At 41.9% G+C, this 72,089-nt stretch overlaps 1 protein-coding gene across 1 annotated transcript; it reads right to left on the minus strand.

Annotated features, from left to right (window-relative positions):
- Positions 1 to 3,834: 3,834 nt before the first annotated feature.
- On the minus strand, positions 3,835 to 36,886 carry pdhx (pyruvate dehydrogenase complex component X). The gene is made up of 11 exons (XM_088997333.1): positions 36,727 to 36,886; positions 34,006 to 34,089; positions 31,012 to 31,112; positions 20,295 to 20,488; positions 16,906 to 17,004; positions 15,692 to 15,854; positions 14,424 to 14,571; positions 13,603 to 13,661; positions 12,561 to 12,719; positions 9,923 to 9,987; positions 3,835 to 4,552 (listed from the first exon to the last, which is right to left on the minus strand). The coding sequence occupies exons 1-11, from the start codon at positions 36,857 to 36,859 to the stop codon at positions 4,297 to 4,299; spliced, it is 1,461 nt and encodes a 486-aa protein (XP_088853459.1). The 5' UTR covers positions 36,860 to 36,886; the 3' UTR covers positions 3,835 to 4,296.
- Between the last annotated feature and the right edge of the window lie 35,203 nt (positions 36,887 to 72,089).

A 72,089-nucleotide genomic window follows, 5' to 3' on the forward strand; every position in this document is an offset into this window, starting at 1 on the left:
GCCCTGCGTCACAAGCGCCCTTACCCTCCAATTTCGGTCTCCGAATCAGCACAGGCAATATAAACCTTGATTATTTGATTCATAGAAAACATGGATTTAAAAGCAATACAGAACATGACAAGGAGGAATATGCACATGGTGAAAACGATGCATTGCCGTTCCAAAGAAAACAACAATAACATTGATGTAGTGTTTGTGATGGGTAAATGGACTGAGCGGAGGAAATCCTGTCAACAATGGTTGTACAAATATTGTGTGTGGGATCACACGGATGATGGAAAGACTCCCACAGATCCTGGGGCAGTGTGAAAGCCTCTTCATAGAAAGAATACACTGATTGTACACTTCAACCAAGGTCATTATGCATGTCAATTTCAACTATGTACATTTACACCTATTAACTATAGGCTGAAAATGAGTCACATCTTATAAAAATATACACATTTTCAAACAGTTTTAAAATCAGATCTTCTCGACCGTCAAGTGATGGGAAGTAAAGACTGTCATTTGGATCTTCCCGCATTTGGCAAATTATCATTTGAGTTGAAAGGCACCCAATATTGGCACAACGGACTTGCATTGCTGCCACAGCCATCCATACTGCCCCATGCTGTGTGACAATGAGCATGACCTATGCTGCTTGCTGAGCCCTACATGATACAGTGCTTAAATCTTGTTTGTGTGATGAATATGCCATGGAAACAGAAATCAGGAATGGGGCAAATACTTTTTCACAGCACTGTATTTGCAACATTGTGCATAGTTGCAGAAAAAATATCCACTTGAACAACTTCTTTGATTTACATACACAACTGTCTCCAATCAAAAATGTCTGAATTGTCTGGAGTGGATATGTTCATTCGGCGGCTCGGTAGTCGAGTGGTTAGCACACGGGCTTCACAGTGCAGAGGTCGCCGGTTCGCATCCCACCTTGGCCGTGTGGGTTTTCTCCGGGTCCTCCGGTTTCCTCCCACATTCCAAAAACATGCATGGCAGGCAGATTGAACACTCTAGAGTCGGTCCTCGAGGGCCGCTGTCCTGCCTGTTTTCCAGCTCTCAGGTGTGTTTCTCCAGCAACAGACCTGATTCAAATGATCAGCTCATCAGCCAGCTCTGAAGCAGCATCAAAATGGTCCTGATGATTTGAATCAGGTGCGTTGCTCCTGGGAGAGCTGGAAAACAGGCAGGACGGCGTCCCTCGGGGACCGACTTTGGACACCCCTGCTCTGAATTGTCACTCGGTGTGAGTGTGAGAGTGACTGTTGTACGTCTTTGTGTGCCCTGCGATTGGCTGGCAACCAATTCAGGGTGTCCCCCACCCCGTGTCCGAAGACAGCTGGGATAGGCTCCAGCACCCACCGCGACCCCACTGAGGAATAAGCGGTACGGAAAATGGATGGATATGTTCATTCGTTTTACAATAGGAAAATGTGTCAACTTTTCACACAGTCTTTGTTTCGATACAAATGCCTTGTTGTTCAAAGTGGAGAGCATGAGACTTTTATTAGCTGTTAGTAGCTCCATGTTGTGATGTGTTGTTCGGTTCTTTTATTTTTTTGCTCGTGCGTCATGTGTTCTCAATTTAGAATTGTGTTGCTTCTATCTTGGACTTAAGTTAGCCAAATATATTTGCAACATCCCTCCAATGCAAAGCAGGGAGATTCAACTACAATAGTACTGTGATGTATAGACTATGGAGTGAACCCGATTTTGAGCTCCTCATACATTTCAAAAGGGAAAAAAAACTAAATATTTTGTGCACATATAAGCCACACTTGTCGATAAGCCGCATTGTAACTTCAGATATTAACAAAGACAGACACAAGCTAGAAAAATCTTTCTATTGGCCGCTACATTTAAAGGACAACCGACGTCTCAGGACAAGTTGTGTCCATGATTTGTAAAATGGCTTCAAATGACTTTTACGGAGCGTATTTTAATAAGATTCCACCGCATATAGCTATATTTTACGTTTTAAGAACGAAAGGACCGCCCCCTGACCGAAAAAAAAAAACCCACATTGTAGCAGTCCTTCCATCACGTCAATGTATTTTGCTGTACATGTTTGGTCTGAGAATCGTGTTGCACCCAAAAGCCACCAGAAGAGGGCATCCAAGCTCCATATAAGGAATTTATCAACCTGTGGAAGCGGAGGTGGCCACTGGAGGTCGCCATTTTGTGCCTCTTTTTTTGGGTGAGATTTTCCCCCAATGTTGCCTCAAAATGGCACATATAATTCTTTAATCGGTTGCAAACATGTATCCTTTCCTCTTCAGAACTATTTGAATCATATTCATAAGTGGATGTGTAACAAGAAAGCATATTCTCCGAATCTGAAGCCATTGTTTTGATTCACAAGCAATGCAAGACGTCTTGGCGTGACGTCACAAACTGGGGGTGGGACTTTCTGAAAATGCCCAATTCCCAGCTCAATTTTTTGCAGATTTTGGACACTTTAAGTCATTTTTATTGGTGTTTTGCATTTGACTAAAAATATCATACTGCGTGTTTTGGGTATTTTAGATGCTATAAAACGTTTTTCTGATGTCAGTTAACAAACAAAAAAGTGACGTTGGTTGTCCTTTAATAAGATGCAGTGTTGGAAGCGTGTGACTAGTTGCGGCTTGTAGTCCATGAATTAAGGTAACACGTCTGATATTGTAGCCGTGGGAGAACAAGTTTGAAATTGGTACTTTACCTTTCACATAAATGTATTTTGCACTTGTCCACATTTGTGTTGGGTTTCTGCATTTGCCCTGGATCATAGATGAGGTGTCATGATTTCTCGTTCGCAGCTCGGCACACGTGAACCATTGCTGCTGGATTTTGAGTTCAATCAAGGCTGCTTACTAATTGCTGATGTATTTGAAATTCAATAAAGGCTGCTCACGAAGGTAAGCAGTACGGAAAAATGGATGGATGGATGGGCTAAGGGATATTTCACTTTAAACAAGACAATGAAACTGAGACGACAAAATATAATTTATGTTAGAACGAAAATATATCGATGTTGGCTTGAGGCAAGAAACCACTTTTCCCCCCTGTTGAACAGACAACGGGTTAACTATATTTGAACATAATTTAGATCAGTCAGATTTAATAATAAAAAAATCTGCTCTCTTGCGCGTTTGTGACTCAAATCTTTTTCAACACATGATTTTCCATTTGTGCATTCTGATCAGAACACACACACACACACACACACAAAAATGGCAAATGTGCATGCAGCGCGTGAAGTACAGTAAAGTCTCGTTATATCGATATCGGATATATCGATAGTCCCGGTTATATCAATACTATTTCTATGCACGCACGGAGAAAATTACATGCAAACAGGGTCGGATATATCGATAGTCCCGGTTATATCGATATTTTTTCGGACTCCCTTGAATATCGATATAACGAGACTTTACTGTATTAGGCGTACAGGGTAGAATGGAAGAAATTTAACTGGTTTTCTCAAAACCAGTCATAATAATAATTGTTATTATTATCCAGTCACTCGATTGTTTTATGCAACCAAAACACGGTCCGGCCGGATATCACAGTCATGCCCAACTTGGGATTTAATCAAATAAGCACCACACCGCCTACTGATGTAGATCTGAACAGAACAGCTGTTCGGTGCACTTGGGGCAAATGTAAACATCTGCTGGTATAGGCTGACCAGTATGTTTGCCACAGGAAATAATCCCAATTGGCCTCAATGAAATTATTCTCCTTGACATATACTCTGTATTCTAATTAAAACACACATACACATTTGCGGTTAATGAAATGACACGGTGGACTGACATGTTGTAAAGACACAATGAAATGAGCCCCCGACATATATTAACAGTTAATCAACAGTCTTTTTATTTGCAGGGAACAGCATCTCATTTCAAACTGATTGTGATATGTTCATATGGGGATTTGGGATGAATGTAACAAGTGGGTGTAATAAATATTTCAAATTTAAATTATTGACATTTAAATTATGATACAATTTAAATTTAATTTAGGGATTTCAACAGTACAGATACATTGGAACTCACAGCCTTAAGTATTCTGTACGAACAGGTATACACAAACCTGTGTGGTGTGATGAAGCACTACTTAAATTAGCGGTTAGAAATATTCCACAATAACTAACAGAAGCTCAATTTGGGGCAAAGCCTGTTAACTGCAAATGACCATAAAAGAGACCCAGCAACTTCTCGACTAACACTTTCTAGAAGAGTAATGAGGCAGAGGGCAGGCTTTGTCACATAAGTGTACCTTTGCTTTGTTCACATAATTAGCGGTCTGCATATTTCAGGCTAAAGCCATGCGCTGAGGTTCCGCTAGGTTGGCGCGAAATCTTTCAAGAAATCGCGAGGCAAGTTCATCATCAACAAGCCGCCCGTCACTTGACAAGGTGATGGTCATCAGCTGTTGGGTACGCAGGGTCTGGTTAATCTCACACAGACTTAATTCGGACCGGGAAGTCCCAACGGCGAGGATGCAAGCCTGCGGAGGGTTGATCACAGCGCTGAAGCCACTGATGCCAAACATCCCCAGGTTGGAAATACTGAGCGAAGCATAGAAGATGGAGAAATGCATATTGATTGTGAATGTAAAACAAATAAATAAAATGAAAAAAAAAAACACAAGAACGAATAATTCCATGTCAGAGAATGCATTGGTCACAAAATAACAGGAAAACATCCGTTTCTTATTGAGTTGAAAAACAAAGAATGACAACAGGCTTTGATGTGAAATTAAGATGAAAATATATTATACAGTGATACCTTGGTTTATGAACTTAATTTGTTCCCAAACAGAGTGTGTAAGGCGAAAAGTGTGTATCCCAAAAATTAATTTCCCATAGGAAATAATTAAAATGAGAGTAATCCGTTCCCAGGTCCCCATAAAACATCATTTCATAAGTTTCTAAGGCTTAAAACTACACAACATATACCTTATTTATGTATAATAAATGTGCTATGGTATTATAATTAAAGAAATAAACTGTACTGTATAATAAAGTGGTTTTATTTACCTTTGTGATGATCGTTGATGGCTTGATGGAATGGAGTGGCCGGTTTCCTCAGCATTAAACACTTGATGAGGATCGTAACCTTCTTCTTTCACCATCTTGATGAATGATCCCTTGTCGGTGCTTTCTCTGTGATAATTTTACCTTATTCTTCATCAATTGTGTTCTGTTTAGCTGGGTTAATAGCTTTTTGCATCAAGTGTACAGATGGCTTGTGCGGGTTATTTGTGGAGCCTGATTGATGGGAATTATAACCTTGTAGTCTCCACTCTGCCTTTGAACAATGAAAGTTGAATCAAGTCAAAATTTCACTGTTTTCTATCCATTTTGTCACGATCTCTCTGTCATCTGCCAGTCTCTTTAATGTTTAAACCACTTCCCCTCACTGCTGCGATCTTGACCAATGACGCGGCTTTAACCGAAAACTGGGGGCGGGGAATAGAGGAGAAAAAAATGTCAGCGGTCTCTTTTTTGGAGAATGGCTTCATTCTATCTCTGTCTGTAACACCCCCCCTCCCCTCCCCACTGCCGTGTTCTTGACCAATCATGTGCCTTTAACCAACGACTGGGGGCGGGGAATAGAGGACCAAAACAAGCCGGCTGCCATTTTCTTGTTGGGAGAACGGGCTCGTTCACCAACGACACAAATTAGAAGGAAAACTCATTGTGGCAGCTCCGTGTGTATCCCAAAAAATAGTTCGTATGCCAAGGTAAAATTTACATAAATTTAATGTTCGTATACCGAAAGGTTCGTAAGCCAAGGGGTTCGTAAACCGAGATATCACTTTATCAATTGTCTACACAAATACAAGAAGGAAAAGAAACGTCCTGTAGACAACAATGATGTATAATGGAGGTTGTTCTTTTTATTTATTTTTTTTAAGAGACAAATTCAATTCAATGATGTCGGGACATTGCGTGAAACATAAAAACACAAAACAATGATTGGCAAATCACATTCAACCAATAGTTTATTGAATGCATGAGATTTAATATTAAAACAAATAAACTTTGTTTTTGGGCACATGGTCTTTGACTTTCAATGGACTCCAGATGGAACAGGATCATGTTTACCACTGTGCTACACCACATTGCCTTTTAACAATGTTCAGAAGACATTTTGAGACTGAGGATAATAACTGCTGAACTCTGTAGGTGGAATTCTTGAGACTATTTTAGCTGAGCTCAGCCCTGAGCAGCCAGCGTGTTTTCAGGTGTTTGTGATAAACGGATTCCTTGCAATTGTACATTGCACGTTGTCCTGAAACTGTTGGCCTATTTTCCCAAATACTTGTTAACAGAGGTGAACCACATCCCATTTTTGCTTGTGAAAGACTGAGTAACTCAGGGAAACTCCCTTTTCCTACCCTATCATAGCACCCACCTCTTTCCGGTTAGCCTGTTCACCAGTGGGATGTTCCAAATGGCTGTATATTGAGCATTCCTTAACCTTCGCAGTCTTTTTAACCACCTGTCTTGGCTTTTTTGATCGTTTGCTGAAACCAATACAGTTTGTTTGGTAATTAAAGGACAACAGACACCTCCCGACATAGTTGTGTCCATAATTTGTAAAATCACTTCAAATGACTTCGACTGACCGCATTTTACAAAGATTCCACTGCATATAACTATATTTTTATTTTTTGAAATTTGCGCTGAATATTAATAATAAGGGGTCTTGTTTTTGAGTTGATAAAGTGGCCGGAAGTGACGTATCTTTAGGAACCCCCTGAGGCACTCAGGTTTGCTGTGTTTGTGGATTGAGCGAGAAAGCGTTACACAGGAGATTTCGAGTGCATTTTGGGTACTTTGTTTAGTCTGAAAACACTGTGTTGAGCGTGAAATTAGAAGGAAAACTACAAAAATAACGTGAATCTTTGTGTGGCAGCCAATTTGCGCACAAATTCCCAGCAGACAAACCAGCCATTTGGGCGGAATGGGAAGACCAGTGCAACGAACCAGAGCAGCGTGGAAGGCCATAAAGCATTCATTTGTTTGTAGTGCTCATTTTGAAGAAGATTGTTTTGAAATACAGGAATCCAATATGAGGAATCCATGCTAACGTTAGCATCAATATACTTCTGCGAGAGACAGCAGAAAGCAAGTGTGGAAGCTTATGAGCCGTGTGCAGTCTAGCTAGCATTAACTTTTCGTATGGACCCGGCAAGTTGACCTTCATTCCAATCGTTTTGGCTGGACTTTTACCAATCATGAAGAACGGACAATCATTCATGTTAAAGGTGAGTACTATCACAAAGTAATTATAAACAATACATTCTGAAATTTTGTTGAAAAGTGGCCGCACGTGCCTGCGTGTTTCTCACTGAAAAACGTTTCCAAATATTTTACTTTTATGGCTCTCCTAGTCAAAAGGTTTCCCGACCCCTGATCTAGACATTGTTAGATGCATGTCCTATTCAATAAAATCGCGATTCGAGGCCCATGATTAAATTCTCGATTTTATGTGAATTGCGATTCACTCCAATTTTGTTATTATGAACTCCATCGAATAGAAGGCCATTCATATGTAAGTTTGCAACTTTTCATCTTGAAAGCACAACCGTTAAAATATATACATTGATGTTGACATCTTGTAGCTTATTATTTGTTATTCTTGTCCTAATATGCCACATATCACCGAAGTTGATGTTATATTCCTAATTCACTGAGCTTCATTTATGCTTGTCATTTCGCTTTGTCGCTTGCATACGGCTCGAATTGATACGGAAGGACTTCTTTAATCGATCGCAAACCATGTATGCTTTTCTCTTCAGTACTATTTAAATCATATTCATAAGTGGATGAGGAACAAGAAACCATCTTCTACGAATCTGAACTCTCTGAAGCCATTGTTTTGATTCTGGAGCAAGGCAGTTTGTGGGCCAGGATCGCCGGATTTGCCCAGAAGGTTCCCAATGTGACGTCACGAATATGGCAGCAGGACTTTCTGAATCTCTCCAGTTTTTAGCTCATTAGTGGCAGTTTTGGGCAATTTTAAGTAATTTTTATTGGAGTTTTGTGTTTGACCGACGTGTTTTGAGTATTTTAGATGCTGTAAACCGTTTTCTGATGTCAGTTAGGCACCAAAAAAGTGGTGTCTTTTGTCCTTTAAACATCTTGTCTCTTTAGTCAGTGTATTCGATTAAATATCGGTTGAACATGACTTGCAAACCACTGCATTCCGCTTGTATTTCTGTTTACCAGTGCCCCAAATTCATTGGTATTGACTTTGGGCAAAGTTCATGCACATAGTGAATGGTGTTTTCCCCATATATGTGCTGTTTTTGTCTGCAGCTGGACGGATGCATGGATTGAGGAGCCCGCAATGAGAAGAAAGGACCGATGTGGATGTGGAACTGGTGGCTTGGAATTGAAGCAGATTTACGTGGGACAGGTCTCTTTTCGTCAATGTATGCTACAGGTTCGTGTTTTCTTTCAACATTTAGCTTGTAGGACGTCATTGTACATTTGCACAATGACGTCCCTAATCCACAGGGGAAAATGACATTTTGATCCTCTCCTCTGTCATCTAGAACTGCTTCATGCAAGAAAGAGGGTGCACAAAGTGCTTAAGATTGAATTACTGTGTGTTCCTTTTGTGTTGTGTCACTTTTTTTTTCACTGTTTTTTTGTACTTTTGACTTCAAGATGGCGCCGCAAGAGTGGCTGCTTTTCCAGCAGCTCCTGTATTTTGTTTTTCTACTTATTTCTTTCCTTTCCTCTTACTTTCATAACTTTGATGCTGTGAAATGTAAAGTTCTCCACTGCGAGAAAGTCCAACCCAATCGAATAACTTTGATACATGTTAACATAAATTGGACAAGCTATTTATTAATGTGGGTGTTTTGGCAAGGCCACAAGTTGACAGAGATGAATGCAGCTGTACAGATTCTGCAACAATTGATGCAGAAAAAAATCTGAGGTAGACCACCTCCTCGAGGGTACTGCAATGGAGATTTCTGTACTGAAAAACCAGCACCGCGTTTCAATAACGTACTTTGTTGAAGGCGCCTTTCTGCAACGCTTTATCTTTTTAAACGGACCCTTAAATTATTTGAACATTGCATAGCATCACATTGTGTGAAATAATTCCCAATCGGTATCCATTGCCCCATCTGCTTTTGGATGTTGATCATGTGATGTTTGCAGGTTGAGCCTTGACTAATTGTTATTTGAGCACTGAGCCACTCTTTTGTAATTTTTAGTAGAAAGAAACTGTCAGAATTGCCGCCCCCTATGTTTGACAAAAACTGATCGATTTTTGCAGCTTTATTCATTTTCCACAAACACAATATTAATTTGAACAACTTATCTTGACGAGTGGGGCTACGCAGAACTTAGTGTTGTGAATATTTGTTTTGGGATTGTACTTCAAGTAGTGTACTGTGTATTTGCCCACAGAATAATATGCAAGCATATATGAATAACATGGCTGGCGCCATGAGCTGGCAGTCATCTTGAAGAGTGACACTTTTTTTTTGTTGCCCTTGTCATTTGCATTGTCATATGGTGTTCATTTTCCTTTCTGCGAGGACCTGCTGTGGAATGTTTTCAGTGTTTTGGCTGTGGCATTTGAGAGAAGGGAAAAATACTGCGCTTGATGGTTGTGCCTTCTCGGTACAGCGCTCATATTGATGGGGTGGATGGGGGGGCGGGGGGTTATTTGAAGTACTATGATGTTACTATGATAGCAGTGCAGTTGGTACATGTAATTTTGATTCAAATTTGGCAAATGGCATAAAATATAAAAAAAAACCTTTGTATTAAATCTGCTCGGCAATTTGACGTGCAATGACGCTCAACCTCAAGAACTTAAAACATGGTCAGTGCAGAAAACACAGGACTAAATATGTAGAAAACATATTTGGTCGTGCCACGATGTTTTCTTTGCCTTTGTTTTACCTGAATGAGCCTCCCTGGTACTCTTCGGGTAACAGTTTTCCATCCCGCGCCTTTTGGGCCAATGCCTATGAAGCATACATTATTTGTCATTTTCACACTTTCTTTTAATTCAGTCAACTGATTATCCAATGGTGGTACACAAAGTGCTTCAAAAGGTATACACAATAACAAAACAACATTTTTCTGGGCAATAATAGTGAATAATAAATCAGTGAATAATAATAGTGAATAATAAATCAAAAAACAAAAGTTGAAATACGTCTGTGTAAGCTCTCAGTCGTACAGGAGTGGTCCATCGATGAAAAGGTTTCTTCAGCCGTCATCTGTACTTCTTTGAAGGTGTCGGACGTTTCGCTTATTATCCAAGAAACTTCGTCAGCAAACTAAAGTCTTACTGGTACTTTAGGCCCTACCTTGTATCTATACGCCATGTATCTATGGCCTGCCAAAAATACATAAAGAAGGGTTGCCCCTCAGATCCATTGTTTGTAGCATTGACTCCTCTACATACAATATAGCCAAATATTTAAAAAACTATCTTAGCTCCGTTGGTTGGTAACACAGAATATCACATACAGAACACCACAGAGTTTGTAGAGAGGATCAAAGACCTCATATTGGAACCTGAGGAAACATTGGCATGTTACGATGTGACTTCTCTCTTTACATCTGTCCCAACCCCAGCAGCAGTCTCAGTGGTGAGGACGAGACTGCTGGCGGACGTTTCTCTGCATGAAAGAACCAAACTTAAACCGGACCACATCTGCCAATTATTGGAAATCTGCCTTAATAATACGCATTTTCAATTTAGGGAGAAATTTTACAAACAAATTCATGGTTGTGCTATGGGCTCACCAGTTTCACCCATAGTGGCTAATCTGTACGTGGAAGAGATGGAGAAACAGGCCCTCACATCCTTCCCGTGGACACAACCTAGACACTGGTTTAGATATGTGGACGATACTTTTGTGATAATTAAAAAACAACAAATTCAATCCTTCACAGATCACCTCAACTCAGTAGACATCAACATTAAATTTACTCGTGAGGACATCAAAGAGAACCAACTAGCCTTTTGGATTGGATTGGATTTGCCTTTTTGGATTGTAAAGTAATTATAAAAGACGACAGAGAGCTAAACATTATCAGAACCCTCCAGCATAGGGCTAAACTATTACCAACAAGCGTTGAAGGTAGAGAAAAGGAGTCAAAACATATCAGGAGAGCACTCACAAACTGTGGGTACCCTAGGTGGTCATTTAACAAATGTCAGAAAGAAAGAATAGGGAATGAAACCAACAATTCTGAAGATACAAAAAGGAGAGGAGTAGCAATACCTTACATTGCAGGAGTTTCTGAAAAACTACAGAGTCCTCTGGCAACACAAAATAAACACTTTAAGGCAAAAATTAGTGCATCCAAAAGATAGGCTGCCAAATGAAAAACAAAGTAATGTAGTTTATTCAATACATTGTAAGAATGAAAATTGTAAAGAGCAGTACATTGGGGAGACTAAACAAATTCTTAAAAAAAGACTATCAACATCGCATACTAGTGGGCCTCAATCGGCAGTACATATGCAGCTAAAAGCTAGCACCCACTCATTTGACGACAATGAGGTTAAAATTTTAGCGAAAGAACATAGATGGTTTGAAAGGGGAGTAAAAGAAGTGATTTTCATAAAACAACTAAATCCTTTATTAAACCGGTTTGGTGGGGTGAGGTTCAATTTGGATCGTTTATACAATAGCCTGCTTAGGCAACATAGGATTAGTAATACTGATGAGGTGATACCGGTTGAAGTGGGGCAATCAGGCCAGTCCTTAGTCAAAACAATAGGAACAATCAATGGAGTTGCAGGGAGTAGTCCTCTGCTCCCCCCAAGCTGAGAGCAGGGACCTATCATAGCAGAGTCCGGCACCGCCATGTCTGGACAGTAGGGATATATATAGGGCCTAAACTACCAGTAAGACTTTAGTTTGCTGACGAAGTTTCTTGGATAAGAAGCGAAACGTCCGACACCTTCAAAGAAGTACAGATGACGACTGAAGAAACCTTTTCATCGATGGACCACTCCTGTACGACTGAGAGCTTACACAGATACAGCTATCAAGCTAAAGGCATGCAAGATGATCTAAAAACAAGTTTTATGACATGGTTCTAGACCACCAGTTGTTAAGTGTTATAGTGGATATGAAATCTAAAAAAAAATGAAAAATATTTTCCAAAATGTTTCTACACTCACTAGAGTATCGTTATATTTGCTTGAGGCAGCGTGTGCTCACTTTCCACTCAGTGAAGGTGTGAATATCAGCGCCAAGTTATTTGTCTATATGTGCGCTGCAACCGGTCACCAGTTCAGCTGAGTGGAGTGTATTTTCATTACCCGAGGACTGATTTTTCAGGGGTTCAGTTTCAATGGAAAGAAAATCAGAGAAAGGTATAAAACACCAAAACATGCTAAACAAATCTAAATGGACAAATGGAATTCCACTATCCAATGCAATGACACTGGTAGGAAAATCTCAAGAGAAGGGAATCTAGACATCTAACGCAATCATACAAATCCAGAGACAGAAGTAGATCATGTCCCAATGACTGGAAGTAACACCGCAGTGATTCAGATTTAGACTTTTACCTTTGCGTTTGTGGAAATCTCATGAACTCCTTTGTTTGCAGCATCTTTGATGATGGGTGTGATGAGGCCTTTGTCAGTAGCAACAGCAATTGAAATGTGAATAGAGTCAAGTGCTTGAGGTCCATTATCTGACCATGTCACGTTCACATCTGGTAGTTCCTATCATCACAAAGTCAATGGCAGTTAAATAGTCAGTCGACCCATTTCATCTTCATTTGACTGAAATTAAAATAATACAAAAGGAATGGGACTGGAAATGGACATCATTTTCACGGTGAACAAAGACTTAAGATAGAATGCAAGAGTTGTCCCAAAAGCGTTGAGGTGAGGAACGAGAAAAGGGCCATAGATTCGTATAAAAGTGGGTTCCTGTCATTGTAATCAGAACAGTATGTTCCGTAGCAAATCTCACAACAGTGCTATTTCTCTCACTCTCCCCACCAAGACGGATATTAAACATTAGAAATGGGCTGCGCGTATCTTGTGTTTTTTATTTCTTGATTGAACTGGAGAGGTGTTGGTGTGGTCAGTGAAAAATAACTCAGCTTTCCAAAATGTGATTAAGCACAGTTAATTCATGACTTAACAGAGGCACATCAATTTTCCACATACGGAAAGCAAGCCTTGAATAGAATAATGCGCCAATAGTCACCCCCCCCCCTTTTTTTTCTGGAACTGTAGCTCATTATCACATTTTTTTGTATTTATGACACATACTCTACCTGTGTCAACACACTTAAAGGACAACCGACGCCTCCGGACAATTTGTGTCCATAATTTGTAAAATCGCTTCAAATGACTTCTACTGAGAGTATTTTACAAAGATTACACCGCATATAGCTATATTTTACATTTTAAGACTCGCGCTGAATATTCCGGAAGTTTTGTTCTTGAGTTGGTGACGATTCCTGACGTCACGTCACGGAAGGAACGCCCCTGACCGAGAAACCGGTGTCGGTTGTCCTTTAACACACTTGAAATAAGACAAGTTTAAGACAGAATCACCGTTAAGTGAAATTAATGAAAAATGAATATCACTTACTTTAAGTGTGACGGCTGCAGCCTTGATGATGAAATCATTAACAGAAACTTTTATCTGGTCTGAAACGACAAAGAAAAAACAGACTGTGAGAGCCATATTAATGAGACACAATGATAGCCAGACAGCTGGCGAGGGGAACTGACTTAAGTGACAAACTCTCATGGTTCCATTCTGGCAAGCTGGTGTCCAAGAAAGTGACAAAAGGAGCCACTATCAAAAACACATGAGACACAAATACAAAACAAACTCTTGAATTAAACTAATATGATGAACATTCAAAACGGCTGAAGAGGATGAAACAAAAAAAAAAACTTGTTAAAAGTCATCATATGCTTGGAAAGAAATGACTTCATTCATTCATCAGGAAAAAAATAGATATACAATATAACCCAGTTTGTTAATGTTATTTTATATTTTTATGAGGTTACTGGCAGTCACTGTTTTTTGAGGACAGTGGAAACATTAATTCACAGTAATCTGGACTGGGTGTGCCAACATAATAACATGACTAAAATATACAATACGTAGTTGACAATTCTTTTTTCAAGACCCTTTTTAACTATTGGAGGTTTCAAATATAGTCAAATTTATTTCAATCTGTTTCACAACCACAGTTCATTTTTAGTCAATGGCAAAACATGAGAGTTCCAAATGAGAGTTCCAAAGAGTGTGACCAATTAGTTATGTAGCAGTGTTTTTTTTTTTAGTGCTGCTGACTGATCTCTTTATCCAATGAGCTCTCATGTGAAACTCTTGAAGTTCTCATCAAGGACACATTCAATAATGATGATATTGTCAACTCAAGCTAAACAAATGTTTACCATTGGCCAAGTCTTTACGAAGCTTCATTACTGCAGCCATGTCACAGTCAACAGAGGCATAAGCGTGGGGGATGGTGGTTTTGGACTGTGTTAGCCTTTGAGCGATCACGCGGCGGACATTGGAGGCTGGATACTCTGTGAAAGTACCCTGAAAAATAAAATTGTGGAAGTCAAGATACTGTGAATTATTGCACACATGGAACATACACTTTGCGAGAATCGATTGAGGAAATAAGGTGACAACAACAATGGTTTACAATCTCTCATCTCATCTCATTTTCCGTGCCGCTTATTCCTCATTAGGGTCGCGGGGGTTGCTGGAGCCTATCTCAGCTGTCTTCGGGCACGAGGCGGGGGACACCCTGAATTGGTTGCCAGCCAATCGCAGGGCACACAAAGACATACAACAGTCACTCTCACACTCACACCTAGGGACAATTTGGAGTGGTCAATCTGCCTGCCATGCATGTTTTTGGAGTGTGGGAGGAAACCGGAGGACGCGGATAAAACCCACGCGGGTCCGGGGAGAACATGCAAACTCCACACAGGGTGGCCGGACGGGGACGCGAACCGGTGACCTCTGCACTGTGAAGCCGGTGTGCTAACCACTCGGCTACTGGACCGCTGAATGAACATATCCACTCCAGACAATTCAGACATTTTTGATTGGAGACAGTTGTGTATGTAAATCAAAGAGGTTGGTGAAGTGGATATTTTTCTGCAACTATGCACAATGTTGCAAATACAGTGCTGGTCTAAAATCTAATGCTGACATAACCCAACAGTCATCAACTAAACCATAGACTAGGTGATTACAAAGTAATTTGAGGGGAATTTAAACCAAGTCAACTGTGTCTGACAACGGTAAAGATTTTGCAACACTAAACGTGTTAGCTAAAATGTTTGCAATGCACACAAGTTATGCTGTGCCTAAAATATGTGTTTCACTATCCCCACAGAGTCACATTTGTAACACCTTCACTTGTGCTGTTGCTGTTCATTACATTTGTCTTGTTTTTTGAGGGTGTGGACAAAATCCTTGACCCAAGCTGCTATTTCTCCACACTGTCGCATGGCAAAGCCCGGGTCATGTGAGCAAGAGTGGGCATATTCTGGGAGTGTAGTGCTTTGACAAAGTCCACAACTAGCGTACTGAAGGTGGTTATTGTTCGGACACAATGCACCATAGCAAAACCCCAGTTCATAAAGTGACGAGCATATTGAAAGTGGGTAAAATAACAACAAGGGTAGTGTAAGTTAAAACCCACTGGTGCGCCTGGATTTCCCGGTACAGAAAGAGGAGGTATGTTGGGTCTGCTGCCTGGTGGTGGCGGCATAGCTGGTGCGACTGTGGCAGGGCCAGGAGAAGGCGGAGCAATAATGGGTGTCGCTTTTTGCTTCGGGGACATCTTCAAAACATTTAATGCATCTCTGTTGGAACCAAATTATAACAAAAATATTAGAAATGGCATTAGCAGTATTACACATTGAGTAGTGTAGCAAACAATGAGCTACAAGAGATACCACTCTGGTTCCTGATGACCACCAATGTATCTTTGGAGAAGGAACTGAACACACAGCCCCGACTCAGGAGACCAGTATTGTATGTGCATCACTCACCTTCATGATGTGATTATTATTATTGCTGCTTCATAGGGAATACATTGGGAAAAACACATTTCCTTTGTCAGTCTGATTATTTAAATAAGCATGCTTACACTGACCTGCCACATTGAAGAAGCTTATTTTAACATCGAAGGAAATCAACAACTTTTATGTGTAGTGTGACACTCAGCTACCGCATATGAGAATGGGAGTGGTATTTATTTGCATGAAAAAAACAAAGCTTTGTTGAAAGAAATTATTTCTGATTTTACTAATTAGTAAACCACTAGTGATGGTATGCATATATAAAACACCATATTATTCTTTACTGCAGTATAAAAAAGGGAGGAGCGGCTAAATGATGAGGGCCGCTATTTTATTGCTCTGAGTACACATGATTTACAGAATTAAAAACGGGAAGCAGAATAATTTCGGTTCATAACCATGCAAAGTTATTTTCACACAGTAATTTTGAGCTATGCAGGAAAATAAGTGGGAAGGGAAAGTATTAACTGCATTTCACCAATGTGAGAAAAATAAAGAGTATCTTATCTCCCATCTCATCTATTTGAAGAGGTCCAGTTCTAATTCAGGCTACGAGGGTCACATGCATCCACCTTTTTATGTGGATCAGCTGCCTCTGACCGCCCCATGGAGATTTTGCCCTTCCCTTGTTCCTGCATTCTTACATTTCCTGTAAAACATAAATGCCTTGTTTCTTCACTGATAGGAGCATGTGCTTATGGAAGAACCGAGGGATGCTGGAAATTCCTCCCTGAATGAACTCAGAGCAGTCACCAGGGCAGAGTGCCTACAGTAAAGCTTGAGGTTTTACGTTATCCATTAATGTGAAATCAATGTGTCTACTCAAACCCACTCTTTAGTGATTAGTCCTCTTGGTCCCGTCGGTGTGGCCAATTTTGGATCAACGCCATGAGTATCCAGGATGTGTCTTGCTGCTGGGCTTAGACGTAACCTAAAGACAATTGAGCCATGAAGTTACTGTTAGACAAAAATATTTTATTTCATGGCCCTCTTTACTTTGTGTTAAATTCTGCCTTTAAAGGACAACCGACGTCTCCGGACAAGTTGTGTCCATAATTTGTAAAATGACTTCAAATGACTTCTACTGAGTGTATTTTACAAAGATTCCATCGCATACACAGTAAAGTCTCGTTATATCGATATCGGATATATCGATAGTCCCGGTTATATCGATACTATTTCTATGCACGCACGGAGAAAATTACATGCAAACAGGATCGGATATATCGATAGTCCCGGTTATATCGATATTTTTTCGGACTTCCTTGAATATCGATATAACGAGACTTTACTGTAGCTATATTTTACGTTTTAAGACTTGCACTGAACATTCAGGAAGTCTTGTTTTTGAGTTGGTGACGAGTCCTCACGTTACGTCATGAAAGGACCCCCCCCTGACCGACAAAATGACACATTGTAGCAGTCCTTCATCACGTCAATGTATTTTGCTGTACTGTTTATCTGAAAACCTTGATCTTACATCCAAAAGCCGCCAGCAGAGGGAGTCCAAGCTCCATGAAATGAATCTATCAGCCTGTGGAAACGGGCTGATTCATTCCTCACGGGAGCTGGTCGCCATTTTTGGGTGCGACATTCCCCCCTGCCCGTTTGCCTCAAAATGACACGGAATAAATTCTTTAATCGATTGCAAACATATGCTTTCCTCTTCAGACTATTTGAATCATATTCATAACTGGATGTGTAATAAGAAAGCATATTATCCAAATCTGAAGCCATTGTTTTTATTCTCCAGCAATGCAAGACGTCTTGGCGTGACATCACGAACTGGGGGCGGGACTTTCTGAAAATGTCCAATTCGCAGTTCAATTTTTTTCTGATTTTGGACACTTTAAGTCATTTTTATTGGTGTTTTGCATTTGAATAAAAATACCATACTGTATGTTTTGGGTATTTTAGATGCTATAAAACGTTTTTCTGATGTCAGTTAAAAAACAAAAAAGTGACGTCGGTTGTCCTTTAAATCAAGTACAGTAAAGCCTCGTTATATCAATATCGGTTATATTGATAATACTGCTTATTACGATACTATTTTCATTTCCCTGCAAATTTCTAGTCTTTTTATGTATAATTAGTTCCATTTAGGACGATACATGGTTATTACGATAATCCGGTTACTACGGTGCTCTTTTTCATCTCCCGCCGGCCATTTTGCTATGTTTATATCGATACAAAAGCAGTTTAAGGTGAATCGATATATGCTTTGGGATTTCTATACAGTACCACCATTATCGAAATCTGTATTGGTCGCGCCGTTGGTCACGTGACCAGCTCCCGTGTCTTGCTTAGTGTAGCAGACGCCATTTTCTACCAGCTTCCATGTTTTGAACTGTCATACACGAGCACAATATAAAAGGCGTAGCAGAGCTTATATACAGTACTGTTATTCAACACCAATTTAAACCATGGGGAAAGGTAATAATTGTGACCTCGGAACGAAGTACAAGGCAATAGTGGCTGTCGAAGAGAATCCAACAAGGAGCAAATCCAACAAGGAGCAAATCCTCCATTGCGAAAGAGTTCGACATGCCGCAGAATACTTCTTCAACGTAAGTAATGTAAACGTTGCAGTTTTTGTTTTCCATCTATGTATTTAATTGTGCTGTATTCAGATCTTTATCGCCTGCAACAATCACTGTTTTCATATGTTTGTACATGCTGCCGTTCCTGGTTCCTCTCGTGTGTATAGAACAACGTGAAAATTTTGCATTGGTTGCATTTTTGAAAGGAAATAGTCATTAAAAAGTGTAAAGACGTTTTTATTTTATGCATAAGTTTATTTTTGACTTCACTACTGTACAAAAAGCATGCTCGATACGCAATCCATGAAGCCAATGATAAAATTACATGCCATATCAAAGATCCCCCATTTACGTATTCCCCCCCCCTCTGAATGCAGTTCGGCGCAGGACGGATATATCGACAGTACGGTTATATCGAAATTTTTTCCGACTCCCGAGAATATCGATATAACGAGACTGGTCACGTGACCTGTGTCTTGCGCAGTGTAGCAGACGCCATTTTCGACCATTTTCAACCATGGCGAAATGAAAGAATTGTGACCTCGGAACGAATTACTGTACAAGGCAATCATGGCTGTTGAGGAGAATCCAACAAGGAGCAAATGCTCCATCGCAAAAGAATTTGACGTGCCGCAAAATACTTTTTCTACGTGGTTGAAGAGTAAGGATAAAATAAAGACGGCATACGAAGCGTTGGACTTCGGACCTGGATCAAAGAGGATGAGAACGTCACAATACTGTAGTCTTCTTATAGAGTATACAGTTGTTTGACACCAATTTCAACCATGGGGAAACAAATTGTGATATCCGAACAACGTACAAGGCAATCGTGGCTGTGGGGGACAATCCAACAAGCAACTCCTTCATCGCTAAATAGTTCGACGTGCCGCAGAATACTTCATCAACTTAAGTTATGTAAACGTTGCAGTTTTCGTTTTCCATACATGTATTTAATTGTGTTTTATTCATATATCTTTATCGCTTGCAATAATCACTGTTTTTCGTATGTTTGAACATGCTGACGTTCGTGGTTTCTCTCGTGTGGACAATGTCAACAAGTACACAAGTAACGAGTGCGTTATAAAAATAATAAATGACGTTTTTATTTAATGCATAAGTTTATTTTTCACTTCACTACAGTACAAAAGCATGCGAGATACGCAATGCATGAACCCAATGAGAGAAAAAAGATTTTGTTCCTGCTGACTTTATTTTAATAAGATTTGTCAAACACAAACTCCTACTCCCTCCTGCCTGCTTTTTGGGATCCGCAACCGCTATCACCACCTTGCAAACCGTGACAGCTATGTTCCTCATCAAGTGTTTAATGCTGATGAAACCGGTCACTCCATTCCATCAAGCCATCAACGACCATCACAAAGGTAAATAAAACAAGTTTATTAAACAGTACAGTTTATTTCTTTCATTATAATACCATAGCACATTTATTAAACATAAATTAAGGTATATTTTGTGTAGTTTTAAGGCTTAGAAAATTAGAAAGTGGAAAATTATGTTTTATGAGGACCTGGAAACGGATTATTCTCATTTTAATGGTTTCCTATGGGAACTTAATTTTTGGGATACACACTTTTGACCTTACACACTCTGTCTGGGAACCAATTAAATTTGTAAGCCAAGGTATCACTGTATTGTGATACCACCATTCGATGGTACTTACGATCCTACTGGAACTGTTTTTGGAGGAGGAACTGGTGAAGAAACAGCAGGAGGCACAGCAGTGGCAATAGTTTCATGGATAGCAGGTGGAGGTGCAGATGGGGAGGGAATTTCCACCTGCCTCCAGTCCTCTCCCTCTTCCACCATAACAGCAATAAGAGTTCCCAGGCGCACATTGCGACTTCCCTCCTCGATCTGAAATGCAAGAGTATAAAGTTTATTTTTCACAATAAAGTGGTCTTACATTAACATAAATATCTTCATCAAACAGAAAGAAAGTGAAGAAATTGAAACACTAGACTGATATAAATGGCTGTTGTGAAGTGTAATGAGTATACTTTCTGTCACCACTGATTCAAGATCCTGTTAAGAGTGAGTCTTTTATAACTCTCCATGGTCTACTGGATAATCAATCAATCCTGGTTCAGTCGAAATGAAAGGCCATGCATAATAAACTACTGGATGCACTTGATCAGTTTTCAAAAGGTACCCCTTTTGTGAGCTGTCCCTTATTGTCTGTCAATACAGCATGAAAGACATTTGCAAAGTCTGTGCCACCAAATGGTTATAAGTAGGGAGAAAGTCTTTATATCTTCTTTCTGCAAGGTTATAAAATAGTGGGTAAAATTAAAATAGTCAAATACTGTTTGCCGAAACACATTGTTGTTGGTTATGATGAAAATTCAATGCTAACGTTTAATACATTACGCAATGTCAACTGCTACTATAATAGCACTGAATATTCATCACAACAAACAATGTTTCGTACGCGCACACACACGCACACACACACACACACACGCACACACACACACACACACACACACACACACACAGACATGACATCTACCTACATGAAAGGATATAAACGGGTACGCATATTTATATAAAAACACGCATGCATGCACGCGCGCACACGCACGCACACACACACACGCCTCGGTTTTGGAACGTCTCTGTTCTCGACCAAATCGGTTTTTCCAACAGAAAATTTGAGATTTTTACGCTTCGGAATATGACCAAAAATCGGTTTTCAACCAAACTAAACGAACCTGAAAATGCCACTCGGCTGCTTTCGGCTTCCTTACACGAGGAAGTGGTGCTTCGTTCATTGAAAGCAGACGTGTATTTTGTGATTGATGCCAATCCGACATTTTATTTTTGCACAGTGGCTTCATGAAGTAGTTTTGAAATGTGAACAAATCACTTTTCAAACAGCCCTCTGGAATGGATTATGGTTGAAAAAAAATGTGTTATCCATCCAGCCATCCATTTTTCGATCCACTTTATCTTTCATCATCCGATCCACTTTATCTCTCATCTTCGGTCATTTGGCTTTCACAAGATGAGACCTAAGACATTGTGATGTCATTGTAAGTCAAGAGCAAGTGGCAAAATGGCTCTCCCAGAGAAAGGCCAATGCACGTGGATTTTTCTGCTTGGATTCTATTCCACAGACGGACATGTTTACGGCCCATAGAAGACATTGTAAATGTTGGACATGTCTTCCCCTCTACTTATGCATTCATTTTACAGGGTGGTAAATGAAAATTAAGCTTATTTTGACAACAGTTAACATATATGATAATTACAGTCACATAATGGCATTAACCCTTTACTGCCTGAATTATGTTCTAATTAGAAAAAAAAATATGTTCAGTTTTTGTGGTCACTGATGGATGTAATAACATATTAGTAGCTTCCTTTTTTATTATTTTCCAATAATGTAGAAAATTTGATAATGTGCCTAATTTGGCACAATCGTCATGAATGACCTATATTGAGTGAGTGCCTTTTTTGGAACATATGTCAAGTGCAACTTCAAAGATTAGACTTTTACCCCTATGACAGCTTTTTATTAAAATAATAAAATACATAAAATATTTACATAAAATACATACATAATTTACATAAAATATTTACATAAATGTTTACATAAAAATACATAGTTCCTTTATAAAGAAAACTAGCTAATAACCATGGAATAATACAAAGCAGTTCTTGTGATGATTCAAACAAAGATTTACATTGCATTTTTTTTGCAGTAAGCATTAGTTTTCACCGAGCATGTGCCATGCTTGCACCTGTTGCGGTTCTTTGCAACATATGGAACATGAGCTATGTTGTCAAACCGAATACTGTATCATCGGAGGGAAAAGAACCTCAATGTCTCTTAGCTGCGGTTCAGCTGAACAATCGATTGAGCCTCACTGTGCCACAACACCAGATGTTTCTTGTTGCCAAATGTTAGAGTAAGGGGATAGATGTAAACCAATTATCAAAATACAATCGATGATTCTTTCCTGGTTGGATGTTTTGAGCCAAATGGAGCACAACATTTGAGATCACTTTCAGATCGGGAACCTTGAAGTCACTGATTGGATCTATCGTTCCTGTATATGGAATGCATACATGTAGCCATCATAACCTGCCAGCACAAACAACTTGAACCCCCAGTTCATTGGTGTATTTGGTAGACACTGCTTGAGTGTAAATGTACCTTCATAGAGTACAATTTGTTCATCAATTGACAAACACTGCGATTTGGGTAATTCTTGAAACTTTTATCATTGGCCTTACTTTGTGCAAGGGATCATAATTTGGGTTTCCCCGAGTTCCTTGCTTGGTGTTGTCTGCTATATGCAAGTTCCTTTTTATAATTTTGAAGCGATCCCTTAGTACATTCTGCAGTATAATCAGTTAGTGGAGATAGCTTTCAAGCCCAATGCATCTGAGTGTTTGGTCATTTTGAGATTGAGAAACAATATATCAATCCCAGCCACTTCTCAAGCTCTTCTTTGCGAGACACAGGGGCTTATTGATGTCATTTTGCATTGCATAGAATTTCGACTGTTCAACAATAATATCCATAATTTTTTCATGGAAAATCCTTTGAAAATATTTGAATAGTGATAGAAGTTCATCAATGCAACAGTCACGACTGTGTCCGATGCCAAAATGTCTTCATCAACTTGGTCATCTATTTCATTCTCATCAGGATCTGGAAAGATATACAGTACATGGGTATTTTAGACAAAAACATATGGGCAAAGCAACATTCAAAAAAGCAAAAACTATACCGACCATTTGATTTCAATGCTCTTATCTTACCGTGAAATGGGCATCTCTTTCCTTACATTACATCACAAACAGAATTTCAGTCCTTTCAGATGCTTTATCTTCAAGTCAAAGTACTGTATTTGAGAATGTGAAATGCACATACGGTAGTGGGGACTATTTTGTCCACTAGGTGGCAACAAAACCTTACATGGCACAAGTGGAAATGCAACCTATTACGTTCTTCAAAACAATCATTTCTACATTTTCTGATTACAAATTCTTTCTCTCAGATGATTTTAGTTGACATGCCAATCTAATGTCCTCAAGGCCTTTAGAAGAAATTCTGCTGTCTCTGATTTGCCCCAAATAAAATATAGACTTTTAGCTTTTCCTTCCCATTTTTTTCACAGAAACTTGTAAAAAAACATATGGACTTCCGTTTCAATAATTATATTGAGAATGCAAAGCTATGAGGTACAGCTATTAGTGTAAAACGCACCATTCACTTACAATTATTCGCATCGGGTACTAAATCAGGATCAACAATATCATCATGAAAATAGCGTTAGCACGCCGAATGTTCCAAATTCGGGACACTACTTATTTTTAATTTTTCTTGGTAAATAAACAAGTTAGCGTTAGTTTATGCATTTCAGTATCAAGGTAAACCTCTTCTGAATAGCTCATAAAATCGTCACAACATATACTTACGTAATATTTGATCCATGACGATAAATAGAAGCAGCTTTGAAGATGGAGGAGCACACGTTGTGTTGCGCAAGAAGGAGATGATGTCACTGACGCTCTTAAAGGCAAAGCTGCACATAACCTGTTTTAAAGGGACATGTAACTTGTGCTGCATCAGTTCCAATCGGCACTTGAACTGCTACCTTTAAATTTCTCGATCTATAAGCATTTATCTTTAGTGTACCGAATTTGACACAATAGTCCGTAAAGGGTTAACAGTTCAAATGAATGCATGAATTCTTCTGCTTCTTTTCCTTTCGGCTTTTCCCTTCAGGGGTCGCCACAGCGAATCAATGTCCTCCGGCAATGCATCCTCTTCTCTCACACCAGCTACCTTCATGTCCTCTTTGACCACATCCATAAACCTCCTCTTCGGTCTTCCTCTCGATCTCCTGCCTGGCAGTTCAAGGCTCAGCATCCTTCTCCCGATATAGTCGCTCTCTCTCCTCTGGACATGTCCAAACCATCTCAGTCTGGCCTCTCCGACTTTCTCTCCAAAGCCTCTAATATGAGTTGTCCCTCTAATGTACTCATTCCTGATCCTATCCAACCTGGTCACTCCCAAAGAAAACCTCAACATCTTCAGCTCTGCTACCTCCAGCTATGCTTCCTGTCTTTTCTTGAGCGGCACTGTCTCCAGTCCAAACATCATGGCTGGTCTCACCACCAATGTTCCCTCTAATTTTTCATGTGTCTGAGCAGACACACAAGCACCCTTAGCATATTGAGGACCAGGCGCTTATAAATGAAATGTATTATTATAATTTTACTGTGAGCAACATCAGATGTGTACTAGTGATGTGTAGTTCGCAAACGAGCCGGTTCTTAAGCCGGATCTCTGAAGTGAACGAAGAGAGCCGGTTCCTAACAGGGAGCCAGGGAGCCGACTTTTTTTGTCCTCTATTCCCCGCCCCCAGTCTTCGGTTAAAGCCGCACGTGATTGGTCGATATCCGTGGTAGAGGAGGGAGGGGAGAATTACAGACACTCGCAGCTGGGAGAAGGAGGAGGGGGAGGGTAGACAGGTGGACAAATGTTATCACATTATGTTATTATTATTCAATTGGTTTTTTAGCAGTTGGTATGATAGCATTATTAATATGAAAAGCAAATTAGTGACAGCTGATCATCAAACCAGAGTAACCACAGGGAAAGTGAAAGTTCGTGGATGCTCTCTGTGCACATATAAATCAACCCATATAAATAATATTATTTGATATAGTGTATTTTTTACATGAGTAATTTGTTTTTCACTTAATTTTACATGATTTTTGGTAGTTAATTAATTAAAGGAAAACAAACAAACAAACTGAGGAGCCGCATCTTTTTAGTGAGCCGAGCCAAAAGAACCGGCTCTCTGAAAAGAGCCGGAATTCCCATCGCTAATGTGTCCGCTGTGGCCACACAGCAGTTTCACGCCAGTATCACGGCGCGTATGGGCAGGGCACATTCGCGCCGTTCTGCTCCGATTGGCTGCGTAGCGTACATGAACTGTACGGCATTATTGGATGGACACCTGTCACTCATTGAGTTACATTGCAAAATGTGCGCTGCATAGATGTTCTTGTGCGCTGAGTATGTGCGAGCAGTGCGCGATTGCGCACGTGCGCAGCTTAGAGGGAACATTGCTCACCACTGTTTTATACACTTTTCCTTTCATCCTAGCTGAAACCCTTCTATCACACATCACACCTGACATTTTTCTACAGCCGCTCCAGCCTGCCTGGACACGCTTCAGTTGACCCCAAGTACTTAAAATCCTCCACCTTGTTTATCTCTTCCCCCTGTAGCATCACTCTTGCACTTGGATCCCTCTCATTCACAAACATATACAGTAAAGTCTCGTTATATCGATATCGGATATATCGATAGTCCCGGTTATATCGATACTATTTCTACGCACGCACAGAGAAAATTACATGCAAACAGGGTCGGATATATCGATAGTCCCGGTTATATCGATATTTTTTCGGACTCCCTTGAATATCGATATAACGAGACTTTACTGTATTTGTATCTTGCTGCAACTGATCTTCATTCCTCTCCTTTCCAGGGCATATCTCCACATCTCTAGTTTCTCCGCCACCTGCTCCCCGTTCTCGCTACAGATCACAATGTCATCTGCAAACATCATGGTCCAAGGAGATTCTTGTCTAACATCGTCTGTCAGCCTGTCCATCACCATAGCAAATAAGAAGGGGCTCAGAGCTGACCCCTGGTGGAATCCCACCTCCACCTTGAATTCCTCCGTCACACCGACAGCACACCTCACAACTGTCTTTCAGTCCTGATACATGTCTTGCACCGCTCTGACATGCTTTTCTGTCACTCCAGACTTCCTCATGCAATACCACAGCTCTTCTCTGGGCACCCTGTCTTACGCTTTCTCCAGATCTACAAAGACACAATGCAATTCTTTCTGACCTTCTCTGTACTTCTCTATCAGCATTCTTAAAGCAAACACTGCATCTGTCGTACTCTTTTTTTGCATGAAGCCATACTGCTGCTCACAAATGTTCACTTCTGCTCTCAGTCTAGCTCAGGCATGGGCATACTACGGCCCGCGGGCCACATACGGCCCGTTAGGCTTTTTAATCCGGCCCGGCGAACTTGCCCAAATTATAGTACAAACAGTGTCTAAAACTCATGACAAAAAGTTAGCAAACAACAGGGCAGATAACTGAAAAGTTGCCTGACCCATTTTTCACAACTTGAAGCACAATGAGAAAACTAATCACATTAAAAAACATTGTAACAAAGTACAAAGTTTTTTTCTAAAATCAAGAATGCACCTACTACAAATGCTACCTTGCTTAATTTACGGTAAATGTGCATGGCTGTAGATTTTGCTGCAGTAGTCGATTGTCATTGTGGTGCACAATGCAACTGTTTGCATTGCTTCCTACGTGCCACTAAGCCCCTTTCACAAGTCTCACGTACACTTTACAGTCACGGTTTAATGTAAATTTACGTTTTTTAGCGTCACATATGTTGTTAGCTTCTTTTGAATCTTTCTTCTGGTCTGAGGTTCTGTGCATCTATTTTGGAAAAAGGCATGCAATTGCACGACTTTATAACGCTTGCGAAAGTCCGGAAGAAAGAAGCAGGCTTCTGATTGGCTGCCGTGCCGAGTATGCAAATTTCAACTGCAGGTAGCCTATGTTTGTGTGCTCGGCGACGGTACACGTGTATTGTTTGCGCGTGTAGGCGAGGGCGTCAGTGAGGAGTTTGTTGAGCGCGCGGTCAGGACAAACCCTCTATGATTTGGCGGAATTTAACACAAGTAGGTATTATTGAGCTTGAATATTTCGTTGTGGAATAATATGTTGTGAATGTTGAAAGTGATTTCATTTTTCAATAAATGTTGATTTCTTTAACTTTGCCCCTTCGATGGAAACTTATTAAAAACAGATGCAATCTTGATAAATCACAGTGCATATGTTATTTTAATCTATTTCCATTTCCTCCTCCAAGTATCTGCAAAATAGTATGTAAACGCCATATTCCTTGAGACAAATTTATTTACTGATCAGGGATATTTTTCACATTTGAAAGACAGTTAATAAATTGGGTTGTAGTGTTCTTACTGTGCTATGAGGTTTGTACATACTACATTTAAAGGACAACCGGCACCATTTTTTTTGTTTCCCACTGACATCAGAAAAACGTTTTATAGCATCTAAAATACCCAAATCAGGCAGGCTGATATTTTTAGTTAAATGAAAAACACCAATAAAAATGACTTCAAATGAATCCGGAAATGGTCAGTTTCAGAAGGACCCACCCCCCTGTTCGTGACGTCACGCTAAGACGTCTTGCCTTTGATCGAGAATCAAAACAATGGCTTCAGATTCGGAGAAGATGTTTTCTTGTTACTCATCCAGTTATGAATATGATTCAAATAGTTCTAAAGAGGAAAGCATAAATGTTTGCAATTGATTCAAGGAGTCCTCCCATATCAATTCGAGCCGTCAATGACAGCAATGTAGCACCCAGAAAATGCACAAGACTGCGCCCAAGCTCCGTTGGAAATGGGCTGATTTTTCTGCTGGGAATTTGTGTCAGCGAATATCAAATAGTTGTCTTGGTGCAACACACAACGATTCAGCATGGCGTTATTTATGTATTCCTTCTAATTTCACCATCAACAGGGATCAACACGAAGTTTTCAGACCAAACGAAGTACCCAAAATGCATTGTATGTCGCTTTCTCGGTCAGGGGCGGTCCAAACGTGACGTCACATGGGGATCGTCATCACCTCGAAAACAAGACTTCATGAATATTCAGCGCAAGTCTTAAAACGTGAACTATAGCTATATGCTGTGGAATCTTTGTAAAATACGCTCAGTCGAAGTCATTTGAAGTGATTTTATAAATTATGGACATAAATTGTTCAGAGTATTTCCGGCCCAAACACTCCCTCCAAATGCTCCTAGCCCGGCCCCTCTGTCAAATTTAGAACCCAATGTGGCCCGCGAGTCAAAAAGTTTGCCCACCCCTGGTCTAGCTTCAACTACTCTTTCCCAGAGTTTCATTGTATGGCTCATCAAGTTTATTCCTCTGTAGTTAGTACAACTCTGCACATCTCCTTTGTTCTTAAAAATGGGCACATCTCCATTCTCCATTCTTCAGGCATCTGTTCACCATCTAAGATCTTGTTGAATAACCCAGTCAGGAACACCACCGCCACCTCTCCAAGACACTTTTATACCTCGATTGGTAAATCATCAGGCCCGAGTGCCTTTCCTCCCTTCATCCTCTTCAGCGCCGCCCTCACTTCATCCTTGCTAATGTTTGCTACGTCTTAGTCCACAACACGTCACGTCTTCTACTCTTTGTTCCTTCTCATTTTCCTCATTCATCAATTCTTCAAAGTACTTCTTCCATCTTGCCATCACACTACTGGCACCTGTTAATACATTGCCATCTCTATCCTTAATCACCCGAACCTGCTGCAGGTCTTTACCATCTTTGTCTCTCTGTCTTGCTAGCCTGTAAGATCAGTCTCGCCTTCCTTGCTGTCCAGCCGAGCATACAAGTCATCATAGGCCTCTTGTTTGGCCTTTGCCACCTTTACTTTTACCGTGCGCTGCATCTCCTTGTACTGCTGTCTACTCTTGTCCGTCCACTCCATGTCCCACTTCTTCTTTGCTAACCTCTTTCTCTGTATACACTCCTGCACCTCCCCATTCCACCATAAAGTCTCCTTATCTACTTTTCACCCACTCGATACACCAAGTACTTTCCGAGCTGTGTCTCTGATTATGTTCACTGTAGTTTATTCTTTTCGTATATTTGTTTTGGCAACATTTTTTACGTCGGATGCCCTTCCTGACACAACCCTCTGTATTTATACGGGCTTGGGACCGGCACAATACGACACTTGCTTGCGCCCCCTTGTGGCTACATTACTCTGACAGCACGATGAGATTTAATAATCTGCAGACAAAGCACAAGTGATTGATGCAGCCTCACTCAGATTCCCAAGATCCACAGTTGGATATTGGTAAATGATGATAATAATAATAACAACAACAACCACCATCACCATCATCATCATACATTCAATTTATAAGCACCTTTCAAAACTATGAAGGACTATTCACAATCACAAGATAAGAACAAAATGTTTTTCTGTAGGTGAGCAGCGGCCACCAGACACGCCAGCATTCACTCAACCTTGGCCTATATACTGTATTACCAGTTTGGAGTTTTATGCCAATTGCAATCTTCATGATCATTCGATCAAATGGTAAGGTAGTCAATATCTATCTTAAATAAACAACAATTAGGGCTTGACGAAATATTATTATAGATGAATAGTTCACAGAATCTAATGTATGAAAAAAGGTCCCACACTGGACATTCAATGTTTCTAATTGACAGTTCTCTTCACAACACATTACATTTTCATCCAGAGGGGTTGATACTGTGCACATTTCTCTGCCTGTCTTGGCTCTGAAGTCCCTACCCCCAATTCTTCAGTAGTTGCTATGGAAACTGCCATCCCTACAGTAGCAAAGAAAGATGGGTGCAAGGGAATGTGGAAAAGGAAAAGAAATAAAACCCAAAAGACCAATGGTTTAAACTAGTTATAAACCGTTTTTCAACCACAAAGCTGCAGTTTATAGAAATGTGGTGTTCTAAATGGCAGTTTGCAAATATCTCCATTTTTATTAGCTAAGTCACTTTCTGTGACTGAGAAAACGGGTCTGTCTTCAGTGTGTGAAGGGGCATAGTCCACCCTGTCCCGTCCACTTTAATCTTAAAATTAAGGGTGTCACGCTCATATTTTTTCCCAAGCACCTTGATTTTGAGTATCTGCTGATACCAAGTCCCAATCAAAGCCTTTGCAATGAAATGCAATGTCGAAAAAAGAGAAGCCAGCATTCAAAATCTATAAAATAATTGTTCTTGTGAATAACAGTAAACCAGGACCAAACCATTTTATATGCAAATAAATCACCAGCGGTTAAAATAAACAACTAAAACCAATTCCAATTTACAAATCTGATTTTTTAACCGATACCAATTAGCTGAATACTACATGATTGGATGCCCATTTCCAGTCCTGTCAATCAAATGGGGAAACAAGGTAGTCAAATTATATTTGTCCTGAAGCACATCACTTGGGCATAGTGGAGAGGTCAAGAAGACTAATTGCTCCATCTTTGGAAGTCAAAAAAATTCAAACACCTAACATGACAGTCGGGAATGGACCAGGAGAAATGTCTTCCAGGAAAGAAAACCTTTAATGTAACTGTTACAGTCCAAGGAAAGCCAAATAAAATGTACAAAAGAACAGATGAACCACAGGACTAAAAACAACAAAATAATCTTGTCTGGCAGTAAATAGAACATGCGTATAGCATTACAGTAAGACAGAAGGTTCATTTAACTTTTTTTTCTCACCACAATCTTTGCCAAGACACCGTCATCATTTGATTCCATAGTAACGACAGCTTTGTCAGTCTCAATTTCACACAGGGCATCGCCTGCTGCCACTGCTTCACCTGCAATTATAAAAAACATATCTTATCTCAATGCAAGTTTTTTGAAACATTGTGAGAGATCTTTTTTTTTTTAATAGATGAATAACAGGACAAACTAATGGCAGTTCTGAAGAGTGCAGATATCTATGAAAAATTGAAAAATGTGATTTTTTTTTTTTTATTACAATTACAGTAAAGTCTCGTTATATCGATATTCAAGGGAGTCCGAAAAAATATCGATATAACCGGGACTATCGATATATCCGACCCTGTTTGCATGTAATTTCTCCGTGCGTGCATAGAAATAGTATCGATATAACCGGGACTATCGATATATCCGATATCGATATAACGAGACTTTACTGTATTTAAATCTACAAACAGGGCGGCCCGGTAGACGAGTGGTGAGCACACCGGCTTCACAGTGCAGAGGTCGCCGGTTCGCGTCCCGGTCCGGCCTCCCTGTGTGGAGTTTGCATGTTCTCCTCGGACCCGTGTGGGTTTTCTCCGGGTCCTCCGGTTTCCTCCCACACTCAAAAAACATGCATGGCAGGCAGATTGACCACTCCAAATTGTCCCTAGGTGTGAGTGTGAGAGTGACTGTTGTATGTCTTTGTGTGCCCTGCGATTGGCTGGCAACCAATTCAGGGTGTCTCCCGCCTCGTGCCCGAAGACAGCTGAGATAGGCTCCAGCAACCCTCGCGACCCTAATGAGGAATAAGCGGTACGGAAAATGAGATGAGATGAATCTACAAACAACAAATAATGTTTCTGTGGGGCACTTAAGTGTTTACATTTTCTGGCTCATAACAGCATGTAAGCGGAAAATCTAAATTTCATACATAAGGAGAGAATAAGGAAAGTATGTATATGTGTGTGTGTGTATATATATGATCAAAATGATGCCCCGAGCACCAGACAGCAACTGAAGACCACATGGGTAGCACAAGTTCCTGTTCTAAAAACAGCTCACCGATTATGGTACATTGTGATTTCCAAGCTATGTCGTAGAAGTGACACTGTATGTTAATCAACATCTGAGCATTGGGTACACTTTTAAGAAATAAGGTGTTGTATTTATATTTATCTCGTTCCGAACTATGGGGAGAAATCATCAATTTGATCCTGTCTTCACATTAAAACGTTGGGTTATCAATAAAAATCATGCCATAACAATCATAAAGGCCATTTGAGTACATTTGTAGATCAAAATGAAAATATCATGTAAAGGCCTACACGTGAGCCTATTTGAATGCTGCCTCTTCGCTTTCTCTTCCCCTTCCCCCAGCATGGGTAAAGGAGCTAGGTGACAATGACCAAATGGGATGGTGGCATATGGATTCTGCACCGCCTGATCGAGACAAGATCTAGGGGTACCACCTCTTCTGAGGAAATTGAGATTTACGGACTGATCAACCGAGTCAGGTTTTGAGAAGGCCTCTTTTCTATGAATGAGTCATTTTGCAATGTTCATTTTTAGTGCACTCACACTATTGTAACATTGTATTCCACCATATTGGGGTAAATGTTGGCCATCTGGCATCCATCATAAGTATGTGGTGCCGAAACATTTTATGAAGTTATATTTAATTTATTATGCCGTAGTTTCCTCACTATAAGGCACACAGGAGTATAAGGAATAAGCCCAATGAATTGTGTATTTTCAAACGTTTTCCATATGTAAGGCGCTCTGGACTAGAAGACGCACCTTCAATGTATTAAAAAAAGTTTTCCATATATAATATAGAAATATATTTAAAAAAAATCAAATAAAAGGCACTCCACATTATAAGGCGCTGCAGTAGAGGCTAGGGTTACACCAGTGGTCTCAAACACGCGGCCCGCGGGCCAACTGCGGCCCCCGAAAGAATATTTTGCGGCCAGCCTTGATATGAAAGATTAATGTTAGTACGGCCCGCATGATTGATATGAATGAAACTTGTGTGTGAAGCTAAACAAGTAGGCAAGAGAAGCCATGTTTAGGACAGTTTGTGTTCAATATTTTCTTTATGTGAAGAAAGTTAAAGGTTAAAGAACTGTGAATACAGACATTTGAAACTTTATTAAAATAATTAGTTTTCCTGTGTTTTTTTTCTGTCGTCTGTATCTGCCTTATGATCATTATAATTATTTTATTTATTTATGACTTGTTCATTTATGTTTTATTCATTTTTCCATTTATTCATTTAATTCGTTTTTTTGTGTGATAAAAATAAAGATTTTGAGAACATTGGAATGTTTTATCTGTGATTTTCTTGTGGAAATCCTGATGCGGCCCAGCCTCACCCAGACTCTGCCTCCAGCTGCCCCCGGGTCAATTGAGTTGCAGACCCCTGGGTTACACACTACTTCTTCCACAGGGGGAAATTGAGTCAGTGGTTGCTGACAATAGTTGTGAGACCTATTGTGGCTCAATATTACTTCACATATAAGGTGCAACTGTGTATAAGGCGGAGGGTCATCTTTTAAAGAAAACCAAGGCTTTTTGGTGCATCTTATACACCAGAAAATACAATAATCATAGATATCACATTCCATTAGATTCCCTGACTTTTTCAGTAGTACCATTACTTGACCTATGTAAATATACTCAGCACCAGTAGTGTTGCGAGTGGATAAATAAGGGTCCTTCTGTAGTGCCCGGATGAGCAAAGTCAATAAGCAGTAATGAATAGTGACTGCTGAGCGTCCATAAGCCAATTAATCGCCAAAGGCCTATGAATGCAGCAGCACACGAGACCAGCCTTGAAGAGTTATCTGTTGTCACAGAGAATGACGATTAGCACTTGCTGTATGTCTATGGTACAACGAAGTATGATTGTGGTTTGTATTTGGCACTCGTGTCGGCATTGACAACTCACCGAAAGGGATTAATAAAATTTGGGATAGTGGGTGGTCATGCTTGTAAATTTACCTTCTTTCTTCAGCCATTTGACAATTCTTCCCTCCTCCATGGTTGGTGAAAGAGCAGGCATTTGCACATTTAGCGGGGCGACACCTAGCGGGCACAAAGATCATAACAGCATTTCAACAGGAAATTGAAGCTAATTCGTAAATACTTCTTTGAAACCTCTGACAATAATGTAAAAAAAAAAGACCACAATTAATCTTAAACACTGCCCCTCTACATACAGTACTCGCAGGTCGAAGGACACAGATTCAAAATTTCTGCATTCGAGAAGGGGGCTTGTTTTTTTGTGAGCTGGGGTTGGGGTAAAAAAGAACATTTAATACTGTAATCCCAATGTATTTATAATGGACATCAACTGCCCATTCTCTGTCTCTGTGAATAGCAGAGTTTTATTGTTTATTCATTCATCCATTTTCCAAACCGCTTTATTCTAACCAGGGTCGCAGGAGTGGTGGAGCCTCTCCCAGCTGTCTTCGGGCAGAAGGAAAGGTACACCCTGAACCGGTTGCCAGCCATTCACAGGGCACATATTGAACAACCATCCGTGCTGACACTCTCACATATGGACAATTTGAAATGCACAATCAGTCTACCGAGCATGTTTTTGAAATGTGGGAGAAAACCCATGCATTCCCGAGGAGAAAATAAGAACAGGGAGGCTAGAGCGGTGATTGAACCCAAAACCTCTGCATTGTGAAGTTGAGGTGCTAACCACTCGACGACTGGGCAATCCCTGATTTTATATGTAGGGTAAGGAAAAAAAGAAAATAAACAGTAATGTCAATAGCAGATATTGCTATGTTATATGATATGTTTTGGTAATTGTTGTATTACTGATGCAATTTATAAAATAAAGCACGCAGGTCCACTAATTATTACATTCAGCAGACACAGCAACAAATAACACACATACATTAAGATGAAATTCAACGCCTTACGGTCACAGGTCACTAAAAATTGTAACTGTCATCATCCTGTAAAATCTTTATCAGATGGGCTAATGAACGAAGGACACTTGGGCCTACTTGCCACCAAAGGAGGCTCAGACTTTTCCCTCAAGCTCATCGACCATGGAAGTGTGTTACTGGAGATATTATGTGGGCCAGTTCGGTAACTACTTTCAAATGTCATCCTGAAACTCATGTCTATCTGTTAGCCGCCTTCTAAAATTGTTGGTAATGTTGCTTTTTATCTGAATCACATGTAACTGTGTTTGGAATGTGCTGTATGAATAAGAAAAAAATATACACAATTATAATGACATTATTTTAATTATTACTATTTTTGAGGAATAAACTTTACTATGCAAAGGATCATATCACATTTAAAGGACAACCGACGTCTCCGGACAAGTTGTGTCCATAATTTGTAAAATAGCTTCATATGACTTCTACTGAGCGTATTTTTCAAAGATTCCACCGCATATAGCTACATTTTACGTTTTAAGACTCATGCTGAATATTCCGGAAGTCTTGTTTTTGAGTTGGTGACGAGTCCGTACGTGACGTCACTGAATGAACGCCCCTGACCGAAAAAAGGACACGTTGTAGCAATACTTCCATCACGTCAATGCTTGTTTGGTCTGAAAACCTCGTGTTGCACCAGAAAGAGCCAGAAGAGGGCATCCAAGCGCCATGTAAGGAATTTATCAGCCTGTGGAAACGGGCTGATTCATTCCTCACAGGAACTCGGTGGCCATTTTCTGCCTCTTTTTGGGGGAGACAATTCCCCCCAATGTTGCCTCAAAATAGCACGGAATAAATTCTTTAATCGATTGCAAACATGTATGCTTTCCTCTTCAGAACTATTTGAATCATATTCATAACCGGATGTGTACCAAGAAAACATATTCTCTGAATCTAAAGCCATTGTTTTGATTCTCCAGCAATGCAAGACGTCTTGGCGTGACGGAACTGGGGGCGGGTCTTTCTGAAAATGCCCAATTCGCAGCTCAATTTTTTTGCAGATTTTGGACACTTTTAGTCATTTTTATTGGTGTTTTGCATTTGAATAAAAATATCATACTGCATGTTTTGGGTATTTTAGATGCTATAAAACGTTTTTTTCTGATATCAGTTAGGAAACAAAAAAGCGACTTCAGTTGTCCTTTCATGTGCTACTCTGCTGGCATCTGCTGGACAATTTAACATATTGCACAATTATAAATTTAATTTATGTGAGTTGGCATGTGATTCGGACGTAGGCAAACCTGATTTAGTGTGTTCCGTTACACTGCCATGCATGTTTTGGGATTGTGGGAGGAAACTGCAGTACCTGGAAAAAGCCCACGCAGGCACAGGGAGAACATGCAAACTCCATACAGGGTCGCCTTAGCCGGAATCGAACCATGCATCTGTGCAATGTGAGGTTGACATGCTAACAGCTGGCCTGTAAGGCCGTCTGCATTTCTGTTGTTTAAATTTTGGTTACAGACCAACTGCGAACAAAATCAAAGGCAGCCTATTTCAACAATTATAAATCACTTGGACGTGAAACCTGTATGCATTGTTGACATTTATTTGTTCTGTAAATACTTTATACTGGACACGTTAAAGTGTCGGTCCTTGTCACAGAAGTTATACTAAAAACCGAATATTTTCTCCGAGTGGTTACTGAAATATTATTGAATATAAAATAACCTCATTGCGCATCAAACCGCTAGAGCAAAATGCCAACACTCCCCAAACTGTCGTTATCGACAAAACTGCACGTGCCAATACTCACCAAAGACACATGGAGTGTGAAAGAAATGTCTGGCCTTTTCTTGAAGTGACAATGTCCTCAAAGATTTATGAATGTTCAATAATTTCAGGCCGAAAAATATTCCTGGACGACCCAGACGCAAGGAGGCCGCCATGTTGATGTCCTCATTCAGAGAGACCTGAAGGTGCCTGATCAAAATGTTTAAGTATTTCTTTTCTTGTCTAAAAATAGAGTGAAAAATAAACAAATAGTAGTAAACTGCACATGGATTTTACATTTGTTATATGGTTAAGTTTCACGTTAATTTCTTTTAATGCCATTGGACAGGCGGACAGCTCACCGTCGGTCATTTCAGGACCCTGGCCAAAGACGCATACGAGGTGCTCAATGTGTCTTTATCGGGGAGTCAGCGCGCCTTCCATATTGGATGTGGTAAATCTGCCCGGAAACGAATGCAAATACTGTACATGCAATTGAACTGTACGTGTTCATGCGACAATGTACAATTCACGTATATATCAGTTCAATGTGACGTATTAAGTCTGTTTTCTATATTTTTTTATTCTCTTATATGTCAGATTATACATTAGAAGGATAGATTATTGTGAAAAGATGTTATATACCAAATTCATAGCTAAATTATACTATTTAAAATCATGTGTGGGGTGAGATGTTTTCTTCTTCCTTGGGCGGTGGGGGGGGGGGGGGCATGACAGCAAATAATTATGAAGCAATGTATTATCCTAATTTACAATCTGGTTTAGCCAGTTTAATGCTTAGCGGTAGAGCTATGTCATAGATTTGGCAACAAGAGCAGCAGAGCTCAAATGACTGCAGTCATTACCCAACAATGTTTTGTGGTTTGATGGACTGTCCATAACTTGAAGTACAGGTTTGGCGGTCTTCCTACCCGATGCAGCTCTGGTAGTCACTTTCTACAGTCGACACAGATCCTTACAGCACTGGCCAGTAAGCACACCCATAACCACAAAAAGGCCTACATCCATGATCATCTTGCAGTCAATGTTTTGCTTATTGAATACCAACTTGTGATAAGAGACGGAGTTGGCAAAAGTACTCTCACCTCATACCAAAATAGAAGTATGTATACATTTGTAAAAAGGGACTCACAGGAAAAGAAAAAAAAAACCTCTTAGTGCAGACACCAAACGAAATGCTTTTGCGCTCACATATACACTATGTCAGCACAAATCACATATACACTATACTGTATCAGCACAAATTAATCCTGTGTGTGTACAAGTTTGTATTTGTTATGCTGTCTTATTATGTCATTATTGATAGACAATGCAAATTATGACATTACAGTAAATCAGCAAATTTGCATAAAATGCAACTTGATCAGACTGATATAAGTGTCTTACTCCCCAATATGTTGCTGTTGTTATTCAAGCTTTTCTCCCTGTTTTTTTTCTTCATCTGTGTCTGATCAGAGGTAAGAATAAGTACACATTTATCTATTGGTCTGTCAATTACCAGTAAGTACAGTAAAGTCTCGTTATATCGATATCGGTTATATCGATAGTACCGCTTATTACGATACTATTTTCATTTCCCTTGCACATTTCTAGTCTTTTTATGTATAATTAGTACCGGTTATTACGATAATCCGGTTATTACGGTGCTCCTTTTCATCCCCCGCCAGCCATTTTTGTTGTTTATATCGATATATCCGTCGCGCCATTGGTCAACTTGGTCACGTGTCTTGTTACGTGAGCCGCCATCGGTCGCGCCATTGGTCAACTTGGTCACGTGTCTTGGTTACGTGTCACGCCATCAGTCGCGCCATTGGTCGACTTGGTCAGGTGACTTGGTTACGTGCCCAGCACCCGTGTAGCACAGCCATTTTCATTTTCAGACGCTAGCTCGTGTGTAGCAGACGAGATTGAAGTGTTTGTGTTAAAAGGTAAAAATGGGAAGCAGAAGAAGATTGATGACTTTTTTAAATTGTATACATAATACAGTAAGATGTAAGCGTTGCAGTTTCTCTGTTGTGTTATGTACATGCCCAGTGTACTGTATATGAATGCAATCGTTTTTTGCAACAATGTTTCTTGTTTTGTCTGCTGAAGCGCGATGATTTTGAAAATTATTAACATTCCATACTGTGTATTAAAGGACAGCCGATGCCACTTTTTATTCAAATGCAAATAAAAATGACTTCACGCCAAGACGTCTTGCATTGCTTGTGAATCTAAACAATGGCTTCAGATTCGGATAATATGCTTTCTTGTTACACATCCAGTTATGAATATGTTTCAAATACACTGTAGTTCTTAAGATTAAAGCATACATGTTTACAATCATTAAAGAATTATATGTGCCATTTTGAGGCAACATTGGGGGAACATCTCTCACCCAAAAAAAAAGGGAGCTAATGGCCAGCTTCGTTTCTTATATGGCGCTTGGCTGCCCTCTTTTGGCGGCTTTTGTTTAATGCAGTTCGGCGCAGGATCGGATATATCGATAGTCCCGGTTATATCGATATTCTTTCGGACTCCCTTGAATATCGATATAACGAGACTTTACTGTAGTTTAGTTTATATTCATTCATCTTGCTGAATGCTTTATCCTCACGGGGGTGCTAGAGCCTATCACAGCCTTCTCGGCACGAGGTGGGGGACACCATGAATTGGTTGCCAGCCAATCGCAGGGCGCACAGACACAGACACGCTGTCACACTGAGACCGAGGGACAATATTGAGTTTTCAATCAGCCTGCCACGTTTTTCAAAATGTGTGACGAAACCAGAGGAACCCCATGCAAGCCCCGAACAGAACATGCAAATTCCACACAGGGATTCCACCTAGTTTATTTCCCGGTGTATAAGACGCACCACAAAGCCTTCATTATATGCACGTCCGCCTTATATGTGAAGTAATATTGATTCTCACAACAACTGTCAGCAGCCACCAACTCCTCCTCCCCCACGTAGAAGAATAGTGCGTAACCCCGGCCTTTACTGTAGCACCTTATAATGTGGTGTGCCTTGCACCTTATAATGTGGTGTGCCTTACATTTGGAACACTTTTATATATTTATATATTATATTTGGAAAACTTTTTTCATTTATTGAAGGTGCACCTTATAGTCCGGTGTGCTTTATAAACGGAAAACGTTTGAAAATACACCATTCATTGGGCTGCGCCTCATGCTACCTTATACGCCAGAAAATACGGTAGTTATTTTTCGTGTGTCTCTCCTGAGGGAGCCACAGCCCTCTTGAACATATGCAACGTGCTTATTGAAAATGTATAGATGGACCCCTGTAGCTATCCACACTATTTTAATTACTAGAGATGACAACGAGGACCAAGTGGCAAATATTACAGGTGCAGCACCGCATTTGAAACAGTCATTTAATAAAATGAGATGCCAATCAAAAGCCAACAAAACAAATGAAGGCTTATGTAAAACAGAGATAAATCTGAGTTGAGATTGGACACTGCATTTGCATGTGAGAATAGTTGCACAAGTAGCATCTGTTCATTTTACTGTTATCTTGCTGGCTGTCACTGTGTGCAACACTGTGGTCGAGATGGCCTGTTTTCCGGCTATCACAATGGACATCTAGATGATCTCCTAAAGGTTCATTACATTACAGTGGGTGTCGTGGGTGTAGATTTATCCGCAATATATCAAGTTACAGTAAATTGTCGGACACTGCTTTCAGAAAGACACAAAGGAATGACCAGCTTTATTTCAGAATCAGAATCAGAATCAGAATCATCTTTATTGCCAAGTATGTAGAACACACAAGGAATTTGTTTCCGGTAGAACACGCTGCACTAGTATCGTTGTCAAAAAAAACTGCTAAGTGGCACTATACAGTTCCATTTTGGCTACTGTTGAAAGAGTTCAAAGAGTTAATGGCTTGGGGGAAGAAGCTGTTTAAATGTCTGCTGGATTTGGTGCGCATGGATCGGTAGCGCCTGCCTGAGGGGAGTAGCTGGAAAAGGTGGTGGGCAGGGTGCGGAGGGTCCAGTAGGATTACAAAAATACACACATGGCAAGAAATGTATCATGCCAAATAAGATCAGAAGTTTAATGGGAGCATATTTATATTTGCTGACATTTTTTGCCTTTTTGTTTGTTTGTTTCATACAGCAGTCCGTCATCTGTTGCAAAAGTGGCCTCATTCGCAATATTACTCATCTGACATGGATCAACATGTCTTCATTTGGGGCGATCTCATCTACAATCAATCAAAAGAAACATTTGCAAAATATTTATATGTATTCATCAAAAGGAAAAGGTCAGAATGTTGGTTTGATCTAATCAAGACCCAGCAAATGTATCAAAATCTTTTAAGTCTATAAAAAAGAATACATTATTTGTCAGACTCCTTCCATCCTCTGGCATTCCGACCAAATTTGTACACCAGTCTCCGCCCGTCTACTCGTTCCAAGATTTCTCTTTTGTAGTAATATCTGGGAGAAAAAGAGGTAAATTAATTTACTCATTCACTTCCATTCCCTTATTTATTCAGGAATTGAAAATATGACGTGAAGCGCCGTTCGCAAATTTTTTTAGGGTTTTGTTTTTCTTTTACTCCCGACCCATAAAATTTAGGAATTAATTATTTTTTTCTGATGAAAGAACAGAGTCTAATGTTTCTTACGCTGCATCACTGCAATCTATGTATAACAGCACGCAACTAGAACTGTGGCGATGCGATAAACTGCTGATCGCTGCTCATTTTAATAGCGTCATCTCAACAGCGACAAACAAGGGAAGCTGCACTAAGTCAAGCCTTTTTGGCACATGATGACGTCCATTGATGGACTGACAATAATTGTGTGCTAATGACAACTTTGACTATCCCAGAATAACCCCATCACACTGCACTGTGTTGTTATCCTTACTGTCACTGTCACAATTATACTTGCCAATTACAGTAAAGTCTCGTTATATCGATATTCAAGGGAGTCCGAAAAAATATCGATATAACCGGGACTATAGATATATCCGACCCTGTTTGCATGTAATTTTCTCCGTGCGTGCATAGAAATAGTATCGATATAACCGGGACTATCGATATATCCGATATCGATATAACGAGACTTTACTGTATTCACACTCATGTAATCCAAGTATCATATTGCAGTAATGTAACTTGAGTGCCTCTGCCTGAACTAGTTGCCGGCCAATTGCAGGGCACACATACATACATACATACATACATACATACATACATACATACATACATACATACATACATACATACATACATACATTCAGGCGGGCAGGCAGGCAGGCAGGCAGGCAGGACAGACAGACAGACAGACAGACAGCACGCACGCACGCACGCACATACATACATATATACATTCTACTAGCTGTCATAGGAGATGATGACGCTTGCTCCAAGGGAGGGGATTTTGGGGGTGGAGGGGTGGGGGTTAGCGACACTGTCACGTTTGCCACTTCTCATGGGCATAGAGCCCAATCCTTGAGCTGCAGACACGTACACAGGTGGAACATGGGAGGCCGGATGCCAGGGAGGAACCAGCCGACCGCTGGTGCCGTGTGAGTGTATCTCTAATAGTCTGTCTTGATTGATTGATTGATTGATTTATTCCATGTATTTCAGAGACTAGCCTGGCACAAGTGGTCTGCCTGGTTTGTCGGTTGGATGCCAAAGTTTCGAGCTGCGTGGTATTGATATTGGCTCATTTGAGGAGGTCCCTGGTGGAGTCCTTGAGTCATCGTTTTTGCCGTCTGCAGAGCGCTTTGCGTCTTTCAGCTGTCCATCGAGGACTTGGCGGGGCAGGCGGTGATCGGGCATGCGGATGGTGTGTCCAATCAACCGAAAGTGTTTCTTTGCAACTGCCGCTTCCATGCAGATGGGATTTGTGCACTGAAGGATATCTCAGTGGGGAACTCGATCTTCTCAGGACAGGCCAAGAGTCTTCTGCAGGCTGCGGATGTGGAAGGCCTCAAGGGTAGTAATGTGCCGGCGGTATGTGGTCCATGTTTCTGCCCCATAGAGGAGAGTGGACAGACATACTGCGTTGTTTACAGCAATCTTGGTTCCAATTCTCAGGTTTCGGTTCGTAAAGACACTGCTGCGTAAACGACCAAACGATGACGAGGCTTTATTTATACGTTTGTGTACTTCAATGTCAAGGGAGCAATTGGAAGACAAATTGGAGCCAAAGTAGATAAAGTGATCCACTATATTTAGTGAAATGCCATTGATGTGAAAGCTGGGTGGGGTGGGAGTTGGAGTCACAGGTTGGAACATGAGCTCCGTTTTTTTTTATGTTGATCTGGAGACCAAAAGACTGGTACACACGAGAAATTGTTTTGAGAACATGCTGCATAGATTTTGAGCTGTAGAATAGTCATCAGCATACTAAAGTTTGCAGATGTGGCAGATATTTGTCTTTGTGTTGCCCTGGAGCCATCTGATGTTGAAGAGGTCTCCATCGAGGCGGTACTCCACACGGATGCCATCTTCATGTCCAATGCCTTTGTGAAATAGGCATGTGACGGCAGAGAGGAGGATGTTAAAGACCACTGGAGCCAAGACACAGCCCTGCTTCACACCAGCGTTCACCCCGAAAAGCTCTGACTGGAGCTCTCCAGTGGCTTGCATCCCGTCATGCAGCTGCTGGAGGATGCAGAGAAACTTGTGTGGTACCCCCAGTTTGGAGAGGTGGTTCCATAGCAACTCATGATTGACGGTGTCAAAGGCTTTGTTGAGATCTATGAAGGCTATCTAGAGGTCCAGGCGATGTTCTCTGCTCTTCTCCGTAAACCGCCTGAAACTAAAAATCATATTTGTGGTGGATCTTGTCTTCCAGAAGCCACACTGTGTTTCTGGAAGCACAGACTCTGAGACATGCTTGACCAGCCTGCTGAGCATGATTTTGGCCAAAAATTTCCTTGCGGTGGAGAGGAGAGAGATTCCTCGGCTAGATATGTTGTTTTGTCCCCTTTCTTTTTGTAGACTACAATGATGTTGGCGTCCTTCCAGTCCTGTGGGAGCTTCCCACGTTCCCAGGTGTAGATGGCGCATGAGGTGATAACCTCCATGTTTGTAAACTTTCGCAGTGAACTGATGCCGAGTTGTGATTTTCTTAAATAAATTCTGACATATCTGGAGCCTTGCCAAAAAGGTATAATACAAGCAGGATTAAGACTAAATCAAAAGGAAGGTTTTAGTAGACATTTACACTTTCCCTTGGCATTTGCAAGGCAACAACCAACAGCCAATTGTTTTCTTCCAAGGAGAAAAACAATTAACCAAACATAATTACTTCCAAAAAACTGTATTTAGAATCAATTCCTTGTACCGCATCTCCCCTGAAAACGTTGACTCCACTCCTTGTGAGTCATTTTACAACAGGCAGTGACGAGAAAATGACATCCCATTTCTGCCGTAATACACCCATGGGATGATTAAAGGCTTTCTGATTCTGATAGTTGTCTTCTATTTTTAAACACGGAGTCACATACCATAATATCAAGGGTCACATCATCGCCCAATTGTAGTCCACAAACCCATTTACCAAAAGAAGCTTTCAAAGAACTGTGATGAATTCGCATTTTTGCTAAGCGTCGAAAAGTCGCAATTTGACAGGAGATGCTGTCAAGGCTGTCAGTCAGAGGAAACAGTCAAGATACAAGGAGCCTGCACGCTCTAATGAACAGGAACTTATTAGCGGCAGTATGTCTATTGCTGTCCCACTTGCTGACTGTATTTCATTAGCTGCTCATCTCACACCTTTTGGTGTCATCCTTCATAATTCACATTTTCATTAGCATTTGATCTGCAGGGAAAGTAAACATCTTTATTAGCGTCAATGACTGCTACAAGTGATCATTTTACCAACTAAGTTGTACTTTCTGTCAAACGGCAGTGGCGATGTACATTAATTACTCTGCTGAGACATGTAATGAAAAACAAACACAAAAAAATATCCACATTATTCACGAACATGATTTTGCATAGTCCTTTGCAAATCACATATAGCTTGGCACATATTGCAAGATCTTTTTTTTGTCATTGTTTTATCCCAAAACCCTCCTCCTTTACTCTATGATGGAGATGGGAAGCTAATTTGACAGGTAGCGTGTACATTCCTCATCCACCCATAGGTGACACTCTTTCCTCAGAAACCGACGGTATCTCTGACCCACACGCGATCAACATCCATGCACTCATTGTTTATGCTGCCTATGTGAAGGCCGAGGCCGTCACACTCATGCCAGATGACGCGTTTACAGATAGTATTTTATATATGCGCAGATGCAGACGTACTTGTCTCACTTGAGAAGCGAGTGGCAGAGACATTATATTTTGTTGGTGCTATATACTGTGAACCTAAAGGCCGTTACTTTTTTTTTTTTTTTTTTTTTTTTTTTTATTAATGTGAACATACAAAGTAATAGGCTAAAGGCGTTACTCATTTGTTCAATTTGAAAGAACATACGTGGAACACTATTGCCAATTTGTGGTATAAAAGTGCACCATTCATTGAAGTTACATGAACATGATATTGTGAAGAATTTGGATACGCCACTGATTTTGGCAGGCATGTATGCCACTTAGAAATGAATAAAGTGCATCAAAAGCAAAATGTAAACTCACAAATGTTCATACTGTATGTTCATATCTGTGCAGTTATCTTTCTTTCAGGCAAGTGGTGGCAATAAAACATTTCAAAATGTCTCAATGCCAACACATAAGTATCTCACAGATGAAATATCCGTTTTGTGTTCAAACTGCGTGAACAAAAATAAAAAAAAACATCTCATCATCATTTGATGAAAAACTATAACGTTAGAAAATATTTTAAAAACGTGTCAGTTCAAAAAAAAGTTAAAGGTTGTACAATAAAGATCAGACCCCAAATTCCTCTTCACCCATGTATACGTTCTAAAATAGTTTAAAAACTAAATAATGTGAACATACTGTATTCTGTACAAGTAAATTCCAAATCTGAAAGATCACAGTTGGACAGGTGGGGAGAGGGCATGAGGTTACTGCAAATTAACTCAATTTAACACATGACAAGGAACAGACCAAAGAAGATCACACAAAACGAGAGACAGTATGTGACGAACTCAAGCAAATGAACTTAATGGCTGACATGGGAGGAGAAAATATGGGATGATTGCAGGTGAAAGTAATGACACATGGTCAAATGATACTAATTTGAATTGCCTTCAGATATTTCCGTATCACAGATTCTCAACTTCATCTGCTGCATATTACTGAAACATACTTAGATTTATTAATCATTCCTTGGAAAATGATGGAGAATATAAAATGATCATTTCAATCTTGTAAACTGATGGACTCCTTTATTTTTCAAAACATAGGTGTCTAGTTCATAAATTGTTGAGTCAAATGATGTCCCTTTTGTACAGAGTGTAATGTTGAAATCATGATGCAACGGGGAGAACAATTATGGGTATACTAAGTCACAATTCACCAGAATAATGTCTAGGTGTCATTAAGGCAAAAAAATCAATTAACACCATGATTTTTAACACCAACAATGGATAAACTTCACAACAATGTCAAGCAATCCCAAAACGGCATCCAAATATGCCGACGATAGCTGTGAACTGTGTCGGGTAGACCACCCACTCATCCATTTTCTAATCCGCTTTTCCACCGGAGGGTCGTGGGCATGCTGAAGCCTATCCAAGTTGGCTTTGGGCGCTCGGTGGAATACACCATCAACTGGTCGCCATCCAATCTCAGTGATCAAAATGTCAGAAGAAACAAATTAAAGTATAAATAGTTATAATTCTTCTTCTTTTCCTTTCGGCTTTTCCCTTCAGGGGTCGCCTCAGCGAATCAATGACCTCCATCTAACTTCGTTTTGTGCATCCTCTTCTCTCACACCAGCTACCTTCATGTCCTCTTTGACCACATCCACAAACCTCCTCTTCGATCTTCCTCTCGGTCTCCTGCCTGGAAGTTCAAGGCTCAGCATCCTTCTGCTGATATAGTCACTCTTTTTCCTCTGGACATGTCCAAACCATCTCAGTCTGGCCTCTCTGACTTTCTCTCCAAAGCCTCTGATATGAGTTGTCCCTCTAATGTACTAATTCCTGATCCTATACAACCTGGTCACTCCCAAAGAAAACCTCAACATCTTCAGCACATTCCAGTCCAAACATCATGGCTGGTCTCACCACTGTTTTATACACTTTTCCTTTCATCCTATCTGAAACCTTTCTATCACACATCACACCTGACATTTTTCTCCAGGCGCTCCAGCCTGCCTGGACACGCTTCTTCACTTCTTTTCCGCACTCTTCATTGCTCTGGACAGTTGACCCCAAGTACTTAAAATCATCCACCTTCTTTATCTCTTCTCCCTGTAGCATCACTCTGTAGCATCACTCTGTAGCATCACAATTGGATTCCTCTCATTCACACACATATATTCCGTCTTGCTGCGACTGATCTTCATTCCTCTCCTTTCCAGGGCATATCTCCACATCTCTAGTTTCTCCGCCACCTGTTCCCTGTTCTCGCTACAGACCACAATGTCATCTGCAAACATCATGGTCCAAGGAGATTCTTGTCTAACATCGTCTGTCAGCCTGTCCATTATCATAGCAAATAAGAAGGGGCTCAGAGCTGACCCCTGGTGGAGTCCCACCTCCACCTTGAATTCCTCAGTCATACCGACAGCACACCTCACAACTGTCTTACAGTCATGATACATGTCTTGCACCGCACTGACATACTTATCTGTCACTCCAGACTTCCTCATGCAATACCACAGCTGTTCTCTCTTATTATTTTATTTTATGTTATTATTTTGTGTGTTTTGAAAAGCCTGTATAAATATACTGGTTCACGTGAATGAAAATGTTGGCCATCCCCTTTTGGACTGGGACTATTGGACGGCCTTCACTGTATGCATGGTCCACTAAATTCTAATAATGAAAACATCACACAATCACATTTTGCGTTAGGTCCGCCATATCACATTTAAACTAGGCCAATGGATTTTTTTCTTTCTGTGCACATCTACAGCAGAGGCATTCAAATTGAAACTGAAAGCTTTCAGGCAAACAAGTTTGACAGTCTAAATGTGGTGATCCACACCTCCCATAGAGTGACCAAACGAGTGGAAAGCAGCAGTATAGGAGAGACTGTATTGAAAGAAATAACAGAGTGAGGTGAGGAAGCATCAATTAGCATTCCAGAGGCTGTGCGTGGCACTAATTATGTGCGAGCATTGTGACAGAAAGGCGGCCGGAATGTTGTGAGATCACTGCAACTGAAAGGACAACCGACGTCTCCGGACAAGTTGTGTCCATAATTTGTAAAATGGCTTCAAATGACTTCTACTGAGCATATTTTAACAAGATTCCACCGCATATAGCTGTATTTTTCATTTTAAGACTCACGCTGAATATTCAGGAAGTCTTGTTTTTGAGTTGGTGACAAGTCTGTACGTGTCGTCACTAAAGGAACGCCCCTGAACGAAAAAAAAGATGCATTGTAACGGTCCTTCCATCACGTCAATGTATTTTGCTGTACTTGTTTGGTCTGGGGACCTCGTGTTGCACCCAAAAGCCGCCAGAAGAGGGCGTCCAAGCTCCATATAAGGAATTTATCAGCCTGTGGAAACGGAGGTGGCCACAGGAGGTCGCCATTTTGTGCCTCTTTTTCGTTGAGACATCTCCCATCAATGTTGCCTCATAATGGCACAGAATAAATTCTTTAATCAATTGCAAACATGTATGCTTTCCTTTTCAGAACTATTTGAATCATATTCATAACTGGATCTGTAACAAGAAAGCATATTTTCCGAATCTGAAGCCATTGTTTTGATTCTGCAGCAATGCAAGACGTCTTGACGTGACATCACGAACTGGGGGCGGGACTTTCTGAAAATGCCCAATTCGCAGCTCAGCAGATTTTGGACACTTTAAGTCATTTTTATTGGTGTTTTGCATTTGAATAAAAATATCAAACTGCATGTTTTGGGTATTTTAGATGCTATAAAACGTTTTTCAAATGTCAGTTAAGAAACAAAAAAGTGACGTCGGTTGTCCTTTAAAGAACACGTCAAAAGCTTGTGTCTGCCCTTATGGAAAGACAAAATCCTTGATTACCACTGGCTGTCTTGTTGAATTTACTTTGGCGAACAGTGGTCATGGAACAACTCTATCGTGACAATGTTTGAAATTACTGTTGTTTAATATAGCTGAAAAATTAAACATGAATTCAAAAGGTGAAATCAAAGTGTTAATACTGTATTAGGCATCTATCTCGTTCATACTGTATTAGGCATCTATCTCGTTCATCCGACCAAGATTTTCTCGATGAGTTTTTATTCAATTTAAAACATTGTACTTTCAACAACTTTCATCTTGATAGATAGCAGCGTTAGTCACGTTTTCAAGCATTGCAAAGTCACATGCATTTTGCATAAATATGTAGATCCACAAAAAAGTCCTCTGGACAGATCAGATAAGAACCCCTTTATGTGTCTCACAATGGATAAATGGACAATATACAGCAGCAGCATTTAAGGTAAAAAGGTCGAAAACAAACATTATGTATTTGCATCCAAAAAATACATTTTAAAAATGAACTGCACAGAATGCAAAATTGAATACAGCGAGACCTCAACTTACGAACTTAATTGGTTCCCAGACAGAGTGTGTAATGCGAAAAGTGTGTATCTCATTTTTTTCCCCCCAAAACCATTAAAATGGGAATAATTCGTTCCCGGGTTTCCATAAAATATACTTTTCAACTAAATAAGCCTTAAACTACATACAACATACCTTATTCTATGTATAATAAATGTGCTATTGTATTGTAATGAAAGAAATACACTGTATTGTATCATAAAGTCACTCTATTTACATTTGTGATGGTCATTGATGGCTTGATGGAATGGCGTTGGAGGTGGAAGGTCAAAGGGAATTGCTGTTTGGAAAGAGAGGCACATTACATGAGGACTGTAATTAAAGAAATAAACTGTGCTCTAAAATAAAAAAAATATTTACCTTTTTGATGGTCGTTGATTGCTTATGGAAGGAGAGTCACCTTCCATAAGGACTGTTGGTAACTTAACCTCTGGTATGGCTTATCTTTTTTCTTTGGAGACTCCTCATCATTTTTGCTGATTAAAAACCTCTTAATTGACAGCTGTTGCTTTCTGACTTGTAAGGTCTTACGAAGATGAGGCATCACATTATCGTTCATCATGTTGATGATTGGCATAGCTACGGTCTTCTCTGGATAGAACTGTTCGGTAAAAGCCTGCACATCATTCCACTTTGCCAACATTGCCTTTATGAGCTCACTTGATGCTGCAGCCATCTCCTTCTCGCCCTCAGATGTTCTTGAACCATCCGTTGCTGGCTTTAAAATCCTCAATAAGCGCCGAACTTAAGAGGTGGGAACATGACGATATCGGCGTGAATTCGCCGTGCTTTCTCGCATAAAATAGCTTTACTCACGCTGTCGCCGGATAGCTGCTTTTCGTTAATCCAAATTAACAGATGTTTTTCAACTTCTTCGATTGCCCGAGACAGTCGCTTTGAGAGCACAAAAACACCTTTTGCAACAGACGCACCTTTGATGGCTTCTCTGTTCCGGACAATGGTAGCAATGGTTGACTTAGCATAGCCTTGCTCGGCCACTAAATCACACAAACGCACACCTCGTTCGTGTTTTTCAATTATCTCCTTCTTCTCAGTGACGGTGATTTTATTTTGTGTCTTCTTGGGCTGAACACGAGCCTGTGGCGTGTTTTTTTTCGGTCCCATCATAGTAAAATTATCAGCAAAAAGCTCCAAGTAGGCGATCGACGTGTGCATTCAATGAGAGTCGGTGTGGAAAGTAGTGCCGGCTAGAGCGCTGTTCGGTCGTGTGCTTCCGCCAAAGATCACTCCACCAGATCCGAAGGTCGTGTGCTTTGGTGTTCTTCCGCCGAAGATTACTCCACCAGCCGTGGTGGGTGTGTATTATGAAAATAGTGCGTATTATAAGGTTTAATTTTCACAAATTTGACGTTCGTAAGACGAAAAGTTTGTAAGATAAGGTGTTCGTAAGTTGAGGTCTCACTGTATAAAATATAAGATATAAGCATATATGTCACTGCATACAGTATATGCAGCATAAGGTGGCTGTGTTATTTAAACTGGGTGAGCGTGGGTGTGTCTGATAAAGCGCTCGTCAGACCTCTGGCAACATTTTTCCCTTCCACAAGGGGGCAGGATTTCCCCCTTTTCCATATTCGCGCTTTGTTCCAGCTTCAGCTGTTGTTCACGCGCTACTATATAAACCATATGTATGTTGCATTGTATTTTGGAGAGACGCCCTGATTTCAAGCTTATATAACTCAAAACCTATATAATTTAGGAATGAACTCTTTCTTTCTGATGAAAGAAGAGAGTCTAAGGTTTCTTACGCTGCATTGAATGTTTATGTAGTCCTAAACATCAATATTCTGTGGGCCCTGAAATTTGAGTGACAATTACAAAAGCCCTGGCACTGTATTGGACACATTTTTGCACATGCCTGGCGGTGAATTAGTTAGAATAACGCTTAAAACAGGTTCAATGTGATATTTTTATTGAAAATGTAAACTTGCAAATATATTCTTATTTATTTACCTATTGAATATGAACCCCATGTGCATTGCCATAAGGGATGATATGCACGGCTGTAACATGTGAGACATCCCTTTAATATTAATTTTGACCACTTACTAAAGAGTATGCACCTTTTTAAAAATATCTAAAGGCAGCCCGTTGTAATAAAGGTTTGCATCGAAAAATACAGAAATAATCCCTTGAACACAATGACCATCATAATCACAATACTCACCCGGAGATATAAAATTCTCAAGACGGTGGCAAGAAAAGAAAGATTAATGATATGGAGCAAATGGGAATGAAAGGATGTGTTCTTCCACACCATGGGCTTTTCACTCGTCCACTTTCATTCTCTTGTCCTTTTGAACAGCTGAAAGTCTGAGATACATTATTGGAGCTAATCAGACCAGAATGAGGAAAGCGCTGGGGTGAGACAGCAAAAATTACCACCATCCACAGCCTGCCGAGATGGTGCCCATCTTCACTGGGTCTTTGTTCACACGTCCTCTGATTGAGGAGGAAGAACGGCGGAGGGAGCACTGCAGAGGTGAAGTTGCAAAGCTGCGACTCTCCACCTTAAAGTGATGAATTGATTATCTAATCCAATGAAGAGACAATGAAAAGAAATGAAGGTTAAAATAGAGGGTGATTAAAGCTTAATATAAATTCAATTTTCTTCGGTGTGGTGCAGATGGTGGTAATTCCCATGGCCAAGCCTTTTTAACAATATATCAATAAAGCAGCCCATTTTTTCGAAGGTCATTTCATGGCAAAGCCCATTTTTACATTTGACTGAAACATTGTATTTGAGACAAACAGAGCAACGGGAAAATACAAGTTAGATTTATTATTAGGATGTGTTTTGTGTGATTCCATGCAATTACATTTTTATTGACGTGTATTGGAATTGTATGCATAAGGTTTTTTTTCCACATGGGCCCTGCGATTGACGGTGAACACCGTTCCCCAAAATCTGATTAGGCGGCAGTTGACCCATGACCCTTGTGAGAAAAAGCAGCACAGAAAATTAGTGATTGGGGGATTTATGTTGTTGAAAAACTGAGGTTATGTTTCAAATACAGAAATATAGGCCCACTTGATTATTAAGTATTAGTGGTGTTTTTGGTGCATTTTGTTTACGAGCAATTGTTGAGCAACACTTGTTTTTTCAATATTCATTCTGATTAGTAGATGATATTTGATAAATATTTGATAAATTCCAACAATAAACACACAACAAACAGTTTTCTCTCTCTCTCCCCCTCTCTCTTTCTGTCTCTCTCTCTCTCTCTCTCTCTCTCTCTCTCTCTCTCTCTCTCTCTCTCTCTCTCTCTCTCTCTCTCTCTCTCTCTCTCTCTCTCTCACACACACACATACACATACGCACACACAGGCACACACACACACACACGCACGCACACACGCACACACACACACACACACACACACACACACACACACACACACACACACACACACACACACACACACACACACACACACACACACACACACGCACGCACACACACACACACACACACACACACACACACACACACACACACACACACACACACACACACACACACACACACACACACACACACTAGCTGTCCATCATAGGTGATGATGGAGCTTGCTCCAAGGGGGGTTAGCAACGGTTTTGCTGGTGCCACTTCTCATAGGCATATAGCCCAATCCTTGAGCCGCAGACATGTCCGCAGATGGAACATGGGAGGCCGGATGCCAGGGAGGTACCGTCTCTCTAATTGTCTGTCTTGGTTGATTCAATGTGACAAGTGGTCTACCAGGTTTATCGGTTGGATGCCAAAGTTTCGAGCTGCATGGTGTTGATGTTGGCTCGTTTGAGGAGGTCTCTGGTGTAGTCCGAGAGGCGTCGTTTTTGCCCCCCTACAGAGCGCTTTGCGTCTTTCAGCGCTCCATAGAGGACTTGGCAGGGCAGGCGGTGATTGGGTATGCGGATGGTGTGTCCAATCCATCGAAAATGTTTCTTTGCAACAGCCACTTCCATGCAGATGGAATTTGTGCACTGAAGGATGTCTGAGTGGGGAACTCGATCTTCCCAGGACAGGCCAAGAGTCTTCTGCAGGCTGCGGATGTGGAAGGCCTCAAGGGTAGTAATGTGCCGGCGGTATGTGGTCCATGTTTCTGCCCCATAGAGGAGAGTGGACAGACATACTGCGTTGTTTACAGCAATCTTGGTTCCAATTCTCAGGTTTCGGTTCGTAAAGACTCTGCTGCGTAAACGACCAAACGATGACGAGGCTTTATTTATACGTTTGTGTACTTCAATGTCAAGAGAGAAATTGGAAGACAAAGTGGAGTCAAGGTAGGTAAAATTATCCACTATATTTTGTGAAATGCCATTCATGTGAATACTGGGTGGTGTGGGAGTTGGAGACACAGGTTGGAACATGAGCTCTGTTTTATGTTGATATGGAGACCAAAAGACTGGTACAAGCGAGAAATGGTGTTCAGAGCATGCTGCATAGATTCTAAGCTGTGAGACAGGACAGTCAGAATCAGAATACCTTTATTCGTCCCGCAATGGGGAAATTTGCAGTCCACAGCAGCAATTGAAGAGGGATGGGGTTGGGGTGGGAGTGAAAGGATAGAAAACAAGATATTCTAAGCATAACAAAATAAAAGTGTCAACTGTATACTGTGCAAATGTAGATGTGCAAAAACCGTTCTATAAACAAGACTGTACATAGTGCAGAATCAAGAAATGCATTTAGATATATTGCAACAACCCATATTTACAAGTGTCCAGTTTTTTTTTTTTCACATGTGATCATTGGGAATTGTGAAGCCTGACAGCAGTCGGTAGGAACGAGCGGCGGTACCTCTCCTTCTTGCAGCGCGGGTGTAATAGTCTCTGGCTAAAGGAGCTACCCAGAGCTGTCAGGATGGGCAGGAGGGGGTGGGAGGGGCTGTCCGTCATAGCTTTTAGTTTAGCTAGCGTCCGTCTGTTGCCCACCTCCTCTAGAGAGTCCAGCGAGCAGCCCACGACAGAACTGGCCCGCTTGACAAAGCGCTTCAGTCTTTTTCTGTCCCGGGTGGTGATGCTGCCTGACCAGCAGACAATGCCATAGTGGATGGCTGATGCCACCACAGAGTCATAGAAAGTCTTTAGGAGTGACCCCTGAACTCCAAAAGACCTCAGTTTCCTGAGGAGGAAGAGGCGACTCTGTCCCTTTTTGATTAGGGCATCCGTGTTTGTTGTCCAGTCCAGTTTATTGTTGAGCGTAACACCCAGGTACTTGTAGGAGGTCACCCTCTCAATGTCCGAACCCTGGATGTTCAATGGTGCAGGTGAGGATTGTTTCCTGCAGAAGTCCACCACCAGCTCCTTGGTTTTCCCGGTGTTGATCTGGAGGTGATTCTGCTGGCACCAGTCCACAAAGTCCTTTGTCAGTCCCCTGTACTCCCTATCGACTCCCTCTGTAATGAGGTCGACAATAGCTGAGTCGTCAGAGAACTTCTGAAGGTGGCAGGTTGGGGTGTTGTAATTGAAGTCCGAGGTGTAGAGGGTGAAGAGGAATGGAGCCAGGACTGTTCCCTGCGGCGCTCCGGTGCTGCAGAGAAGCCTGCCCGACTCACAGTTCTTTACTCTCACGTACTGTGGCCTGTTTGTGAGGTAATCTGTAATCCAGGATGTGAGGTGATGGTCGACTCCGGCATGCCGCAGCTTGTCCCCCAGTAGACTTGGCTGGATGGTGTTGAAGGCACTGGAGAAATCGAAGAATGTGATCCTCACCGTGCTCCCAGCATTCTCCAGGTGCAGCAACGCCGTATGGAGGAGGTAGATGATGGCATCCTCCACACCGATGCTGGGCTGGTAGGCAAACTGTAGCGGGTCCAGCGATGAGCTTGCCAGCGGTCGCAGGTGGGCGAGGACGAGTCTCTCCAGCGTCTTCATCAGGTGAGACGCCAGCGCCACCGGTCTGTAGCCGTTGAGCTCTTTGGGGTTGGCAATCTTGGGCACTGGGACCAGGCATGACGTTTTCCAAAGCAGTGGAACTCTGCCCAGCTTCAGGCTCAGGTTGAACAAGTGCTGGACAATGTCACACAGCTGGTCGGAGCAGGTCTTGAGGAGTCGGGAACTGATGTCATCCGGACCTGCTGCCTTCCTCACCTGCATCCTCCTCAGTTGGTTCCTGACAGACAGGCAGGAACCAGGAGGCAGAGTGGCGGCTGAGGGTGTGGCGACGGTTGGGAGGGCAGATGTTGGTTGTGGAAAGCTGGTCGTCAGAGGGGGCAGGGAGGGTAAGGCCACAGTGAGAGTTGGTGCAGGTGCAGCTACAGGTGAAGTTGACGGTGGGCCGGGGGCGGCTGGCGTCTTGTCAAACCGATTGAAAAAGCGGTTGAGTTCATCTGCCCAGTCCTTGTCTTTTTCGTTCAATGTCACTGGGCTTTTGTGGCCTGAGATGTTTTTCAGGCCCTTCCAGACACCAGCGACATTGCTGGCTTGCAGCTGCTCCTCCATTTTCATCCTGTAGGCCTTCTTCCCCTCTCTGATCTTCCTCCTCAGTTGGATCTGCACGGCCTTCAGTTCCTCTCTGTTGCCCGACACAAAAGCCCTTTTCTTCTCCTTCAGGAGGACTTTTATGTCGGGATTAATCCATGGTTTGTTGTTGGCAAAACACCGCACAGTCCTGGTGGGTACGGTGTTTTGTTCACAAAAGTTAATGTAGTCGGTGATGGTGTTGGTGAGTGAGTCAATGTCTTCCCCATGAATCTCAGTAAAGAGCTCCCACCTGGTTGAATCAAAACAGTCCCGCAGAGCTTCTTCAGCTTCTGTGGACCATCTTTTGATCGTGCGGGTCACAGCTGGTTGCCTCTGCACAAGTGGTTTGTACACAGGCTGGAGATAAACCATATTGTGGTCTGCTCTTCCGAGAGGGGGGAGGGGGGAGGGTTTGTATGCATCCTTGGCGTTTGAATAAAATAGGTCCAATATGTTATTGTCTCTGGTGGCACAAGTTACATACTGTGTGAATGTTGGGAGGGAGAATTTCAACATGAACATGACATTTTAAACTGCGTCCTTTCTATGCCCTCTGTTTCGATCTGTTGTTCTGCACAACTTGTACGCTGCCCTTCTCGGCGCACATCAGAAAGCGTCTTCTCTGAAAAGGAAAATATAATCCCTGACTTTGACGTTGAAAAGGCCTGATTACATTTGCTGCTGTGTGAACTGGTTTTGGATGTGGGATTCAAACTCTCGTCCTTGGGGACAAAATGGAGCACATCAGAAATCACAATGTCTGTCATCTTATATCCATTGTGTTCCATCCCCTTTGCCTGCCATCAACAATTGGCTCATCTTAAATGACTCTCTCAGGCACCCTTTATTGGAGGATGGTCATTACTGCATAATGACCATCACCGTACATATAGCTGGTGGCACAGCCACAAATGCAGCTATTCCTGACAGTTAACAGTGTGCCACAAAGCGGTAGCTAAAAAAGCAAGTGCATTGAATGTAATAAATTACCGTGTCACTCTTATCCTATTGCATTACAGAAAGAGGAGATTTGAGAGGTAAACATAACAGACGTTATTCATTTTTTGACCAATACATTATTGCATCATTGTTATTTTTTTGTATGTAAATCTCCTCAGAATGGTGACCACCTTTGTTATTTGGTTAGTATTCACTATAATGTTGTGAGTATATGGTTCTTTTGTCGTTGTTGTTGTTGTTCCTGAAGTAAACATAAAAATGATATGGTCCATTATTTTAGGAAGTGGATGAATTGCAACGCAGAGCTTTCGTCCCCCACCAGTTTTTGTTAAAAAAAAAATCAGTGAGTGAGGAGATAATTATCATTTCGAAAATGTCTATCGAGATATCAAGGGCAAGGCTCGGTCAACAAAATAAGTCAAATTATGCAACGAGGAAAGCAGTTGGATAAGATGTACTGTGTTGGCAGATGAATGTTGGCTATTCGTCTTGGTCAAACTTTCTGCCAAAACAAGCATCGTGACAGGCCAAGCTGCTTCATGCATGGTCTTTCACTGGACAAAAACTGAACAGGGAGGCATGGGTTCAACATGCACTGTAGTTGATTATAGTGTATAGTTTAAAAAAAAGAATCAAGAGGAGGACCAAGCCGCAAAGGTATGTTGAGCACACCAGTTAACTAACATCTTACATAGGATATATTTGTTTCTTAATGCTGGCATAATTTATCATAATAGATGATATTTAACATCAGGTGAAAGTGATGAAACATTACCCACTCTAGAGACTAAATACTAAATAGGAAGATGATTCAAGAACCGTCATGTTGCGGTAATATATGGTGGATAATCCCACAATGATGCAATACAACGGCGCAGCAGTCACAAAGCCGCTTCTTTGTCTTTGAGGCTCGAACCAAAACCAAGTCTTTGCCACTTGCATTCTGATTTATAGTGTTGCTTTTTTGTCTCCCTTCCCTTATGACTCTCCCTTCCCATAAGGCAAATTGCAGAGAGGATGACACCCAAAACACTAACAGTAATTAAAACAAAGTGTTTAAAGGTTAGAAGTGACAACGTTTAGACTGCGGTAGGCTGCCATCTGCATGAGTGTCTGAAACGCAGGGCCAGTCCAGCTGTGGTGGCAACATAACACTACATAGGCTGGCCACAAAGTTAACACAAATAAATCTTAATGAACCTTTTAAGCCTTCACGTCCGTCCTAAGGGTGGGAGTGCCATGTTGAAATAGTTAACGTGAGGGGACAAGTGGAGAAGTGGTCTGCCAGTAGGGAGAATGCGAACAAGCTGAATGGCTGTCACTGTGAGCAAAAACCTGAAGATTATGCTTGGAGCTGACAGATGCTGTAGAGGTGTTAGCAGGCTGGCGCATGTATTATCGGGTGATTTTTGACTGTCTAGTCGCCTATTTACAGACAATAAAAACAAAAGATTAATAAATTTGGCACAAAATCTGAGGGTGTTTCCATATACATTAAAGTCTCGTTATATCGATATCGGATATATCGATAGTCCCGGTTATATCGATGCTATTTCTATGCACGCACGGAGAAAATTACATGCAAACAGGGTCGGATATATCGATAGTCCCGGTTATATCGATATTTTTTCGGACTCCCTTGAATATCGATATAACGAGACTTTACTGTATATCACAACTAACTATGTCAGGAACAAAACATCACTTGACAAGTTCCTTTATAAACAATCACACGAAGCCTTGCCGACTGTCAAAAACTTGATAAAAGTCATCAAGTGACGTTGTCACCCTCATTTACAAATCTATTTAATTGATGTTGACAGGCTGGTCGGCTTCACCATAAACAACATGGTTTATGTTGTCAATTTAGGACTTGCAGGGGATTAATCGACAAGCCAAACACAACGTGACTGATGTTGTTAACTTTGAGGCAGTGTGGATACTAATAGAAAGGAATGAGAAAACCGTTGCCAGATTTGTCGCTTGTCACTGAGAAGTACATTTTGAGAAAGTTTCCTGAAGGGTAGAAAAGTTGCTTAATACATCAAAAAAAGTTGTCTTTTCATGTTCCTGTTTCTGATATTTGCTGTCACTTATGATTTCAGATCACAGTGACGTTACAAGTGAAAACAACTTGCAAGACATATTATAATATATCAATACACACACTCTCTCTCTTGGCAGTCCATCGAAGACGAAGATGACGTCGCTTCCATTGCTTTGTGGGGTATTGGACAGTGGTTATCGGCGCTGGCGTCGATGCCACTCTAGGTGACTATGAAGCCCGATTCTGGAGCCACAAATCATGCCACAGTCAGGACATGTGAGGCCAGGACCGGGCTGGCGAGGCGGTACTGAAGCAGCACAGAGGTGTCTTTGCTCGTGCCGCACGATCCTCCTCTGGGTGCGTTTGTTTTCAAGTTGTGTCACCCCTTCGTGGCATAAGGAACGCCACAGTGGCCTGTTAGCTGCAGCAGACTCCAGATCGCTGGGCTTGATGTTGCATTTCTTTAGAATCTGTTTAAGCTGGTCTTTGTATCGCAGCTTAGGACCACCAGGCTTCCTATTAGCTGACAGGAGTTGTCCATAAAGCACCTGCCGAGGCAAGCGGCAGCTAGGCATCCGGATGACCACAAAGTTAACACAAATAAATCTTAATGAACCTTTTAAGCCTTCCAACCCACCGGAGTTGCCTCTTTGCCAGTATAGCCTCGATACTGGTGGAGGCGGTGCGTTGAAGGATGTCGGTGTGTGGGACACGATCCTGCCAGGTGATGCAAAGGATTCGTTGAAGGCACCTGATGTGGAATGCATCAAGGCGTCTCACATGGCGTCGATAGATGGTCCAGGCTTCTGCGCCATATAGCAGCGTGGACACACACACTACTTGGTAGACTGCGACTTTTGTTGGAGTTCTTAAGTGCTTGTTTTCGAACACACGAGTACGCAATCTGCCAAAAGCTTTGGAGGCTTGATGGATGCGGGCCTGGACGTCGTCGTCAGTTAGACAGGAGGGTGTTAGAATGCTGCCGAGGTAGCTGAATTGTTGGACAACCTTGAGGGGTGTGCCACTGAGGGTGAACGCTGGGGTAGGAGAACTCTCTTTTGCCATGACCTCCGTTTTGGTTACATTGATCACGAGACCGAGTGATCGGTAGACGGAGGACATGGTATCAAGGGCATGTTGCATGGCAGCCGGGCTGTGGGCCAACAGAGCACAATCATCTGCATACTGTAGCTCGTGGATGTCGCTGATCAGGGTCTTGGTCTTGGCCTGTAGGCGTCTGATGTTGAACAGGCTACCATCCAGGCGGAATTGGATTTGTACGCCGCCACCTTCCTGGATGGACTTATGGAAGAACTGTTTTAGGATGCCGAGAAATTTGGAGGGAACGCCAAATTTCTGCAGTATGGTCCAGAGAATGTCACGGTTAACTGTGTCAAATGCCTTTGTAAGGTCGATGTAAGGTGATATAGAGGTCCTTGTTTTGTTCCTTGCATTTCTCCTGAACTTGGCGCGCAGCGAAGATCATGTCCAGAGTGCTTCGATCCTTCCTGAAACCGCATTGTGTCTCTGGGAGGATGTCTTCGGTAATGTGCGATGTAAGACGGAACAGCATTACTTTTGCAAGAATCTTGCCAGCAACAGAAAGTAGGGAGATGCCACGGCTGTTGCCACAGACTGACTTGTCCCCCTTCCTTTTATAAATGGTAACAATGTTGCTGTCTTTCCATTCCTGAGGAAGTGTCCCGTTTTGCCAGATGTTGCAGATGAGGTGGTAAAGCTTCCGTGTCAGGAGGTAACCGCCGCTCTTGAAGACCTCAGCTGGAAGTCCATCAGGGCCAGGGCTTTTGTTGTTTTTAGGGCAGAGAGGACCTCTGTGAACTGAGGAGGTTCATCAAGGGAGGGAACTGATGGAAGCTCTGGGAGGGAGTCAAGGACAGATGTGTCTGAAGGGTTTACTTGGTTGAGCAGGGAGTCAAAGTGCTCTGCCCAGCGCTCAAGTATTAGCTGTTTGTCCTTCAGTAGTACAGAACCGTCTGCAGATTTAACTGGGACAATGTGTTGTCTTTGTGGGCCGTGCAGGGATTTTTACAGCATCATAGAAGGCGTGTGTGTTGTTGTTGTCTGCATGCCTCTGGATTTCTTGGGCCTTGCTGAGCCACCACTTGTTCTCCATCATCCTCAGCTGTTTCTGTGTTTCACCACGGATGGCCTTGTAGTGAGAGAGGAGAAGTGGAGAATGAGGGTTGGAGAGAAGTGTGGTATGGGCTTTGCGCTTGGCTTCCAGAAGCTCCTGTATGGCAGCTGAGCTGTTATCGAACCAGTCTTGATGACGTTTTTGAGTGAAGCCGATGGTCTCAGAGGCAGCTTGATGAATTGTTGTCCTCAATTTTTTCCACCTGCTTTCAATATCAAGGTCACCGTTACTGGTGTCCTTGTCCAGGCTCGCAAGTCCCTCTGCCAGCTTGTTGCGGTAGCTGGCTGCACACTCTGGGCACTCCAGGGCCCTGGTGTTAAGACGCCTGTGGGGTTGCTGTTTCTTGTGAGGTGGTCGAATTCTCAGCTTGAGCCTGGACTTGATCAGTCGATGATCAGTCCAGCATTCAGCCCCACGCCTGGCCCGTGTGATGCAGACGTCATTTTGGTCTCGTTGCCTTGTGATGATGTAGTCCAGTAAGTGCCAATGTTTGGACCTGGGGTGCATCCATGCTGTGATGTATTTCTTTTTCAGTTGAAAGATGGTGTTAGTTACAATTTTTTTTTGTTCTTTTGACTTCAAGACGGCGCCCCGAGAGTGGCTGCCTTTCCAGCAGCTCATGTATTTTGTTTTTCTACTTTCATTCCTTTCATCACTTTGCTGCTGTGAAATGTAAATTTCTCCACTGTGAGACTAATAAAGGCAAATCCAATCCAATCCAATCCAATCAACTGATGCTCAGAGCACAGAGTGAGGAGTCGGAGGCCATTGCTGTTTATTTTCCCCGTCCCGTGTCTTCCGATTACATGTTTCCAGAGCCTGGCATCAGTACCTACTCGGGCATTGAAGTCACCCATCAGAACAAGTTTATCAGAGGCAGGGATTTTGGATATGGTAGCATCCAGGGACTCGTAGAAGGCATCTTTGGTGTTATCGTCAGCATCCAAGGTGGGAGCATAGGCGCTGATTAAAGTTGCGAAGCGACCTTTTACCAGGGGAATACGCCAGGTCATAAGCCGTTCACTGATGCCTTGGGGGGACTCAGGGATGTTACTGAGTAAGCTGCTTTTCACAGCAAAGCCAACTCCATGGAGTCTTCGCTCATTCTCTGGGAGACCCTTCCAGAAGAAGGTGTAGCCCTCACCAACTTCTGTGAGTGAATCCTCGCCTGAGAACCGTTTCTCACTGAGTGCGCCAATATCGATGTTGTACCTCCTGAGCTCATGTGCGATGAGGGCAGTTCGTCTTCGAGGTCTCTCCATCCCGTCTCGAGCATCGAGGAGGGTGCGAACATTCCAGGAAGCCAGGTTCATAGTCATTAATTTATTTATATTTCGTTTTCGACCGCAGAGGGGGGATGCCTTGGTGGCTGCGGTGGGCCACCCAGGTGTGGTGGAACAAGCAATGTTTAGGTCACCTTTTCTAGAACCTTCCCCTATAAGGGGTGAGCAGTGCGGACCCTGAATAGGGCTGCTCAGACGCACAGGATGCTGCTGAAGGATAATGTTGCTCCATCCCATCTTCGCAACGACCATCATTCCTGTACCGCCCCTGTGTATGAATCAAGCTAGAAGCTTCCAGTCACATCCATGACCTGCCCCCGTCACTTTATCCTATCGCCAGTGGACTTATATGGTGGAAGCTGGAACCTGCGTTACTAGTGGATTTAGTGTGAGGGACGGGGCGCGCAATTCCTTCCCCCACATACTTGGCCGCACCCGCTGTATTCCAGTGGCAAGAGTGAGGACTCAAGACGACCTTCAGGTGAGTGCGGTTGCAAGGGGCTGCCGGTGGTCTGATCTGTTGGACTCCGCCTACGCCTACCCCCGGGTGCGGATTTGGGATCACTCTTTGTCTGGCCTCTACCCTCCGACCTGTTCGGCTTGGGTGACCCTGCCAGGAGTACAAGACTCCAGCCGACATAGCTCTCGGGGTCATGGTGACGCACAAAGTGCCTCACCACGATAAGGTGGTGATCCCAGTCGAGGCACCATACACACACACACACACACACACACACACACACACACACACACACACACACACACACACACACACACACACACACACACACACACACGCAGACCCACGCAATGCACACTCACACACACACACACACACACACACACACACCACACACACGCACACACACGCACACCCACGCAACACACACACGCACACACACACACACACGCACACACACACAAACATATTTGAGAGATCATTCACGTGTCAAACAGTCACAACTCATCCTAATCCTCATTTGCCTTACCAAAGCTAAGTATAATGTGTGAAACTGTGAACTTATAATAATAATAATAATAATAATAATAATAATAATAATAATACATTGTATGGTAAGCGCCTTTCAAAGGTCTCAAGGACACACTTTTACTTTTACAATGGCGGATATTGATGTGACTTCATGGAATTGAACATGAAGACAAAACCTCACTACATTACCGTAGATGCCCGAATAATATTGGATGTGACAAGTTTCTGACAAAGGCAGATTGTCAGGATCTAGTCAGGAAATTACATCAACTTTAACAGTAACTCTGTTGAAACATGATTGAATGAAGACCCCCAAAAGATCCCAGTACGTTTATATTATACAAGGATCCCATGTTCATGTCACACCATTCAAATCATACTTTTTCATCCTGCTCATCTGCATCACAAATCTACATATATTTTCAGGTTTTATATATATTATAGCATAATGGCACATTCGTTGTCATTCAACTGAGGCACTTCCATTGATTAGCAGCCACTGACACATATTTGCTCATGCAGAGGATGACTGTACCTATTTCATTCACAGTCTGCGTGACCTTCAGAGAGAGAAAACCAATTCTGGTGTGAAAATACCTTGTTTCCCCATGACAGTAGAAATGTATTTTTCTTATGCTACTTTTTATCACCTTGTTCTTCCTCATGTGCAAAAACAACACAACATGGCCATCATTTTCTTCACACTCTCACTTTATTTTGCCTCCTTCACTGCATCTATGAGTCGTTACCCTTCCACTGTCACCCCGGTCCACCGTCGCACAACATTCTTCTCCTCCACCTGGTGTCCTCCTACGATCACCTGCCCTTGACTGGTGAAGTTGCCAATCTGAATTCATTTTAGCGTATGACATAAATGTACTCCTCGATTTTCCAAATCACTCACATAACACAGCAATACAGCATTAGCTGTCTCCAGTCAACATGTGCACTCTTACAAGGACTGGCTAGGAACTCCGCAGGGAGTTGAGCAGCCTGGGTTTTGATGTGTGCTGCTTTCTTTCATTGCCTTGGAATCCCATGAGGAAAAAAAAAATCAGCATGCTGAAGACTGGTCACACCTCATTAATCAAAAGGAAGACATTTTTTTCTGCTGCCATATACCAATATCCTTGGTAACAATTTCCCAAAAACTGTCAACACTAAAGGAAGGCATACTACATGAATTTAATTCGGAGCAGTCCGTGCTCAAACAATATTTGAGGGCTTTGCCACAACCAAAAACAACATAATAATAGGTACCTGTTTGTGTGCTTTCTTTACCTGTTGATTCTTGTTTTTCCATGCTGTGGTTTTGCTTTACACCTCATTAATGTGGTGTGGATGGTGTTTTTGCAGTTCAGTAGTAACATAATGGCCGTTCTCCAGATACGGAGGCGACCTACAAGTGTGCGCTTGTGGCTGTTGTCCAATTGTTCAAATCCCATTGTCAGTGGGATATAAGAACATGTACATTTTCCCTGTCCTCCTCAGCATTGCCAAAGTTCATTTGCAGACGTGACACTCCCAAACACGAACAACAAGCAAACTTATGTTCCTTATGAAAATATAGATATCGTCAAACGATGATAATGTCATAATTCATTGACAAGGATACATATTTGCAAATCCTTATTCGTGAAATCCTAGAAGAAGAAGTGGAGCAGCTGGAGCTCTGGTGCAGCCGTCACAACCTGGAGCTGAACACGCTCAAGACAGTTGAGATGATGGTGGACTTCAGGAAACATCCATCACCACAGCTACCCCTCACACTATCCAACTGCCTGGTGTCAACCGTTGAGACCTTCAAGTTCCTGGGAATCACAGTCTCCCAGGACATGAAGTGGGAGGTCAACACCAACTCTATCCTGAAAAAGGCCCAACAGAGAATGTACTTCCTTAGGCTGCTAAAGAAGCATGGCCTGCCACAGGAGGTGCTGCAACATTTCTACACGGCTGTCATCGAATCCATCCTGTGTTCTTCCATCACCGTTTGGTTCGGGGCCGCCACAAAAATGGACAAAATCCGACTTCAACGGACAGTTAGGACGGCGGAAAAAATCATTGGCACCGCCCTACCCACTCTCGAGGACTTGCACACTGCAAGAATCCAAACTAGGGCGCGGAAAATCCTACTGGACCCTCCGCACCCTGCCCACCACCTTTTCCAGCTACTCCCCTCAGGCAGGCGCTACCGATCCATGCGCACCAAATCCAGCAGACATTTAAACAGCTTCTTCCCCCAAGCCATTAACTCTTTGAACTCTTTCAACAGTAGCCAAAATGGAACTGTATAGTGCCACTTAGCAGTTTTTTTGACAACGATACTAGTGCAGCGTGTTCTACCGGAAACAAATTCCTTGTGTGTCCTACATACTTGGCAATAAAGATGATTCTGATTCTGATTCTGATTCTTATATGTTAAAGTTCTACAAGTGGGTAGAAATGCTGCATGATGCGACTGAACACATACCATACCAGACTTGGTATTTATGAGGAAAAACATGTTCAGGTCCACATGTATTTATAATTGGTATCTGTAATTTCGCACTTTCTCACTTCTCTTCGGTATCAACCAGAAATTTCTCCATAAACTCCAACTCGTCCAAAATTCTTCAGCCCGGATCATCACTAGAACCCCCTCCTTTCACCCATTAGCCCTGTCCTCCAGCAACTCCACTGGCTACCGGTTAAACATCGTATCGAATTCAAAATACTTCTGTTTACATTCAAAGCCATCCATAACCTTGCCCTTCCCTATCTTTCTGACCTGCTTCAAATCTCTGTTCCCTCTCGGTCCCTCATATCTTCATCCTCCCTTCACCTCTATGTGCCCTCTGCCCGTCTCACCACGATGGGATGCAGAGCTTTCAGCCGCTCTGCTCCCAAACTCTGGAATTCTCTTCCACCCAACATCCGCAATATTGACTCCCTCCCTATTTTCAAGGCTCACCTCAAAACCCACTTGTTTAAAATTGCTTTCAATATATAGTTCTATCTGCTATTTTATTATGTATCATTTTACTTGTGGTTTTATTGTTATGTGCTTTGTTTTATTGTTTTTATTGTAAAGTGTCCTTGGGTGTTTTGAAAGGCGCTTGAAATAAAATGTATTATTATTATTAATTGGGACATTTTAGTTTAAGGGCTCCCCTCTGTCATTTATCATCCCATCTTTTCTTTCTTCAAGGCCACACACAACCACTGTATGTGTGTCCTTTGAACCCATGACGAGAATTTATGGCCCAAAATGTTCACACAAGTACGGCTGTCTACTAAGCATAACACATGAGCAATAGAATTCACAAGTTGTTTTGACATAATGTGTACGACAAGGACCCATCTGTCTTCATATTTGGGCTCATGTGAAGAGGGTCTTTTTGAGATCATACTGTAGCCTCTGTGTAACAGTGTCATCGCTCTGTCCTCTCTCCACCTGAAGACACTGACTTAGGAAGGCGGAAAAAATCATTGGCACCGCCCTACCCACTCTCAAGGACTTGCACACTGCAAGAATCCAAACTAGGGCTCGGAAAATCCTACTGGGCCCTCCGCACCCTGCCCACCACCTTTTCCAGCTACTACCCTCAGGCAGGCGCTACCGATCCATGCGCACCAAATCCAGCAGACATTTAAACAGCTTCTTCCCCCAAACCATTAACTCTTTGAACTCTTCCAACAGTAGCCCAAATGGAAATGTATAGTGCCACTTAGCAATTTTTTGATGATGATACTAGTGCAGCGTGTTCTACCGGAAACACATTCCTTGTGTGTTCTACATACTTGGCAATAAAGATGATTCTGATTCTAATTCTGATTCTGATGTTTCTGATTTTTTTTCCTGTACATCCTTACTATCACATGCTGTCAAGGCAGAAAAAAACAAACATCGTATATCCACCCATTTTCATCACTGCTTATTCTGAACAGGGTCACGAGGGATGCTGGCAACGTGGCAGCGATCCACCCAAAGCTACTACCTGATGTTTTTATAATGAGTGCTACAGTCCTTTAGACAAGACAACAATCACATTCACCATGAAGGACAGAGTCGTAGAGAAAACCTTCCCGAACAACATGAGAGCTTGCAAAAATGACAAAAACAAAAATGCACAGAAATGGTAAAGATTCTATTCCAGGGTTGTCTGTGAGCCAGACACAAATTACACGAGTAGTGTCTTTTATGAAGCATACAATTTTATCCGGTGCAAATTTATGCAATAATAGAAATTTGATTTCTTCAAACCAAGTTGGAAGCATAGAACTGTTCAAACTATCTTACTAAAAAGAATGAATAAGTATGAACACTCAATTGAGCAATTTATAATCCAGCTATTAGTCGTAATCGTTTTGTTTTAATGATTTATAGATGCATAGATGCTTTATTAACGCTGTAAGGAACATTAAGAAACAAAAGTAGCTTCAATTAAGACGTCTTTTTTTGGCCTTGTGACTAAATCATTAATTCATGAAAAAAAATTACCATTTTAAGGTGGGCCCTTCCCTCAACATTTATCATAAACATACAGTAGAAATGGCCAGAGGGCCACCCCTTTTGCGTGCATACTCCATAATTTCAGGAAATTTCCTTCGTTTCGTTTGGTTTTACTCTTTTACTTTATTGAGGCAAATTTGTGCGTGATACTATAAATGTTGACAACAAATAAAAATCGGGTGTTAGTAGCAGATAAAGGAAAATTAGTAAATTCGTATTTCAAATTTACACACTCACACAGCGCATGGTAACTCACAATAACTTTTTCTGACTGCTGTGTACCCGTATGTCACCTGTCCACATTCACCTGGAAAGAGAAAGCTTAGAATGACATCAAACACAAACATCTTTATTGCGGGTCTCCATAATTCAGCAGCTTATACCAGAGATCGTAGTCTTTCTTTTGAGGTTGAGCTGCAGAAATGAATCTTTCATGCACTCCTGCCCAGGAATAATGGATGGCACACAGGCAAGCTTCTACCCATCCATGCTGTGCTGTCGCTGTAACGGAAGTGGAGGAGGAATGAATGGGGTGAGGGTGGGGATAAGTGGGAGACAGTACACGCATGGACTGTGGATAGAAAATGAACTGAACAGTCAGTGAAATTCAGACCCAACAGTGTGGTACCATTTTATTAATAAAATATGTTGGCCTCTCAATTTTTTCTGAAAGAGTGCTGCACCTCAGCATCGATGTGCATTGCCCTGTTCCAAACATTTGAAGGTGTAAAATTAAATTCCTTGAATTATCCGAGATGCACTCAATGATTTCTTCACAGTAGAACGACTGAGCTACCCCACCCTTCCCAGAGTGAGTTATTCAGCCTATTTGCCCATTTGGTCCCTTGGCGGTTCCGATGGACTGACATTACTCTTAACGATCTGGAGGATTGTAAATCTTTGACCCCTCATAGAACATCAAAACAATGCGATCTTAAAATGTCTCTCTCTCTCTCTCTCTCTCTCTCTCTCTCTCTCTCTCTCTCTCTCTCTCTCTCTCTCTCTCTCTCTCTCTCTCTCTCTCTCTATCTATCTTTCCATGTCTTTCTCTCTCTCTCTCTCTCTCTCTCTCTCACATACACACACACGCACACAAGAAATGTTGCCTAGATACAGATATACATACATCGCTCTTTGCAGTCTGTCGAGGTCGAAGATGTCATAGCTTCCATTCTTATGTGGGGTATTGGACAGAGGTTATTTTTGCTGCCGGCGATGCCACTGTAGGTGACTATGAAGCCCGATTCTGGAGCCACAAATTCTGCCACATTCAGGACATGTGAGGCCCGAACCAGGCTGCCGGGGCAGTACTGGAGCAGCACAAAGGTGTCTTTGCTGTTGCCGCACGATCCTCCTCTGAGTGCGTTTGTCTTCAAGGTGTGTCACCCCTTCGTGTATAAGGAATGAGAGTGGCCTGTTAGCTGCAGCAGACTTCAAATCGCTGGGCTTGATGTTGCAGTTCTTTAGAGTCCGTTTAAGCCGGTCTTTGTATCGCAGCTTTGGACCACCAGGCTTCCTATTCGCTGACAAGAGTTGTCCATAAAGCACCTGTTGAGGCAAGCGGCAGCTATGCATGTCCAACCGGATGACATTTCCAACCGGATGACATGTCCAACCCACCGGAGTTGCCTCTTTGCTAGTACAGCCTCGATACAGGTGGAAGAAGTGCATTGAAGGATGTCAGTGTGTGGGACGTTATCCTGCCAGGTGATGCCAAGGATTCGTTGGAGGCACCTGATATGGAATGCATCAAGGCGTCTTACATGGCGTCGATAGATGTTCCAAGCTTCTGCGCCATATAGCAGTGTGGACACACACGCTGCTTGGTAGACTGCGACTTTTGTTGGAGTTCTTTAGTGGTTGTTTTCGAACACACGGGTACACATTCTGCCAAAAGATTTGGAGGCTTGATTGATGCGGGTCTGGATGTCATCATCAATTAGACAGGAGGGTGTTAGAATGTTGCCGAGGTAGTTGAATTGCTGGACAACCTTGAGGGGTGTGCCACTGAGGGTGAACACGGGGGATGGAGAACTATCTTTTGCCATGACCTTCGTTTTGGTTACATTGATCACGTGACTGAGTGATCGGTAGATGGAGGACATGGTATAAAGGGCATGTTGCATGGCAGCTGGGCTGTGGGCTCGGAGAGCACAATCATCTACATATTGTAACTCGTGGATGTTGCTGATCAGGGTCTTGGAATTGGCCTGTAGGCGTCTGATGTTAAACAAGGTACCATCCAGGCGGAATTGGATTTGTACGCCGCCACCTTCCTGGATGGACTCATGGAAGAGGTGTGTAACTGCCATCAGGAACAGATTTAATATAGCAGGGGCCAGTACACAGCCCTGCTTCACCCCAATTTCCACAGGGAACGGGAAGATTCCTGGCGACCAACAAGTACAGTTGCTTGCATGCCGCTGTTGAACTGTTTAAGGATGCCGAGAAATTTGGGGGGGACGCCAAATTTGTGCAGCTCCAAAGAATGTCACGAATAACTGTGTCAAATGCCTTTGTAAGGTTCATGAATGTGATATAGAGGTCATTGCTTTTTTCCCTGCTTTTCTCCTGAACTTGTCGCACAGCGAAGATCATGTCCAGAGTGTTTCGGTCCTTTCTGAAACCGCATTGTGTCTGTGGGAGGATGTCTGTAAGACAGAACAGCGTTACTTTAGCAAGAATCTTGCCAGCAACAGAAAGCAGGGAGAGGCCATGGCTGTTGCCACAGACTGACTTGCCCCCCTTCCTTTTATAAATGTGAAAATGTTGCTGTCTTTCCATTCCTGAGGCAGTGTCTCGTTTTACCAGTTGTTGCAATTGAGGTGGTATAGCTGCTGTGTCAGGAGGTAACTGCCACTCTTGAAAACCTCAGCTGGAAGTCCATCGGGGCCAGGGCTTTTGTTATTTTTAAGGCTCCGGATTGCAGAGAGGACCTCTGTGAACTGAGGAGGTTTATCAAGGGAGAGCACTGATGGAAGCGTTGAGAGGGAGTCAAGGACAGCAGGGCGTCAAAGTGCTCTGCCCAGCGCTCAAGTATTAGCTGTTTGTCCTTGAGTAGCACAGAACCGCAGATCTAACTGGAACAATGTTTTGTCTTTGTGGACCACGCAGGGATTTTACAGCATCATAGAAGGTGTGTGTGTTGTTGTCGTCTGCCTGCCTCTGGAATTCTTGGGCCTTGCTGAGAGAGGAGAAGTGGAGAGTGAGGGTTGGAGAGAAGTGTAGTATGGGCTTTGCGCTTGGCTTTCAGAAGCTCCTGGATGGCAGCTGAGCTGTTATCGAACCAGTCTTGGTGACGTTTCTGAGTAAAGCCGATAGTCTCAGATGCAGCTTGATGAATTGTTGTCCTCAATTTTTTCCACCTTCTTTCAACATCCAGGTCACCGTTGCTGGTATCCTTGTCCAGACTGGCTAGTCCCTCTGCCAGCCTGCTGCGGTAGCTGGCTACACATTCTGGGGATTCCAGGGCCCTGGAGTTGAGACGCCTTCGGCTTTGCTGTTTCTTTTGAGGAGGTCGAATTCTCAGATTTAGCCTGGACTTGATCAGTCGATGGTCAGTCCAGCATTCAGCCCCATGCATAGCCCACATGAGTGGATTGGATTGGATTGGATTTGCCTTTATTAGTCTCACAGTGGAGAAATTTACATTTCACAGCAGCAAAGTGATCAAAGCAGACATTATTTTGGTCTCGTTGCCTTGTGATGATATACCGTATTTTCACGACCAAAGGGCGCACCGTGTGAAAAGGCGCAGTCTCATTTATGTGTGCCATTTCTGTATTTAATTTACACATTGAGCGCACCGGCTGATAGGGTGCAAGTTTTATATAGCGGTACATATCCTCTACTGCCATACGTACGTCCGCCCCACAACAACACGCAGGCATACAAGTGTGCGTATTTAAAAAAACAGATCGGGAGCAAAACTGAGTTTGGTAGTGCTTTATTTATTAATTACAAAGTAATTACATTTTGTAATAATCACCCAATAGGCGTCGGCATGGTAAAAAAGAGCACATTACCGGTACCGACTTTTCCGAAAGCTCGAACCACCGTGCCAGCAGACACGTTATCCCAAGCATCCATAATCCATTGTCAAACTGTGCCGTAACATCCAGCCCTTTTCGTTTGCCTTAATAATGACGCCTGCTGGAAATGTCTCTTTAGGCAAAGTCTTTCTTTTAAAAAATCACAATCGGCAGGAGTTTCTCTCTGTTAGTATGGCAGGTAAACACAACAGGAAACGAAGGCTTTTCGCTAGCTTTTCAGGATAATTCTCCGGACCTTGCCTTATGTCCGCATA

The sequence above is a fragment of the Hippocampus bargibanti genome, linkage group LG05 (genome assembly GCF_051943395.1).
Source record: "Hippocampus bargibanti isolate YZ-2025 linkage group LG05, ASM5194339v1, whole genome shotgun sequence".
NCBI classification, from domain to species: Eukaryota; Metazoa; Chordata; class Actinopteri; order Syngnathiformes; family Syngnathidae; genus Hippocampus; species Hippocampus bargibanti.

Coding starts and splice junctions, on each gene's coding strand:
- pdhx (XM_088997333.1), bottom strand. CDS start 36,859: ATGGCGGCCTCCTTGCGTCTGGGTCGTCCAGGAATATTTTTCGGCCTG. Junction 34,090..36,726: donor TCACACTCCATGTGTCTTTG/GTGAGTATTGGC, acceptor TGTGCCCGCTAG/GTGTCGCCCCGCTAAATGTG. Junction 12,720..13,602: donor CTGCAGCCGTCACACTTAAA/GTAAGTGATATT, acceptor TTGTGATGATAG/GAACTACCAGATGTGAACGT.